We start from the raw sequence: 72,089 nt of genomic DNA, 5'->3' as shown, positions 1-72,089 counted from the left end.
GTAGCAGATGAAGCCGTCATTCTGGATGACCCAGAACTGGGTATCTTACTACATTTACTAAGTAAGGTAACAAGGCACATACGTTTCTGACACTTCTAAATGGACACCAAAACTGACTACAGCATAAGCACAAGGAATAGATTCATTGATAATAGAGAAGGAAATTAAGATTTTACTATAAAGCAAGTACAAAATGGACAATCCCAGCCAGACCTAGATGTCAATGTATATCTATCTAGCTAGCTCACAGGTGGTGTTGAAATAGAGAAATGGGTAGATTCAAATGTGCTTGGGTGGAAGATTATCTGAAAATGTAAGTGGTCAGACTGGTACTGGCCTGGTGTAATAGAGAGGCATAAATGATATTCACAAAAATGTTTTGTTGAATAGACTCATCACTGTTTTGAGATATATCCCAAAAATCTCAATTAAGTTAACATTGTCTTAGGCTGAGCGCTCAACAATGCTGCTCAAAATCATTAGCTGTGTTTGGAAATCTTGATATGTATGTAGAGAGCCATTTTATAGGTGAGTGGTTTTTTTTATAAAACAAATACATTGATATGTAGGTATGTAAGTAGATGCATAAATAAATGAATTTATTCCATTCAAGAGAGGGATGTCAGCATGTTATATTTGTCTCCAGTGAGCACAGAATAGAAGAGCTATAGAGCCTGTGGGAAGAAGTAAGGCGTGAGTACCCCTGAAAGAGGGAGGCAGCATGAACTGGATTCTTGTGCTATTGCCTGACCTGTGTATTTCTTACTGCACTTTCCCTGCTCAGTTCTGGTTTCACAGGACTTAACCCCAGGCAGAGATTAAATGGGAACTTTTTAAGAGTTTAGACAAACTTACTGAGCCAGTGCATGCAACAGGCCATTTTCTTTCAAAGGTGATTTATCTCCTTTATGTGGCTGGAGCAATAAATACCCTGCAAATGAACTCCACGCTTGCTCATAAAATAAAATCCACATTAATCTCAACTATCAGAGACAACTATAAATTGAATGAAAGTGAAACAGGGTAAAGAGGGTTTGGAAACAACAGCTCCATCACTGGCAACTCAGCACCAGGCAGACACTGTAGCAGTCCTTGCCGAGTTCAGCCATCAAGAGGCCCCGCAGAACTGACTCTTGGGTCACCTTCAACAAGGTTAAACATGAAACTTCAAGTCTCCATGAGCCACACGCAGGTCTTGGAGATGACTGCAGGGAATAAATATCTCTGCTCCAGGAATGAGATCAGTAGGAAACCTGAATTCTTTGTCAACAGGAGGGCGCAGGAGCAAGCCATCGGAAAGAGGGACACGGAGAACGTAGCAGAGGCTTTAAATTTTAACACAAGACACTATTGGTCCTCACAGGTCAACAGAAACGAGCAAGTTCACCTTGTCCAGTTGATGGGTATGAGTCACGGGTGTGTATACGCTGTGCATGAGTTATCGTAGCTCTGTCTTTCTTCAGCCAGACTTCTGGCAGAATCACATTATTTAAGTCTTCTATAAAAAACTCATTCTAAATGTCTTTCCTTGGGTTAAAGGTCAATACTGTTCATTTCAAGCTAGCTCTGAGGAACCTCCCACATAACTAAACCTACAGGATTCCCTACAAGCATTGCTTCCAGCTGATGCCAATGGGGTAGTGTAGAGGGAGAAGGGGCCATTCCAGATTTGAGAGCTAAAGGTAAGGAAGAGAAGAAAAGCAGAATACATTGCTATTTCAGCATCTTAGGGTGGCTATTTTTAATGGATTATGCAATGTGGTGACATTCCTATAGTTCTCTTAGCCTGAATAAAGGTATTAATCAGAGCCCCTTTTCATCAAAGAATACTGTATGCAAGTATCTGTAGGTGCATGGGCCCCTACATCCTAGAGGCAATACACAGATTCAGTGTTTGATATACATTTATAAAGTCTCCTGAACTGCCATCTAAACAAGCATCATTTGCTATCAGATTTGCAGCACTCTGACATTCTGTGCTCCAAATCAGTCCTGGGTGAATTCCATCCCCACAGCTCACTCATTTTTCTATTACAGATAATCCAATTACCTCAGACTCTTATCTCCCTACCAGTGAGCACATATGTCATCTTCCTCATGCAAGTCATCCTGTGGAACAGTTAACGAGCATATTTATGTGAGAGAAGTTATGGACCAAAGCGTTTATGGGCGCAGGAGTTTACTACCTTTGTGGTAAGCAAGGCAAACATATTGATGGACAAGATACATTAGTGTAATTTAAACAAATGAAAAGGAAGCATGAATGAGTATCTGAAAAAGGCTAAACCTCACCCTCAGTTCAGGCTGGAAATAGCACAAAGAGAAAGGTCCTTGAAAGGAGCTGGTTGACACTGGAGAAAGTTTTTGGACACAAATTTTTTCCCCTTTCCAAACAGAAACTATGCAGAATGCCCAGTGTTGATGGGGTTTCACACCCTGTAGGTGCCAGCACGCTCTGACAGTGCTCACCAGAACTCTCTGCTTGATTCAAGCCAAAGGTAAAACTTGCCTAAAGCCTGGTTCTAGCTAAAACTGGTTGTGAAGAGAGGATAATCCGTCTTTTCTTGCCCTTGAGCTAGTTTCAGAAATGAATTTCAGCTGTGAGAAACAGAGGATGTTAGCAGAGCTGAAGGTGCCTGAAAGCCTCCGCATGCAGGTGGCTCGCTGCGGGCAGGTTACACCACTGAAGCTAGTACGTCAAAATACACCAAGTTTGTCACCTTACCCCAAGTAATTCCAATCAAAACAATTCTGGTGCAATTATTCTTTTTCTGCAGCTGTGTGGTGGCTCATTTTCCAATCTGGCAATGGTGAGTTCAGCTTCTAGATTCAAACAGCAAAGTAGGATCCAGTAACTGCTCATACAAGATGCTTCAGAAGGAGCTTGATGGCTGGGTTACATTTGAAAACATGAGGAGGGTGAGACCTGTAGCTAAGCATGCTCCAGCACCATAAAATTGGAGAGGAGAGGACTAATGCATGCTCTGAACAGTGATGCCAAAGCCCACCACAAACAGCGCAGGGTGCAGGGATGAGTGCTGTGGGACTCTGGAGTTGCACCCCAGCCTCTGCACCACCAGCAGGGCTGGGAAGAGGGGGATGTCAGCGGTGGGTTAACTTGTAGGAGGAAGGAAGAAGGAAAAAGAGGGAAGAGAACCAGCCTGTTTGCTCTGGGACCCAAAACAGCTCTTAGCTGCTCTGAATAGCTCTGTGTGGGATTGACAGTGTAGCTGATGCTGGATTATTCCAGCAAAAATGAGTATTATGAGTATATATTCAAGTGCGGGAGAGGGATGGGGCAAACCAGTATCTGGTAAAACAGCTTTGTTGTGAGGCAATTCCTTTACTCAAAAGTAAACATTTGTTCCCCCAGGCAAGAAGTCATCCTAGCTAAAAAAAACCATAATGAAAGGAGCCACAGCATATACAATCTCCAGGAGCCTATTTCCTCGCCCACTGGGAGGACACATTGTAAAGACCTTCAAAAGGACAGTGGGAGTTCGTTATGGAAAGCATCACAGCAAGCCCAGGGCTCCTCCTGGCCAGGAAGGTCCTAACTCTGGTCATGTACCTTTCTGAAGACAACAAAGAAAATGGGCTTCTGCCTGCAATATCCAGTACACAGTGGCAGAATTACACCCCTGTACATCTCGGGCAAGTGTGTGGAGCTGGACTCTGGATTTCCAGTTCACTGGCCAGCACTCTACAGGCGTGGGCACGCAGGGGCTGCTGCAGGCATTTCAGCTCCTCTCCTACATCTTGGACTCCAGAGGATTGCCGCTGTTGCCTGGCCGATTTATTTAGGGGAAACCAGAAAATGGCAGCTAAGGAGCTGATTAGATAAATAGTATAGTGTTTCCAAGAAAAATTAAGCTGTCTGTTGCAAACAAAGAGACTTTAAAGACAGAGAATTGCTTATCATGTTCCATCAATGTTTGCATTTTATACCTTCTCGCTGGGTGCCTGTTCTGCTCTTTAAGCCCATAAGTGCACTGGGGCATTACTGCCTATTTCTCAGCATTTGACCAGGGCCTTATTAAATTACACCCCAATATTAGCTCATCCCTTGGTACTACAGTAATAAGCACAAGGAAATAATATTAATATTAGCCACTATAGCTTTGGACACAAAGAAAGCAAAATGGATGCACTTGTTCATAAACAGACAAAGGTTTCCTCTGATTATGGGTTTCCTCCCTGCTCATTACAAACGATTGTCAACTATTCCTGCCTATAGGTATATCAAGGTAACTAGTTGCCAGGTTAACATGGAGGTGATCCACAGTTGCTTCTGTAATTCAGGTTTAGAGTTATTACAGCAGCATGAGACAGAAGGATTAAATGAGGACAGTAAGCTGAATACAAGAAAATATTATATGCAAATTGTGATTATTCATGACTGAGTCACAAAAAATACGTATTCAAAATCTGTAATGATTTAAAGTTTTAACAATACAATGCTTTGCATTTATGTAATGACTTTCATTGGAGGATCTCAAAATGCTTCAGAGGTACCGAGATGAATGCAAAATAATGTCAGACTCACAGGGCAGCTTTGGGTGTATTTCTTCTCAAACATCAGCTAGTGGGGGGTGATGCACTTGGGTTTTGAAGTGAGGGAGAAGCTAAAGGACATAGGAAGTAACAGCAGAGGCATAACAGTCAGTTAAACAAGATTGGACCTTCAAACTCAGGGAGGGATGAAACAGTGCAAGGGGCAATCAGCAAAGTAAGAAGTACCACACGTTAGAGTGTTACCTCCCAGGGAGCAAGCATCCCCAGCCAACACTTCTGAGACTGTGCCTGTCTGTGTGCTTAGGAGGACGCTGTGCCTGGGTAAGCTGAAATGTGTCATCGTTAGCAAAGATTGGCTACTATTGCCTCAATTATCTCTTCACAACACCTTGCACACCAGTTTTTTTCTCCCACCACTGCATCAGAGAAATGGATGGGAAGGTTCTCAAAACAGTGGCTCCCAGGGGTTTACAAGATATCAGCATGAGAAAAAACAAATTGCAAGTGGAAAAAAAAAGCACACAGACTCTTTCCTCACCTCCTGCACAGACAAGTGGGACTAACAAGTAAAAAAAAATGGAAAAAGTGAAAACATCAATATTCTAGCCCATTTTGAAATGAAAACCATTGTGAAAATATGGCACAGGGTGATACTTGGTGGTCTGGGGAATAAAAAGGGCTAACAAAGATGGATCTGATCCATCTTCTAGTCCCCAAACAGGTTCAGCCTCTGTTGATCCTTACAGATACATTTCTAATACCCTTTAAATTATCCAGTGATAGAATACTTAAAATTAAAGCCAACCTCTTTCTTCTCTCTGATTATATAACAGTGTCTACACTTAAGCAGCAAACAAATATGTTGCAAACACAATAATACTCCAAAAATATACTCATTAACCAAATATTATTAGTGCCAGCAAAAACATGATGTGGCCATCACTCATCACAGGAAGAAATCCCTTCCCCAAAAAGCACATGGGAATTTTGCAGCACATTCCTTCATCCACTCTCACACAGGCTGAGCAGGGATGGTGGAAATATAAAGCAAGAGAGACCACACCTCAGTCTGTGTGGAACAGAGCGTGGGCACCGACATTAGGAGACATGGCAACGGAAATGTTCACCACCATCTTTCTGGGACCTCCTGAGAGCTCTCTCACTGTTCGGTGAGACTAAGCAGACTGCAAGATAAGGAGTACTCCAAGCTGCAAGTTCTTCAACTGGAGGAACTATGAACTTCCAGGCCCTTCTTCTACTTAGTGCACATATTTGTTAAGATGAAGAAAGAAAAAGAACAGATCAAGGGTTTGAATGATTCCAATAATAATGAAAAATAGAACAGTATAATCATAGAAAGCTGAAGATGGGAACTGAGATTTTATTGATAGGAGATAGTTTTTTTAGAATGCAATAAAATATAACTCCACTGGCTGATCCAGAGCAAAACCAATGGTGTATTGAAACTGTAGACTGAGAAATGCCTGCTTATATTGCTGGCCTTAGTAGGAGGACATCCTAGAATCCACACATTCTGCATACGATTCTGCCAGGGAAGCAATTCTGAGTTACAGTGACAAACTGTGATATAAAAGAAGTTACAGGCAGTGTAATTTGTGTTTGGTTTCATGAAAACATCCATAGCAGAGGCTCAAGGTAAAGTATTTCAGAACTTTTTTTTTTTTCTCGTAGAATTGTAATTTTCTAAACATATTTTTGTCTTTTCTTTATGTCCAGCTGCGAAAATTCTTTGCAATGTGTATGTCACCAGGCCTACTCCTGTGGAGAGCCTTGCTCCTGGAAAAATGCCTTCTGACCCTGGAAAATACTCAGAAGGGGCAACAGAAACCCACAGGACACTGCCTGGTAGGACTGCTTTAGAAACACAAACATGGTGGTTGGTGAGAGAAGTAAAATGCTTCGCAGTACCTCAATGTCTAAAATACTTTATAATGTAGATTTTTGAACTTCCATAACAGCTTCCATCTATATTCTTCAAAGGCCAAGCAAGGATTAATGCAGTAGCCAGTCCTGCAAGACCCGTATGTTTGGCTGTTTTCTATACAAGGAAGGTGACAAGGTCGGTCATGGAGCCTGTGTGTGTGGCTTTTTGGTAGTCAGTCTAAACCACGAGGAACCATGCTCCCAGCTACTGGCCTAACCTAACAGCTACTCAGGTGTTGGATTAGGCTGGCCTAACAGCCTAACAGTTGAGTCTGTTAGATTAGGGCAGCCTAATCTGACAAGTTTCTAGCAATATCGTACCAGACATGAAGATAACCTACCACCTATGGTCAGCAGGCACATCCCAGTATATCTTCTGCATACCAGAAAGCATAGGCACCAGTTTAGGTGTGTGTCTTCTCTTTCTTCAGATAGATACAGACCACACAGGATCTAAGAAATGACAGCAGTGGGCAACTGGATTGGTGTGTGCGCATCATGGTGTCTTCAGGCATAGATGATGCAGAAGACTTACAGAGATTTAACACCCTGTAAATGCCTAGAAATCACTGACAAACTGATGGATCTTCCTTCCCAGCTGCAGACAGAACCACAGTATATTTTCAGTAGAGTACAGATGTACTGGACAGTTTTGAATTCATATACAAAACAAAGGCCTGTATTACACACCAAACAGACACTTCTGGTTGGGAGAACTGGAAGCTGTTACCAGTAACGCCACTGGGAGCTGCCAATGTTTATCCCAGCGCAGTGTTTCATTCTCAGCATCCAGACGTTGGAGAGAGACTCTCCCCATTAACCCCAGTGCTATCTGACTGCAGCGGATCTCAATGGCAAGCTCTGCTGCCAGTGTCTCTTTGTGATAGTCCCCTCTAGCTATGACTAATAACCGATCAATAGCTCTTGTTATGAGACAGATGGGCCCATTACAACCTGACCTGCTTGGCATCTGGCTCTTAATTCTTAACCTCAGCTGATATAAAATATTCACCAAAATTCTGTGTTAGACATTGGCACAACCTCGTATCTCTTTCTCTGCCTTTAACAAGTGTCACGCATTTGTCAGTGGCACAAGTTATCACACCTACCTCACCACAACGGATGCCAAATTAGTTGAATGGGGCTTGCAGAGTAGGTGGGATGGGAATAGTGAATGAAAACATGGCATGCACATCTCAGAAAAACTAATTTTAAGTTATTTTATTTTCTCCTTTCAGTGACCATCCATATGTACACATACACATGGGTAACTCGTTTCTCTGTGCACATGGATATTCCTCTCAGACACAAGTGAGGGAAAGGTCCAGTGTGATTTGCACAGGATTTTCTCAACCAACACCCTCTCTGACAAGATGCACGTCAGGTGTGCACTAGCAGTAGAAGAACTGAGGGAGGCAGACCACCAAGAACAACTTTCCATGCTTTCCTTCCGAAGTTTGTGCTCACGCAGAGGTGGATGTAGTGGCACTGGGTTCCTCAGTGAATACAGTCACTCCCTCCTTCTGTCACCCTGTTATTAACGGCTTGCTTGCCAAGTCATCTGCTTGGCTTCCTGTGGCAAATTTCAGTTTTTACAGCTCACCTGTAACAGAAACGGCTATTGCCTGGCAATAAGTGAAGCCCTCATATCTATTCCCCCATAGACAAATATAGGCAGAAAAGTGCTAAATCGAAATGGAGGGAATGCTCCCATCATGTTTCAAATGTATCCCACTGACCAAATTAATGAGGAAATAGAATGAGAAACTATTTACAAAGCTAGCTTTCAGTGGAGTGTTTCTGATGACTTTTATTAATTATTGAAAAATTTCATACATTATTCAAGCTTTTCCTGCAGCTTATACTATCATCAAACACCCTTATGGACTGGAATTGATCGACCAGCACCTTGTGCTCCTGCCTCCTGTGTAAATGGTGTGCTTGCACGCAGGTGTAGGGCGAACCTCTCTGTGCCAGGGCTTTCCTCTGTCGGCTGCTGCTTCTCCTGCTATCTTATGTCTGAGAAGTTCTTCTTGGATTATTTCTAGTCACTCTCCTGACCCCACAGAGCAGCACGATGGTCTGTATTAAAATGCAGGTGTACATACAAATCAGCTCTGCTCTCTTCTATTGCACCTCCTCTGAGGATTTTGCACGGTGTTCCTCCTCCTCTCACCTGAGTGCTTAGGTCAAAGCGTCTCCACAGCTTGGAACCCAGATATGAATCCAGACGGTCTGTGCACTCGCAGCCACAAGGACAGGCCGGACAAGCCACCCCTGAGATCTGCAGACTGCCAGATTTCTAAAATCTGGTTCCTAATTTTTCAGACTGAGAGTCATGTCAATTAGAAATAGAGGTAAGAAGTGAGAGAGGGAGGACAGAAAGAGAGAGCAATGTTCTGTGAAATGGACCATCTTTCAAGCATTTTTTAATGAAACATTGTCAAATATACAGACCTACAGACAATGGTTTTAGTCACCAAGTCAATCAGATTTTTGCTGGGCATAGAAACTCTTGGACTTGTAGTTTTGAGGAAGATTCTGATGCTTGGGGTTCACTAAAGAGACAATCAAAATTAGATTTCAGCTTTCTTTTCATTAGATCAGACCAAACAATTAGATCAAAATATATACAGGTTCCTATTTGCAGGGGCAGTTAAAAAAAGAAGCTATGCTGACAGTTTTTTTCTTAGAAACAGTGATTCTTTGCCCTTGCCTTTCAGCTGGAACTTCTTACACTCTTGTAGGTTTGCTCACCTTCATCCTTGTCATCTATCCATTCCCTTAATGGCCTGGGCAATCATGGTTCTGGTCTTATTTCATCCTTCGTCTATAACAACATCAAGGACAGTAGAGAAGCACATCCTTAATAGTAGTATGGAATAAACAGTGAGGTATCTTTTAAGGCCTTATTAAGGTTTGATGAACTTTTATCACCTGAGCAGCCATTTTCCAGTGGAGCAGCTACAGACCACAACATACTGGGCAATTGTACCGGATTTCCGTGATAAAGTAGATGAGGAATTCCTCCTGGAAATGTGTAACCAGCCCTGCCTTTTACATCAGATCTGCAAGGGAGCCAAACAGAGTCCAAGAGTAAATGTGAAGGCAATGTTTTCATATTATCTTTTATACATTCCAATAATAAGTATTTAATCTTCGTAAAGACAGATGAAACCTAAGCAGCAATGAATGTATGAGTGTAAAAGTGATATAGCACTTAGGTGATTCCTGCAACCTGCAGTTCACTCAGGATGTAAGGCCTTCATTATAATAACCACAAGAGACTAACAATGTAATATCTGTAAGAAGCAATGTGTTGCGTGACCAATTGATAAAGCTGAAAAGAACCAGACATACTTGTGGGCATACAAGCCCCTCCTCACATCCAGGACTTTTCTGGCCACTTTCAATAACTAATCCCACACATTTTACCTTTACATTTATAAACAAAGAAGAGTGATGGTGTTGAGCAAATCCATTTGCTGAAGAGAACGTATTGTGAGAAACTACCGAAAGTGAGTAAGCAGGAGGCCTGTTTATCGCTGAATGCAGTATTTCAGAGCTAGAAAACTTAATAGGCAAGAACAGGCTTACATGATGTATAGCCGCAGCTGTTCTGGCCATGAATACAATCCTGCGCTGTGCTCTAACTTCAGGTGCTGGAGCACAAGCTAAAGGTTACATGATGCAGCCTTCCACGTTGGTCCTATTCACCCCTCACCTAAACTGATGTGTATCCATTAATTTTGGTGAACCTATTCCTGATTTATACCAGTGGAAGGAGATACCCTGCCTTTGTTTTCCAGATGCAGTGCAATAGCCCACATTTTCTGGGAGAAAACTTGAAAAGCACTTCCTGAAATTCTGACACTTCTAAAACTTAAAACCCACTTCCAATATTCGATAACTATTAATTTAATATAATGAAAATTAAAGAATCAGTTGTCTTGACAATTTATTCTAGATGTGCTCAAAGTTGGGAATCTTTTCCCACAAGCTGGAATTATCAAACAATTGAAAAATCAAGTCTTCTGAAAATCAAATCTGTTGTTTGTATGTGTAAATACTATTAAGGGTCCTAGTATTTTTCTGTATTCTTTAAAATAATTGGGATAATCAAGACGAACCCCCTCCCCTCCCTGAGAATTAACAGTGGTGTTTGGAGAACTGCAAATTCCTCCACTGTTTCTGCTGCTGTTATCTTTATTACTTGTGATCTCCTAAAAACTTCCCAGTAAGGTGTGGATTTCTGGGTAGAGGCTTTAAATCCAAAACCCAATATATTTGCTTTCCACATGTTGAAAGCACTGCCTTAGATACATGGAGCAATAAAAATATCTTTGAAAGAATAGAAAACAAAATACTTTCAGCGCAAGCCCACATTCAAAGTTAAGAGGTGCTGTACATTTACAAGCCTGTTGATGGTGTTTTAGACTCAAACCCTAAAATTAGCCTTACAGAGATGGTGCTTTCAGGCTGGAGGAGGCTTTGAAATCTCTGTGCTGAAATGTTTTCCGTTTATGTTTTGGCTAGTGTTTCACCAGGTTGGGCACTCTTCTTCAGTTCATTTATTCACAACCGGAAATGTCATTAGCAAAAAAAAGCTTAAGTGGATTCTTCCTAGGCCTGACTGACCACAAAGCTTGAGAAGTGGTCACCTTTGCCACCTCTGCTGCGGGTTCCAGCTAAAAGCCCATTCCCATGTACCAGAAGACATAGGGACAAAATCTTCCTAAAGTCAGATTGATGAATAAGTATTGATTTTAATGAAGCCTTGACAAGTCAGCTTGGAGGAGAACCTTCTCCCATGTCCTCTGAATTCTTGAATACATGTTGTAAACTCAATCTATACTGACAAAATAAATAGCCTCTTAGAGTCCATTATAACTATTATGGTTACTTAGATTAAAGGAGTACGATAATATTTGTTTCTACAGCTAATCAGTGTTGCAGTCCTTACTAATGTTTCCTGAGTAGTTGCTCCATTGGAGTGTTAATCATGGTTGTTCTGATTATCAGCAATTGTTTAAAAAAAGAAACACAAAGCAAACAAGATAAATACTCTCAAACCAAAGATGAAAGGGAAGACGACTAATGGTCATCAGTCTATTGAGTGTTAATATTAATCTTAAATTTTTGAGAGACTGCTTGGATGATACTGGTTGTGTGGGTTTTGTTTCTGAAAATGACCAAAAAAAAAATTCTTTTCAAATAGCTTACGTTTTTATTTGGAGCTGTGACACTTACTTAAAAGGCACTTTTCATGTCCGGAGCACCAAGCCAGAGCACGGACCTGGGCTGTTCACACCAGCAAACGATCTGGCATTGCTCCGGATTTCTGTGATGTGCTAAATACATCTTGGAGGACAGGGCCACGTTACTGCCTCCACCACCAAACACACAGGTGCCTTCAGGTTTGGCCATGCCATTTTGACAGGTGGGGAACCTGGTGCAAGTGATTTTAAAAAGTCCCCAAGGTAGCAGAGGAAGTCATGGCTGGTAGTAGGAGTACAACCCAGGAAATCCTGGTTCTGGTTCAGGGATCGTAGCCTTAGCCAATATCCATCTCAACATTTCAGTAGTGTGACTGCTGCAGACAAATCATCACGCCCTTCCTCACACCAGTCCTGGTGTTACAAAACACTTAATGTGTTGTTAAGTAAATATATTTCAACCCTGTCATTGATTCAGGGCCTGCAGTCTTACAAGCACCATATCATTTTTCTTCCTTATAAGCGGGAAAAATTCCTGGACTCTATTTTCTCTCCATAGAAACTACAGAATAGAAGCCAATGCAATTAATGAAAAGTGCTGGTATCATGTGGACAAGAATAGGGCACATATTCAGCCCTTTCTTCAGCCATTCAGTCTAATGGGAAATATGCCTCTGTCTGGACCACGTGACTGGGGCCAAAGTCTGGATTTAATATACCCGCAGCCCAATCATTTCCCCAAGGAAACTGTCAATTACCAGTGTGAAATGGAAATGATGTTGATTACCTGGACCAAACTCTGCTCTTGTTTGTGTCAGAACAATATCCCTGATTGCACTTTCTTCCATGTGACTGCGGGTCGAATTTGGCCCTGTGTCCTCAGTTCCCTGGGTTGCCTTTCAACCACAGGAACAACGCTTCGAGATGGCTGCTTGGGCAATTGCTAATGGCAGGAAAATCCACAGTTCTTCTGACATCAAGGCATTGTAAATACTGAAAGAAAAGAAATCTGTGTTGTATTTTTTTGGTGTATAATGCCTAAAGCCTTATCTCTCATTCTGTCAGGAACCAAGAACTGTGTATACAGATGGTGCAATTTATTATGTTCTGTACTGTGACCAAGTGCTGAAATACCTTCAGGAAATCACCAGAAAGCCTGAAAAGCTTTGCTGTCTCTTGTGACTCCAGCTCACTAAAACTATAATTGAATGAGCACAATATATTAAGCACTGCATGTTGCACAGTAGACTTACAGAAAATGATGCCATCTTTTTCAGCATCGCTACAGAAAAAATATTTGCTGTACAGTTACTGCCTGTACCCAAGGTTGTAACATCTCTGTCTCCTTGAATTCTCTTACAAACCCACAAGACAGGGATTTACACAGACTCAATGGTTTTACCTCAACTCGGGTGTAACTCCATTGGTGTAAATTCCACTCTGCAGTTCTCATTTCGAAGGTGTTGCTAGGCCTGATAGGCCTGACATTTAAGCCAGTGTCTGTTGGGGCTGAAATGAATGGAGGTTGGTGTAACAGTGGTATGAAAAGAGGATTTTAGCCGTGTATCAGCCAAGAAGTTCATGTATTTCCATTCCTGCTTCACTGAGCAGATTTTTTGTGGAACTGTTTATTAAGCTTGGCTCAGTGGGTGCCAAAAATACAAAGAAAAACTAAAATCAGCGTCCTCAAACTCATCCGTCTCTGGGTATGAAACATAAACCCTAGGCCCAATATTTTGTTCAAACCCATTCGCTTACTTCATCCAAAGCACTGAAAACAGGACCGCTGTGCTATTGACCCAACAGCGGACGCTTACAGGCATCCTGATACACACCAAGCCCAACTCGCAGCAACAACCACCATTCGCAGAGCAGCTGCTTTGCTCATTAACTGCTTCACTGGAGGTGAAACCATCTTCATCTTTGATTTTCTACTCCACATCTTTGATCGTCTCCTGTTCCATCTTTGCAGGGAGGCTTGGTATTAGGGGATTCTTTATCCACTTGCCCTCAAGCGGTGTTAAACATTTCCATGCACTTTGTTGTTACAAAGAAACACGAATGCCACGAAGCGTCTTCCTTATTGCATCCCAAAGACACAGGGCTGCTGGGGTCACAGACCCAACTCCCGCCTGTCACAGGACAAGCCCTCGCATCACTCAGGGGTTAGGGGGTGGGGAGGGAACCCAAAAACACCAGCCCGAGAGCCACCTGGCTGCAGTTTTGGACGAGGCTCCTCCAGGACACGGGGGTGCCGGCTGATTCCTCGCCCCCCTCCCCCGGCTTGGTCCCGCTCCCGGCTGCGGAGGGGGGGGCGCGGGGGGGGCGCGGGGGCGGCGCCTCGGGGCCCGCCGGGGCTCCCCGGGGCCGCCCCCGCCCTGCGCCGGGCCGGCCGGGGCCGAGCGAAGGGAAGCCGCCGCCGGGAGGAGCCCGGGCGGGGAGGGAGAGCCGGGGGGAGCCGAGAGCGCAGGGGACTGCCTCGATGGGCTTGAAAAATCACTGCAGCAGCAGCGGCGGGCAGGGGGGAGATGCAATCCCCGGGCTGCGCTGCCTCGCCGCTCTCCCCGCCGGCTCCGGCTCCGGCTCCGGCTCCGGCTCCGGCTCCGGCGGCGCTCGGCCCCTCTACCCCCGCGCCCAGCTCCAAACTTTTCTCGCCGCCCGCTCCCCCCGGGGCGTGAGGGAGCCCCGGGCGCGGCGGTGAGCCCCGGGCGCGAGCAGGCTGCCGGCGGCGGCCGCCGGAGCATCCCGGGGAGGGGGAGCCGGCGGGGAGGGGGAGCCGGCGGGGCGGGCGGGGCGGGAGGCGGGCGGGGCGGGGGTGGAGGCATGACTCCCCGCTGAGGGAGCCGGGACTTGCAGGGCGCTGGGTTTTCCCGACCACCCTTTCCCCTCCCCACCCGCCCATCTCCCTGCCTCCCTCCCCCCCAGAATTAAAGTTGGGACAGTCGCGCTCCGGGGATGGGTGCGAGCCAACGCCTCTGCTGCCGGCTCGCTCTGCTCCCTCCCCAGGCCGCCCGGAGCCCGCGCCCCCGCCCGCCCGCCCAGGAGGGATGCTGCTCCGGGAGCTGCTGGGGCTGCTCCGCTGCTGCTGGCCCTCCCTGCTGCTGCACTGTGCCCTGCACCCGCTCTGGGGCTCCGTCCAGGTAGGGCCGCCCGAGCCTGCCCGGAGCGGAGCCGCGGGGGCGGCGGGGCCGGAGTGGGGGGCGGCAGGCGGAGACCCCCGGCAGCGCGGGGGGGCGGCTGGTGCGGGCGGCGGCGGGGCGGTGGTCGCGCAGGCGGCCCCGGAGCGGGGAGAGCTGTTGCTTTGCTCGGCGCCGGCCGTCCCCGCTCCGCCGCTCCTTGTGGGCTGCTGCGGGACGGAGCATGTAGGGGTGGGCGGCCGGCTCCGAGCCCCCGGGAAGGCTGAACTCGGGGGGGGTGTCTCTCCAAGCAAGATGTAGTTGACTTTCTTCGGCGCGCCGGCAGCCAGAGGGTTTGTAAGCGCATTTTGCTCTCGGTGGCAAGATGCGCGGAAAGAAGCAATGCACGGAGCGAAGCTCCGGCAGTCTGATTTCGGCCGCGTTTTGCCCTGGGTGTTCTGTGTTGATTGAGAATTGAGGTTTCTGTGGGCAAACGGCTGATTCAGCTTTTGCCAACTCCGACACTGTGATGCTGTGTGACCTTGATTGTAATGTGGGGTGACCGGCAAGATGGACTGGGAGAAATTAGTACACGGTGAGGGAGAGTGCCCATCCAGTTTGGAAAATCAGAACGGCAGCAAAGCTCAATTCAAATGCGTCACTTTGATATTTTAAAGTTTATTTATAATATATGTCTTCGGAGGAGTGATTGATGAGCCAAGTGCTGTTCAAGAACAGAACAATTAGAGTTTCCTTCTTGGAGAACACACAGCGGACACTCCACGTCTTTTACTCCCTGTTCTAAACTTAGTGACTCCCAAGAGATTAAAGAGAGATGTTGTTTGGTTTAGCATCTGGTCTCTTGCCGTCAATGACAAAGAGGATTTGTGCTCCTTATAGATTAAAATGAACAGAAATACAATAAAAACAACCTCCTTTAAACCAATGCCCCTGTCATAAAAATCTCTGCCAGTGCTACCTTCCTGCTGTCCTGCTCAAGTGTTTAGGTAGCTAGGCTTAAGTCAAAAATTGTAACCGCATTTTTAAGGGAAGTGCAGTTGTTTAAGAAGAGATGCCTTCTGCAACCTCTCTCCTGTAATCAGTCAGTCAATCAAGCATACAAAAAAAAAACTTGCATAAACATCTTTCTGGCAAACTAATCAGATGATCTAAGCCCATCTTTCAAAAATAATTATGTTTATAAGAATTGAAACAGGCTCCGAGGTATGCAAAAGCCAAGGGCCCTGGCCTTTCCTTTCAATAATTTGGAAGTTTTTGTTGTCCCATTCATCAACTGTGCTTGTACTATTGCCTGCCCTTCTGGGGAAGGGCAACCAATAAATCTGTTCATGCTCAAGCTTTTTTCCAGCTCTCCCAAAACTACGACGTATCTAAGGTTCCCATCAGCAGGTACCAATGGGAAGGCCGGTGTGGAGCATGTCAGCCTTCCTGTGACCAAAACTCCCTCATCTTTGAATCCCTCCCATGACCCCCTTCCCCTTGTTGAGCAATAATCCTTGTTCTTATCTTAAAGTCTCTCAAGCCATACTCCCCTCGACTAATTCAGTAATGTCCCATCATGTTGGTCCCCTGCTCCATCTATAGCAGCCATCATGTTTTCTCATGTCTCTTCTCCCAGCCTCTCTTCACCCATTTGTTGTTGTGGTGACTTATGTGTGGCATGGCCTTCCCTCCCACATCTTTGCGTTCCTTCCTTAGGCCCTGCCTTGAGGCACTTAAGAGACTCAGTCAGATCCCAATCAGAGGAGAAGCATTTATCTTATTAAGTGGGGGAAAAAAACCAAAACAAAAAAACCCAAACCACCCCACAATCTTTTCTTATTAGTGTCGTAGCCAGCACTGTGACAAGAAGGAAGGGATGATTCTGTCTGAGGCTCTTGACATAATTAAAAAAAAGAGCAGTAAGTGTCATGATAAATAGCAGGCTCACATTTTTTCTGGTTTCATAAACATGGATCTGGATTAACTCTGATGGGAATTATGCAGAGCTGTCCTGGGATTTATGCAGCGGTGTTGAGATCTCATCTCTGTAGACTGCTTCCAAGAGACAAAGCTCTTGCAATATCAGCAGGCTTTTAGAGGTCTCTGTGCCTTTTCGGTCAACTGCACTTTTCTCTACAAGCTTTCCTCCTTTTACCTGATTCAAAAAGTCACAAGAAAGCCACCCTCCGGGAAGTGTATTAATCCTCTTTTCCCATCCCAGTCTGTAGAGCATGCTTGTGGACTGCTGCAACCCCATGGGACTCTACTGGAATACTAAAAAGCTCTGACCACATGCAGTTTTATTCTTCCACTCTATGCAAAGCAGGACTAGGACCACTGTATCTGAAGGAAATCTTGTTTTAAAAAGAAATACATCACAGGCATGAACTTCAACAGAGAGACTGCAAAAGGAAACCACCAGTTACCACCTTACGTTTGTTTTTTCCTGGACAGTGGTGGATCCTATTTTCATTCCTTGACTGTTTAGAAACATTTGTCCTTTCTGCAAAGCACATTCATATCAAATGCACAAATCCATAAAGTCAACTCTATGTGTTTTCAGAGCAGGGCAAAAAATGCATAATCTTGAAGTCCAGGCAATATATATATATCCAAACTGGCCAATGCCTGAGTGTGTTAAGAAAGCCTCATGCCAAAAAAGTCACCAAGTTTTAGACAGGCCAAGGAGATGTGTTTGTGGCACCTCCAGCACCTGAAGAAATGGCTGGAAGGTGCAGAAGTAACAACTAGGGAGCAAGCCCTGTGTAGTCTGTCTTCAGAGATGACCCCTCACCAAGGCAACCTCTGTGCTACAAACTGCCTAGCAGCCTGGTGGGTGTCTGGTTAGTCACGATCTGCAAAGTGCTTCCAAAGCCATTCTGGGGCCATGGTAGTGTCCGGCAGAACAAACAAGCAGCAAAGTTTGAGGCCAGACTCAAATTAGCAGGCCTTGCTAGGGAAAGAACATGCCTTTTTCCTGCCATCTCCTGTAAAGGCAGCTTACCTTGAATTGCAAACAGTAAGAAAGAAACATGGAGTAATCTATTTCATCATCCTCTGCCAGAGCAAGATTGTTCCCTAAAGCATATTTTCTAGTGATTTGTTCTGCTTACCTTTAGAAGACTCAAGTAATAGCCTTCATTCGTTTCATAAGACGACTAATAGACATCAACAGTGGGATTTTTTTCCTTGAAAAGGAGGCAAATGTATTTTCTTTTTTTCTTAATTCTGTTTTGCTACTGTTAATCTTCTTGAAGCAGTCCTTGAATATTTCTCTCCTCGAGGCCCTCAGCCTTGATTCAGGTCTTTCCTTCCCCTGCCAGATTTCAGCCAATTTACATATCTTCATTATTTTAAACTAATTGTCTAAGACAAACCCCTGGTGAGGTAATATCTGTGTTCCTACAGGTATCTTCTAACAACCAGACATTTTACTGAGTGACAAGAGAAGGGAAACAAATAGGTGATAAAGCCCATGCTTTTAAATGGCAGTTCTTGGCTGACCACTTGAAAATTATCATGGGGAATTTTGATAAAGTTTCAGACTAAGGTATCGAGAGACAAAAAGATATCCCCCCCCCCCCCCCCCCCCGTTATGTTTTAAAAGTTCACAGGAGCAGGGGCTGGCTGGGCATGTATAGGGTTAATCTTGTCTGCAAAGTAATTGAGAAAAATATCCACTGGTTTCTCAGGACACTCTATTAACAGCCTAAGGTAGGAGAGCCTCCAGGGATTTAAAAGCAGTCAATAGTTCTAAATAAAGACGGAGCAAGTCTTTGGTTCTGGTTGATATTAAGTTAGAGCAATAAGTCAATGTAGCTTTTCCATACCAGCACTGTCTTCAGACTTAGCTACATAAAGCTGCTTCTGGTCTGCAAATGAAGCTGGCTCCAAGCCCACACAATGTTATTCTTCCCTGTCTCTATCCTCTCCCATTGCACTGGCTCCTGCCAGACTATAGCGAGCATAGGATTCAGCAGCTGGGGAGCTAGGTAGGGGACGGTAGCTGTAGCTAAGAGTTAACAGTTGCTTCCTAATCAGCTGCCGGGGCTAGTGGAGAGATGTTGCTCTACCTCCTCTGTCAGCCCAGTAAATGTCACACCAGTACAACTAGGAGGTACCCCAGGTGTGCTCTTCCTTTGGGGCTTGGGAGAGTCCCTAACACCCCAACCCAGCATGTGAAGAGCATTGGAAGAGATGAAATGGCATAGAGGATATTCTGCTGCCTGTGACCGCTTACTTGAAAAACAAATAATCCTGCTTAGTAGACAGATTTATTACCAGCCATGAGGGATTACGACGCCAAGTCACTTTGATTCATTAGAGCATTCAGAGACTTTGTGTAAGTTCCCGGAAACTGTCTGGGATGGACTTTAACCATCCTCTTACTGTTACCTGATGGTGAAGGGGAAAATTGGAAAGCACTTGTGCTGAATTTGTTTTTCCCTGTGTTTGGTAATAGATTTTGACAAGCTGTTTGAAGAACTGAGCCTTCTGACTTGTGCTGCGTTGAGCCGTCCTTCCAGCTCAGCTACACGTAGCCTCTTCTATTCTTTCCTCCCTCTCTATAATATTTAATAAACAAAGCCCTACCTCCATTTCCCTGAGGCCAGAGTAATGCACCTTTCTGCATTTAGAAACCTCCTACGCTTGTGAACAGGTCTTATGTGCAGTGATGTTGTTTTAATTAGCCATTTCTCTCTTTTTTGCCGGAAATACATGAAATGACTGTGTACAGCTTTCCTACAGCACAGCATCCTTGGTGCCCAGCTGTGGGTGGTGGGAGAAGCTCACTGGCAGTGCTGTGGGCTGGGAGCTAGGGTTGAAAGGGGAGAGGAGACAGATTGTGTGCCCAGAGCTGGCAGGGAAAGGGAAGAAAAGCTTGGGCAGGAGAGAGGAGGAGGGGAGAAGGCAACCTTGGGTGACCCTGGGGTTAGGCAGGGAGGCAGAAGAGGCCTACCTAAAACAGGTCAGAAGGCAAGGCATGAGATGTCCTCTTTGTAATGACCAACGTGTTGTGGAAAAGAACTAATTTAAAAAGACGCTGTTAGCTCAAAACTTTAAGGACAGTAACCAGTCCAAGACCAAACTGTACAAGGCAACAGTTGAATGCTAGCTTAATTATCTTTAGCTTCAGCAAGACCCAAGTCTGTCCCAGGTGATCTCCTAATCCAACATTTGAAGTGCTTGTTAGATAACATGCTTATTCACCTTTCAGCCTTTGACCCCTTAAAATTGTGTCCAATATTTTTCCATCTGAGTACCAGTCCATTCAAAAAGAGCTGGCTTAGAGACCTCTGAAGTTAACACCTCTCAGGCTCCTATAATGTTCAGCAAATTTCCTTTTTGTTAGGGACTTACTCCTCTTCATTTTGTAGCTTTAGATTAGGAATTTTACTGAATATTCCTTGAATCCCTAGTCAAGTAAATATTACTGATTGTAAGAAAAATATGTTATTGATACATGGTCCTTGTCATGACTAGATCAAGCTATTGAATGTATTGTATACCAGTACTGGCTAAATCATTGTCTGTGGCCAAGCAATGCCTACAGTTGGGTTCTGCAATGCCTTATCTTCAGCTTTATTCCTAGCCAGCACTGCATGTTATGGAGGCCATAAGTCACAGTCTGTGGCATTTCCATTTTGACCACGTCATTGCTGTGGTCCGTAGATGAGTAAAATGTGGGCTCCCTCTCCTCTTGGTGGGAAATTAAACACTCCATGAAATGCTCTCTGAACATCAAAGCAAGGCTGGCAAAGCAGAAGAGAGATCTCCTCTGGATTTCAGTTCTGCCATAAGGAAAATGAACATAATCCTGACCCTAACTGTCTTGTAATTTTTATTAGCTCTCTTTGGCTTGCAGCAATGACCCTGTGAATAATGCGTGCTGTTGGATGGCTTTCCTAAGGAAAGAAGGCTTACGCAATCATATTGCCTGGCACTACCTGCCTTCTCCTTGCCCCATAATAACTCAGAAACCAGCTGGCCAATTTCAACCAAATCTGACAGAGGGAAAGAGGTCTTGAAGCTATTGTGTTAAGTAAAAAAATAAAACATGAGGACCATGTAGGGAAGAGACGACCTTGCAGGGGCCTTAGTGAGGAACATGAGCTCAGTTCTCCCTGTAAGTCTGAGGTACACATTCGTGGAAAATCAGTTTTCACTGTTTCTGCTCTCATGTAATGACTTGTTTCTTCACAGATCACTCAGGGTGAGCCCCAGAAGTCATGCTCCAAGCCTGTAGCAGAGAAAGTCACAGAGAGCTGCCAGCAAATTTGCCAGTGCAGGCCACCTCCACCATTACCACCACCTCCCCCACCTCCACCACCCCCAAGGTTGCTAGTGGTGCCAAGTAAGTAGCCGCTGGTATGATTGTGGTGTGCTGAGGGAGGGTGAAGCGATGGGGATTCTTGGACAGATGGAAGGAGAAGGGATGTGGGAGAGGGCACAGCTAGCTCGTTTGTCATTTTCCACTTACCAAATGGAAGAAAAAGTGTTCTCAGTAGAGATGGAGATCTGTTTTCTGATCAATTAATAATGCTTGGCTTTTGGAGGAAAGCCAGAGAAATTCCCTCCTTTCATTGTATGATATATGATTCCCTAGCTTTAAATGGTTCCCTAATGCCCTAGCCCTGGGAAATGCTTTCCTACGGAGACATAGCACTGTGCTTCCCCTTGAGTTACATCACCTCCTGTTTCGCCAGGTGTGCAGCTTGGCGGTCTGGGTACTCCAAGGCAAATTAGTTTATAAGCAGGCAAAAATTCGAACACTCTGCCTTGACCATGCTGCAGGTTTTGTTGTTTTCAAGATGCCGGAACTCTACTGCTCTACTGGTTTGCCATAGCAGTGAGACAGGCTCACTGGTTTTAAATTGGTTACAACTGTAACAAAAGTCAGGGGCATGTCAGGAGTCAATGGCTAGTGAGCAGGTTTCCCACTAATGCACATAAAAACTAGGACTCATCTATTTCTCTTCATCCAAATCAGTGCTCCCAAGCCTTATCCTGCACATCTGAGCTCCTCCTAATTTCCAGTTGTGCATTCCTATGCCCAGAACATATTGTGTCTGTAGTTCCTGCTGGCTAACTCTGCCAGATTCCTGCCTCATCAGTATACCTGTGATCCCAGATGCACAGATCCTTCCTGGAGAGCGATAGCTGTGCCAGTGGTCCCTGGAGATGCAGTGCCTCTGCAGTGGGACAGAGCTTGCTGGCGCTACCTGTGCTGGCTGGGTGCATGGACATGGGCTGGACCCTGTGCAGACGCTTTTAGGTCCCAGGTGTTTGGTGTTCCAGCAAATCTCCTTAACACTTCTATATTTTTGCAAACTTATCTCTCCCTAAAAGGCTGCCTATTAATTCTTCTCCCTGCTTAGATGAACTCTGGGAACAGTGTTGCAAAGTATATCTAGTCTCCTTTTCAGTGCTTCCCCCAAGCGAAAAGAAATCATTAGGTAGCATCATCTGGCTGTTTGTCTTTATCAGCGCCATCCCCAGATGTGCAGAAGACATGAAGAAGGCTTCTACACAGCTTTTAGCCAGGCAGAGGACAGGCAGAATTTTGCAGTGTGTTTTCTGCCAGGAGTGTGCTTCATAATCGTGCCACACTGCAGAAATTTTAGGCAAAGGAAGGAAAAAACAAAGAGTGAAATACTTGGGAAAGAAGGTGCAAAGAGATTTGAAAGCAGAGATAGCAGGAAAAATCTCTTTAATGTTCAGGAAAATGTCATGGACAGTAATATTGAAAATTCCCTTGATCTTTGTCTCACAGTCAGAAAATAAAATACTTTGCCACTCTGTTTTCTTGTACCTGGGGCATGCTGTTGCCCTGAGGGAGCTGCTCTTATCCACATGAGATGTGGTAGAGGAGTGTCAGCACAGGGACCAGCCCTGCTGCTCAGCTGCACCAGGAGGAGGGTACCAGTGCCAGGCTGCCTCCCCTCCCCAGGCTACTCTCAGACAGCTGGTCTGAGTGTGTGCCTTTGTCTCCTGTGAAGTGGGAAATAAATCATACCAGAAAAAAAAAAAAAAAAGTCTGTCACACATTGCAAAAAAAGGAAAGAGAAATCAAATGGGCCTGTGACTGGGATAGCCTGATGCTTACTCAGGCTGGATTGCCAGGTGCTAACCCAGTTCTAAAAATGAGCTATATAAATCCAGATGACTAATATTTAAACAAATTATTCCATTTCAAATGCAATAAAAAAATAGATTATACATTCCTTTCACCAGTAAGCTTTAGAGTAGCAATCAAGTGCCTCATCTTGAAAGATGCTTTCATTATTATCAGCTGTCTAGGCACTGTGATTGAGCCCACGCGTACAGCAATCCCCATCCTTGTGAGAATGAGCAAGCCTCATGGTTAAATATTGATGTTATAGACACCGCTTTTAAACAGCATTCAGAGGAGAGGGCAGTAAAGGGACAAGACAAGCCTTTATTAAGTGGCTGATGCTAGTCTCGCACTTTGCACTTTTTAAGTGATTAAAGTTAAGTACTGGAAAGCCCTATGCAAAAAAGCAGCAGCCCAGGAGCTGCACGTTTTTTACCTTTACAAGGTACAGCATCTGTGCCATGAGGCACTTCATAAAGATGCTGACATTGCTCTCAGAGCTTTGTGAGCCATAAAAGGCTGCAGGCTGCTAGGCACTGTCCTTAAAAGCTCTTTCTGCAATCAAACTGAATGTCGTTGGAGGTTTAGATCATCTCTACATCCTTCTAAAACAGCTACTGTGGTTTGGACCTGATAATTAAATCCAATAGATATAAAATTCCTGTCCATCCACTTACTACAGACACTGACACCTCAGTTATCTGCTAAATGAAGCCATCTAGTGCTCTTTGACATGTTCTGTCTGGTCTCCAGCTGCTGCTATGGAAAAGCAGGGGATCCTCTTTGTGTCCTCTCTACCGCTTCCACCTGAATGTTTTGCAGTCCCTACTTGGATGTATGGGATGGCACTGGGTAACTGTGAGCACTCCCTGAAAGGTTTTTGCTGTGCTTGAGGGCAACTGAGGACTTTCAGGAACAATTTAGGTGCACTTAGAATCTCTTTAGATGTTCCAATATCAACAGGTTGATCCAGCAACAAAACTTTAGCTCTGCCTTCTGCAGATAGATTTATACAAAATCTGTTAAATGTTGTGAATTCCAGAATTCACGTGTAATAACTAGTAAATGTCATGTTTACTCTGAGGGACAATAAGCTAATTCCCTCCACAGAAAATAAGGAGAATCGCACACAACTTAGCAGCCAATCATGAGTGATGCCAGAAGCACCAACTTTCCAGGCTTTAGAAGACACCTCACTGTTATAGTCATGTATTTACAACAGGAATGTGTGGGGTGTGTTTTAGTGCACCCTGAGGAGATATATCATTCGTTCAACAATATGAATATGGGAAATGAAATAGGATCATGTGGCCCATATATTTCCAAATATGGACAACAAAATTATGGGCTGGTGAATTCAGAGAATGCCTCTGCCACCAGAACTCCAGGCCACAGGGAAGAAAATGTAGACTGCTTTTGTCCTCCTTCAGCTGTGACCCCAGGCCTCCTTCCCCCACTTTTCTAACACCACTAGCATTTTTGATGTCCCTTCCAACCCCTATTCTTGTCTTCACTGCATCCATTCTGAAGCTGTCATGGGACATTCCTTCATGGCAGCATATCCGTGTGCCTCCTCCTCACTAAGCAGAGGACTCCTGATCTGCCCCAGTTAGTTGGTCTGCTTTATGAAGGTCTGCTAAATGAAGGCTAGGATCAGCCATGCTGGTCACTATTCTCCCTGGCTCTCTCAGTATTGCTAGTTCAGCCTTGTCTCTTTCTGTAAAGTGGGACACATAGAGCATTTCAGTTTTGAGTTTCCTAAGCTTCATTCCAGATGCAGTCTGTTGGCATCCCACTGAGATACTGCTGTCTTGTTCAGTATAGATGTGTACCTTACTGAGGATCTTCAAGAAGAGGGGCTCCAGCCCATGTTAGAAGTAACTAGGATGGTGGGGACTGTCAGGAGACGTGGTCACTGAGCAACTGTGGCTCTTTCAGATGGTTTGGTGTATTGATGTTTCCACAGTAACTCTCCTTATGTAAGCAACAACCTGCTCTTTAACCTGTGCCTAGAAAACTGCTTGTTGATGAAGTGAAGGGAAAGCTCACAAGGCTCTGAGGGATCTAAGGTGAACTAAGCTTATATGCTGACAGCAAAGAAAGGAGGGACTTTCAAGGATATTGAGTGTGTTCTCTAGATGTAGCTGTAATGACCTGAAGGAGATAGAGATGCTCAGAATCTGGCCTTTAATTAACTGTCTTTTTTTCCTCCCATCTGCTTTCTCCTTGTCTCTGGATTTCAGCCAGGACTAAGGCAAAGTGGTTGGAGTACTTTTTTAGGCAACATTTCTAACTCAGCTTCACAGACCCATGAGATTAAGCTAGTTCAAATGATGTTGACCATTCAAAATCTAAAATACTGCTGTTGCCAACCCTTAAATACTTTGTGAGCATGCAAGTGTCTTCAGGGGCATTGCAAAGAAGAAATTACTTGTTTGGAAGTAGAAGATAGGCTTTCAAAACAGGAAAGGGTTCGAGCTAGACATACACTGCAGTCAGTATCAATTTTAACCTGTGTAAGGTTTGAGGAAAAAGTATTTCAGGATTGACTTCTCTAAAATAGTACAAGGAAGAGAAAGGATGTTCAGCACGAACTCCTCCCTTGCTGGTCAGCTGTCTTTGCTCTACCCATCTCCCACATTAGGTGAGGAGTCCATGGTACGTCATCCCCTCTCTGGATGATGGAATTGTCCAGTAAGACATTGCTTCAGTGAAAATTTAGAGGAAGAAACTTAAATAAAAGTTTTAATCTGAGATCATTACAAGCTGTACTAGTACAGCTAAGTCTGGATATGTGAACCAACCTCTGGCTTGTTGGGCACTTGCATGTAGGTACACGGTGAGGTCTTTCCAGTTCCTGAACTCAGTGAAAGTTTGCCCTGAGCTATCAGTTGAGATAAAGCACAATCAAGTCAGTGCAAAGCCAAAGTGAATGACACCACTGCAGGGGACTCTAATCTCCAAGCTGTAATTGTATGATTTTGTTTTTCAAGGTGAAGTCTTTCCCATTATCTTTGGACATAGTGCATCTAATTAACTATTTGGGCTGGTGAAAATGCCAAAATAAAAGTGACCAACTGAAGGAAGGGTGCAACTTTTTAGCAACTACGTGAGCACAGATGTATAACTTAATTTCAGAAAGTGTGAAGGGTCCCTTCAGTGCAAGTAGGAAATCTAAGGGTAGTTGGATCTTTCTGGACAAATGGTTACAATGTGTGTAGATAGGCAGGAATCTGAAGTACAGGAGCAGTCTGGAACTTCTTAAACTTTGAGTAGGTTTTAAAGCAGCTAAAATTTGCAAATTTGGTTTGCTGACTGTTAACAACATCAACTTTCACAGCAGGAGCTTGTAGAAATAAAAACTGTACAGCTCTGGGACATAAAAGAATAAAATGTTTTTTCCTTAGGCTTTTCTACGACCTAAATGCTGGTGGTAGAAGGGACACAGTGATTCAGTGTGGATCCAGAGAATGAGTTTGAGCCTCATGCACTGTCTCTACATGGCCATTTGAGCAGGAGAGCTGAGCATGGTCTTGATGCACACCATACATGGGCACAGATGTTGATGTGCTTGCCTACACAATGCCAAAAGGACTTTTGTCCTTGGCATAGGTCTATGATTGTTGCCCAGGGGTTGAGAGGAGGTTGTGATTGCAAACTGTATTGAAATCCTCCTGGAAGCCACCACACATTTTAAAACACAAAGTGCCAAAGAATTCACTATGGGCAATCTAGTGTAGCTGCTGCAATATGGACTGAACATCTCAGAGGGTTTCCCTTTGGGTAGGCTTTTTGTCTTATGAGTGCTTTACACCTTTCCAAACAGCCACCACAAATGCAGTTCTGACCATAAGGGCTCAGCTCTCAGGATGAGCCTTTACCTACCGCCCTTCTGCCAGAAGGACTGGTTCTGAATAGTTTTGAGATATTTGGGCACTCTTGTGGAGTCTTGGATTAACTTCTCCCAAGTTGCAATGTCCAAAGGAATTGTTTGCAAACAGATGGGGGTGTTTTTGTTTTATAATACGGGGAAGATGTTTTCCTCCATACTTCATATGACATAGCAACTATCAGAACTGAACAGTAATGGAAAAGAACTACAATAACATCAAAATGGCAGAGGCCACATCATCTCCTACACCAAGACATTTATGGTAATGACAGCTACTGTGAGAGAATATTGTTTTACCACAAGTCTGGTCTAGACAGTCATTCTTTAAAATACAAGCAGAATGCTGAAACAGGGAAGCCCTTTCAGTTTTGGTAACACAGTTGTCATACCGTGAATTAGTCTTGTGTGAGAGCATTGTTTATAATTTACAAAGCAAAACCAAAATTCAGTTCTCGTCTTCTCTTACATACACTTTCATTTTACAGGAGGATTGTGTCTCTAAGAACTGGCAGTAGGATTCTGGAGCTTTAAAATCTAAATTGAAATCCAGCCCTGCAGCCTGGAGTCATCGATGATGGCACATGCAAAGCCTAGTCCAGGTTGCCATCATGTTGTTTTCACACCACAGACACTACCTTCTCTGTTAGCACAGTGAACCAAATCATTAAGTATCTAGGATGGTATTGAGGCAGAATTCACCCACCTAAATCAGAAATGCAATGATTAGATTTCCTGCCTCAAACTGCAGGCACCTCTGATTTTAGCACTAAAGACATAAAGACTTAAAATCCTGATATTTTTTGCATTTAGCACAGTTATTTCTGGCACAGGAATAAAAGTTACAAGTCCTCACCTCCCAGTCAAAATGAGAAAATAATGTGGGGCGAGGAGATTTCTTAAGCAGCAACCAAATATGAATTTTGAAATAGTTTGGACATCTGGGCTGTTATATTAAGTCTGAAGAGCTGGATTAATGACTAGAAAGCAGGTAAGACTGGAAAGGTTCATGCTAATGCTTTCATGATACGATTCTGTTATCGTTCATGCACCTAACGTCTCATCATATTGGTCTGTTGTAAAATCTGCGTCTACTTTTGTAAAACACTGGTTAGATCAGACTTTCAGTCACAGCTTCCATTGCTTTCCTGATTCAGAGTTTTTCACCACAAGAAATTCTGAAATGTTTTGTCAAGTCTAATTTTTATTTAGGCAAGTGATGAATCTTCCCCCTGCTCTGGGACCTTGCAGATTTGTTTTGAATTTTTCATGCAGTAATAAATCCATATTATGGAAAAATCCACTCTCTTGAAAATGCACTCGTTCATACATTTTGAAGTATTTAAAAGTAAGAGCCTCAGGCCAGATTTTGCAGTGCAGGAATCAGGGGGAGTTCTGTTATCTATAGTTTAAAAGCATTGTCTAATTTTGAAAAAAGAAGCATCAGATATTAAACTGATTCTGCAGTAGAACAGTCCTTTCTACTCTAAGGTGCATACTCCAACAGTGATTTTTTTTTTTTTTTTTTAAAGCCAAAGGAGTTGGCTAAGCTAAAGACATTTATTCCCTGTGTGGATGGCAGCCCATTTGTACATGCCTACCATTTCACTGAGTAAGAAGATAAATCTTCAGTGAAGTTACTGATGAGTCAGAGGCTGCTGATTTATAAGTAATAGTAGGTTCCCCTGCCCATGGCAGAGAGTTGTGCCTCATCCCGACAAGTCAGAAGTAAACTCTTACTTGGCACAAGGTGTTCTAGCTGGGAGGGCTAAGCAGCTGACCTTGGTAAAGTAGACCCACAGAAACATATGTTCTTGTAATGGTTTTGTGCATTGTCTTTGTTGTAAACATGATATAAAGGTGTTGCTCTGCCTGTGTAATTGCAACTTACGGTAATTTTTAAGTCAATGTAGCAGATCAAGGAAGCAGCAGTCTGGAAGTTTGGGATGCTATCCCAAAGTGAGTACATAGTGTCCATTAATATAGTACAAACATAGCTTAATAACTGATGCCACTGCCAAAAAGTGTCATTAATAATTATGCAAGTTAATTTAACACTTCCACTAGTAAATCATACCACATTATATCCACATCTATATAAAAGCAAATAGTGAATTCCTAACTGTTATTAAAATTACTTGTTTTATAATTTTGAAATGTCTTTTAATTGGAGCTGATATTTCATCAGTTCACTGGTTAGAAATATTTTACAGAAAAATCTGTTCCTTGACAAATGCTGCTATTAAACTGGACTTTTACTAATGGAGCAGATTCTATTGAATCATCCCTGGACATTTTCCTTTTAGAAGCAGTGCATAATCTTATTTCATAGCCACTATCAAAGGACTTGACTATCAGTGGAGCAAAGGGAGGGTTTGGTTTAACCCATGGCTTGATTTGGCAAGCTGCAGGTGTTCTACCTCAGCATTACAGGGTATCATTCTGCAGCACTGGCTGCCTACTGCTGTAGGCTTCAGTAGGGAATGATGGTGAGCAGCATCTCTACAAAAGCTCCCCTACCTGTGCAGGTCCAGACTTCTGTGTAAAGCCTGAGAAAAGTGCAGATAGCTACCGGTAACTAATTTGCTTTAGTGGCTGTAAGGTAGTCTGTGCCTTGTCTTTTAGCTTTCAGAGAGTTACAAGTGTACTCTGAGTAGTGATTGAGGACTTCGTGTTGGGCATTTGGCACAGTGAAACAGCTTCAACTGTTAATGTGATGTAATTGCCATTTTAAGTATTCTATATTTTGTGGACACTGCTTCAAAATTTATCAGTTGATAAATGTAATTTTATTTTTATTAGGATTAAATTTACTCCTGGTTTGGAAGGCATTTCAAATTTCAGTTCCATTTTACTCTGGGTGGGTCATCAATTTTATTCCGTTAAGTTGAACCCAAATACAATTTGGAAAAGGAACTTGAGGGCACTAGGGTGGGAATTATTAATTGGGATGTTTTTAAGTGATAGCTCTAGCCCTTACCCCCAGCAGTAACTGAGCCATTGAAGTGATACAAGCAATAAACTATGTAACATCAAACAGGAGGATTATGTTTATATAGATGCCATACACTAACAGAAGTATCAGCTACGTAGTCAGCAGGCTGTTCCCTAAAACTCAGACACACAGCTTGCAATATGGCTTTCTTTGTACAGTGAACTCTTTAAAGCCATCTGTACTTACCAAGCTAAAGTATATGTCTATTATAGTCACTCCTCCATAAAGTATCTGAATGCCCACCAGGCAAACGGTTAATTTTTCAGAGACGGACACAAACCGGTGCCTTAGGAACTGGTGCTACTACCACAGTAGAAAAATATTCCAAGTATTTCCAAGTCTTCCACAACCTGTGTTAGGAAATTCAGTCTGCAGTTGGCTGAAGCTGGTTTTGTATCTGCCATCCCTGAAGGGGAACTAATTTTGAGAATGTTTCAGCTCTAAGCTGTGAGGCTTGTCCCATCTTTACTTTTATCTGGAAGTTTCTGAGCTCTTTAAAAAGCCACTAAAGGATCTAACAGATAATATCTTAATCATACCAGTAGCACTGAATTTTACTTACATTTCATAGCCTGTGACTTTGATGGGACCACTCATGTGAATACTGTGCAGCCCAAAAAAGTTGTGCGGACCTGGACTTTAATTTGATCTATATAAAGAACATTATACCAAGAAAATCTGTCATCTTTCTGTGGAATTAAATCTGCCAACCCTGAGGTATCTTATTAATCATCTCTGGCAAAAGACTGGTCATCAATGCAGAGCTTAGACTTCTGAAATAATATTTTAGCTGTTTGAATTTCAGCCTACATTATCCCTCCTTTGAAGGCCTGTTCACTGCACGAGCTGAAAGATGGATAAGCTTTCAGAAGACTTCATGGTGACGTATTGTGACTCCCGCAAAAGAGGCGGCTTGTCCACCCTGTGGGGAACAGCAAAAAGAGAGTCTGGGGTGCTGCTTCTCCCTCTGCCACCAACCTACTGGGAGATCCCAAGAGAGTCAACTACCCCATCAGCCACTCAGAGTTTTCATATCTGAAACAGAGGTATTTTTTCACCTCTGTGAACTTTGGATTTGAGACTAGTAGATGTCAAGCACTGAAGATTATTATTATTTTTAGGATCAAAAGTGAACAGTAATTGCTACAGAACTGATCAGTTATGTCCTGTCCTACCACTCATCAGGAGGCCGCACCACCACACAGCAAGGACGATAAGTCATTCACCACGCCGAGAGCAAGAGGCAGAGCCTATGGCCATGTCATCACCACATGGTAATGAAAGAAAGAAGGCAGCCTGAGGGGCTGGACAAGAATCCACAGTGCAAAACATCACTACATCATGTCTCATTTCTCCTCTGTCGATGATATAGCTTCAACAAAGCCATGGCAAAGGAACATGTATCAGCAGATATGGGAATTAATAGCCTGAAAGAGATATCACTATATGTAGTTAAAGTGTCCATATGGGTGGCACTACCATCATACCTCAACAGACTCAGCTGTACCTGCCTTCACAGTGCCTCTTGGGGCATGGATTTCATCCAAGGGTGCCTGAGGCTCAGTAAAATCAAGGGCTAGATTTTTAAGGGCTTTTATCACCTAAAAATGCAGATGGTTGCTGAATGAGCTCTCCAAACCACTTAACTCACAGCAAGCGTCCTAAGTCATGGCCCACTCCAGCTTATTTTGGAGAGGACAGATGCTTTTTATGTGCTGTTTACTAAGTACTTCCTTGCTGCTGACCTGATGCAGGTGGTGGCCAGCAGGTCATGAAGGAAGATGACACCAATTTTCTAGACATCTTTCTCCTTGGAAGTCAGTTCTTCATAAGATGCCTTCTGCAGCTGCACCGCCCCATGCAGGAGCCTGTCTCCCTGAAAGAGCTGGTAGCTGGTGACGAGCCCATCTTCTGCCCCAAAACAGCCTCTGAAGCAGCCTAAGCCAGCTTGACTTGGGGAGGCAACTGTCCAGAAAACTAATTTCTCTTCATGCCTCTCTTACTGTGGTGGATCAGGGAGGTGATGTTGGTTATGTGATGAAGGAGGAAAGCTCTGTGGGAAAATGCATCTCCTGTCCCCTGTGACCCTTTACTTCTTCCACTGGTCCTTACCACTGTAAAATACCCCAGGGCCCAGTGCCATAAGACTGCAAAGAAACGTAGCCTTTTTCCCAAGAAGCTTGAAAAAGTCTCCACATTTGATTCATAGCAGCAAACCTCCTCTTGCCCATGTTGAAGTTGCGCATGCATGTACTGAGCTCTGTGGGTCTCATCTCAGTGGGCAGGGGGCCCGCCACAGCAAACATCAAAACAGAAGCTTCCAATTTTTTTTCAACCTTGTTAAAAGGCACAGCAAGGAAGCCAGAGGCTCACATGGCAGGGCAGCTGACCAGTTCCTTGCAAATAGCTGCAGGGCAGGTGTGCCTGGGGCACGCTAGCAGGGGACTTGGTCTGCAAGGCTGATGGTTTGACACCTGTTACAGGTCTTAAGTTCATTCTTAAAAAGTGTTGGGAGTTCACTCATCCCTGTGTATCATAGATCATTTTTAGATTCTCTCTAGGAAATCTGTGTCAGCCAAAGCAGAATGGGGGAGGGCATGTATAGATATCTGTATGTACGTACTTGCGCATATGTGTGTGCTTGTTGAATATTGATGGAAATATGCTCTTAAGTGTTCAGGTATCAGAGCACCAAAATGGCAAAGGCAGGCTTAGCATGAATGTTCCATGTTTGCAGGCCTCTTCTCCAGGATGCTCTTTTTACTGCCATAACATGGTGGGGTCCCACAATTTGCTGGGGCAAGCAGATGATTCTCAGCACTGATTTTCCCTGCTGAAGAATAGCCCGTGCTTTCTGTGCATGTTGCTCGCCGCTGGAGAGCCAGACTGTGTATTTGTGCAATGAAGTGGATGGTACTGTGCTGGCGCATCTCTGTGTCTCTCAGTGGTGCCTCTGTTCAAAAGAACTGAGAATTACTGTCCCCAGGTCAGTGCCGTGCTGCTGTTGTTCTGCTGTAGACCATGGCCTTGCTGCTGTGTTTGCTTGAATAGGTAGTTGCCAGGAAGGTCAGGGAAATACAGCTAGTTCTTGTAGAAATATAGATAATGTACTTATAACTTTACCTATTTATGCTATTAGAGAATTGGGAAAGGGATAACAACAGTGTCTTATGTTGCGCATTTTATCCCTACACCTTGAACAGTTTGGAAAGCTGGGACTACTGTCCCCATCTTGGAGAAGCAGAATCAGAGGCTGGGGGTGAAGATCTTCCCATAAATTGTCCAACAAGCAAGGGGGAAAGCTGAGGTGGGAACCCACATCCTGAGAGAAATTTCTGTCCTCTACCCACCGTGGCACTCTCCCTAAAGAGAGGTTAAAGCCTATATCATAAGACTCTGAAGATTAAACTTAAGCTTGTATATCTACATTCAGGCATCTAAGTTAAAGCATCCTGGCTCTTTGAGTTCTTAGAACCTCTGGAAATCAGGCCACCTTCTAAAATAAATTCAAGGATACTAATTTAACAGCAAATTTTCAGGCAGTTGTCACCTTTTTCTTAGAGGCACCAGATACCCACTGATCTGACTGATGACCCCTGTGTTTCAGAAGGCAGGGGAGCAAGTACAGCAGGGTTCACCTGAGCGACAGCTCTCACAGGGAGGTAGCACTTAGGACTATCTGGGGGTGTCACTTGGACTGGCTCGGTGCTGCACAGCCTGGTACTGATCCAGGTTCTGGAGAGCAGGGAAATGTGACGGTGCCCACGAGGGTCTCCAGAATGACTCTGATGCTGCAAGGAGAAGGCTGTCTTGCAAGGCACAGGCTTCAATTCTCATGTGCTTGGGACAGAAACTGGTAGCGTGTGATTTAATCAGGGTAACAACAATTCTGTCCTTTTTGCTAAGGGAGAGTCAGATGGCGAGGGAGAAACGGCGGCATCTCATCGGGATACGGCTGGATAGAAAAACATGTGACAAAGTAAGATCGGAGGGCAGTGGCTGACGTGACTTGAGCATCCATTGTAAAGATAAATGCCAGAGCTGAGTGTTAACGCAGAAGCTAGCTATGACGTAATCTCCTTAAAAGCCTTTTTCCCACAAGGTCTTTAAATGCTACTGCTTCTCCAGATCATGCTTTAGAGAACAGACTCTCCCTCTGTGCTCGCTAACCCTGCTCTCCTCCCAAAGACCTTGGCAGCTGAAACCATGTTTTTCTCCTATTTGCAGGGCCATACCTCAGTTCTGGTGGGTCCCATCAGCTTCACCGACAATGTAATAGGATTAAGACTGGCAGATCTGGCCCTCAGCCTGCTGGTTGTTTGGAGCACACACTTTCCCTCCCTACTTTTTTTGCTAGTCCTTTGACTGCTCTGCTGTCTGCTTCACCACCACCATCCTTCCATAACCATGTAGGACTGATCTGAAATACCAGTCTTCCTCTGCAGCCGTGCCAAAACCGATACAAGTTATCCTAGAACCTCAGCATCAGCCCTTCCTGGGCACCCTATGGGATCCTACCTTGTTTCTGTCCATAGGTCTTGGCTGCACAATGCTCTTGGGCACGGTGTCAGCATGCTGGCTTGGGGCAGAGATCTGGCGCCTGCCCGGGAAGTCAACAAGGCAGTTTGCTGCTGCTGCCACCCGTGTCAGGTAGTTACGGCCAAATCCAGTGTTTGCATCTGACTCCCAGGAAGGAGGCAACACGATCCAAAGGGTAGGACTGGCCAGGAGTCAAAAGACATTTTGTTTCCTGGCTTTTTCACTGAGCTGCGGTGACTTTGCACAAGCCTGTTCTTCACAATGTGCTTCACTTATGCCTGGGCGGCCAATACTTTCACCTGGTATTATTTTTATTTTGGTTCTAATGATATGTTCATTTTCTAAAGGACTCTCAAATCTGCCAGGGAAAAGCAGCTGCATGAGATCTACCAAGACAACACAGCAACGTGGGACTTTAGTGAAATCCACTGCAAAACCCAAACCTAAATATGTGCAGATTCAATAACCTCTAAAGCTTAGATCTTAAGCACCACGCTTAAAAACTCTCCCACCCGGATCCTCTTTTTTCCTCTGGCTGTATCCACACTCAGGTTTTTTCATCAGCAGTTCCAGTCCTATATTTTGCAATGAGCTGTGAACTCCTGTATGCCCTGTGACCTTCAGAAAACTCCTGCAGAACTGCCTGTCTCCTCTACCTCCTGCAAACTCCAGTCTCCAAAACTAAGCATGAAACTGAGCATGTTTCTTGTTTCAGAGGGAAGTATTTTTAGAAAGGGGGAGAAAACTAAGGAGATGGGGAAACCAAGAGTGTAGAATAACAGCGTCTACAGTGTAAAAGCTGCAGGGGAGGGAATTTCTCCAGCATCATCCCACACATGTTTTTATTATAGCAGAAGTTCCCACTGCGTAGTGATTGCAGTATCCCCCTTAAAAGTGTAGTAGGAACATATGCACGGAGCAGCTGCGTGATATAAACTTGTCTGCAACACAATGTGATAAGCAGAAGTATCATCTGCTACAGGAATAGCTAATTTCCACCAGTATTATTTAACCCAGCTACTCTGGGGAGGCAGTAAATCAGGACAGGCTTTCTGCTGAGCTACTATTGCCTGGTAGTAGTTGTTTACCCGACTAGCTAACTGCGCTCTGGAAATGGCCCTGAGTTTACAAGGAACAGGAAAGGCACAGATCTATAAGGAAGTAAAAAAAGCAAAGCCAAGATAGCTTCTTCTTCTGGATCAAGATTTGCTCCAAAATGTGGTGATTCTTATTTTCTTTAAACCAGTCTGTTGCACATCCTGTACAGTTACAGCCATGCTCCAGAGGGGAGGGTAGTGGGATAGGATATTGCTGGTCTAAAACAGTTCTTTGGTCTTTCCTCTCTGTGTATCGTCTTCCTCCTGTGCCTCTTCTCTGCGGCAGGATCTCAGGAAACAGGTCCAGCAGAGCAGCTTTCTGGGTCACTGTTCTTTGAGGACTGTGATAATCCAAATCCTTTCCACCGTGTTCGGATTTACTGGAGATGAATTTGCCCCAAGTGGACTTCATCTGTTATTGAAGCTGTTATTCACTCCTGCTTTATACCTTCCTGCTGCATTGGCCCAGTCCCTCGTGTTAATGATGGCTGTTAATAGACCTGGCTTTCTGTGCTGCTCATCCTGCACCCTTTTCCACCCCCCAACTCTCTAAACAGGTAACAGTGTGTCGACCACTTTGAGCAGAACAGCCTTGGGAAGCCATGGTGCTGTGGGAACCTCATAACTTATAGTACTTGCTGGATTTAACCCACTTGACACTGCTTTAGTATTTGGAGCTCTCCTTTGGAGCTTGCTTTGTTTCTGCTTCTTAGTGGGACACAAGGGCAAAGCAGCAGTAGGGCTGGAGCCACATACCAACCCTCGTGCCCAGCAGCTGCAATGCCAAAGCACCCCCATGCCAGACATTTAAACATCATAGACTCACAGAATGGTTTGGGTCAGAAGGGACATTTAAAGCTCACCTAGTCCAACCCCTGCCATGGGCAGGGACATCTGTCACTAAATGAGGTTGCTCAAAGCCCCTTCCAACCTACCCTTGAATGCTTCCAAGGATGAGGCATCCACAACTTCTCTGAGAAAATATGTGCAAGCATATGGCAGTGTATGTGACACTGTCTTGCTCCTCTAAGGTGGTCTTCTCCCAGTATCTCCTCTATGTCATTTCATATATCCCAGGGGGCCAAGACTGTAGCTGCCATTGGGATGCCAGGAGGATGGCACTCTCTGCCCAAAGCCCTCCAGCCAGCAGCTAGATGGGTTTGGTTATGACTATGGCTTACCATGGGGCAAAGAAGTTGCTCTATTGCAGTTGTAGCCAAATCCAGTTTATCTTCCTTCATGGTTCAATTGTGTGTATGTGCCACTGGCAATGGTGCCTGATGCTGCCACCAGCTCATGTGGTTGAGGCTGGACCTGCTCGGACTCCTCATGTCTTGGATCCGCCACAGCTGAAATCTGGGAATGCCTCTACCTTCCCCTCCCTGAGTCTGCTCACAGTCTTTGCTCTGCATGTGCTGTGCAGTCTGGAGGCACCACAGAGGATGATTATGGCCTCTTGCATGCTGCCTCTGAGGCCATGTCTGGCCAGTCAGGGACCTGTGCTGACCCAGCCCCTGGGGCTCCTGTTGGTACCAGCATTGCCTTTGGCATTTGATATGATGTGCTCCTGCATTTCCCCTCCAGCAGATGAAGCGTGGCTGGGTGTGTTGTCTGCAGGCAACAACTGTGAAGGGAGGTTGATGAGGTGATTTTTGGTCCTGCCAGGGAGACAGCGAAGTGCATCCATTCATATCTTAGAGCTCCTATATCTTCAAAATTAATATTTTCAGACACAATCAGAGGTGCCCCAGATGGGAATGTTTGCCTTTACGTGTTCAGCCAATATAAGAAATCTCAAGTGCAGAGAAGAGGGAGAAGAAAAAAAAGGAGTTGGTAGAGTTTCTCACATACTTCACCAACACTTATTAATTAATCCTGATGAGCCACTCAGCATGCAAACACATTTAACAAAACTACTAGCAGCAGTTTCATGTATATGGATGCATATGTATACCTCTTTATAAGCGTGCATTAAATATACATATATATATCTCCTTTCTACTTACATATGTGTGTTCCTACACATACATGTATGTGTATGCATGTATGTATATACATAATAATGCATATACATAATACATATGCATTTATATTGTGTGTGTATGTGTATATATATACAAACACCAGGGAATTCCTTTCACAGCATGCAGAAACCTGACACAGTCAGACAAGCCTCTTCATCTGTCAGTGGCAATCATTCCTCTGTGAGCCCGTCTTTGTACATGATCACCAGCCTGAGCGCTGCCTTCTGCGTGCAGCTGTGGTTGCAATGTGAACATGAGCTCAGGTTTCCCCCTGGCCACGCACAAGCCCCAGGGCCTGTGCATTGGGGCAGGGGTGAGGCTAGGGCGAGCAGAGGAGCCACTGCATGGCATGCATGCATGGCTTCTGCCTCAGGATGAGGCACTAAGGCCCACCATCTCCGCTTCAGCTTCTTCTTCCCCAGCCTCCCAGGAAGTTTCCCCCTCAAATCCAGGAGTGTCAATGCGTATGGTTCGAAGGGGACACATACCTTGCCTATTCCTGAAATGCCTTTTAGAATAACAGCTGAAGATCTATATATGTGTCAAAGTCTAGCAGTACCACAAACTTCATTAGAAGGCCCTTTTGAAGGATTGTTTTTCCCATGCTGGCTGCCTCTCTACTGTTACCAGCCCTGGGTACACACAGCGTTTTCCTATCACCTGGATTATTTAAACATATCTGTAGCAGTTCCTGCATGATGAAATAGAGCAAATGAAGAGGGGACACTTGAGCTGACACTGACTCACAGATCTTTCCACATCGCCCCGGGTTAGGTAAGAAAACCTGTGCCCAGAGAGCCCACAGCCTCCAGGGCTCTGGGGACTCATGACCTTCAGCAAAATTCAGAGCAGCGCTTATGAGCATCATCATGCAGGTGCTGGGACAAGGTCCTCAGCTGGCACCAGTCTCTCAGCTGGGTGGACTTCTGCCAGGTTCAGAGAATCATAGAGTAACTGGAGTTGGAAGGGATCTTTAAAGGTCATCTAGTCTAACCCCCCAGCAATGAATAGGGACATCTTCTAGTTTACATCACTTAAGCTCTTGGCCGTTTTTATTAGCTGCCGAAGGCTTCATTCTGATGTACAGTTAAGTTAATCAGCGCTCACTTTGGGGTCGATTTACACTGCTATGTGGATTGAAGGGCCTTATGTGAAGGTAGACAAGAGACCTTAGGCTCAGCACTGAAATCAGCTTTCTCAGAAAAGATGTGGTTTTGTGATGGAGACTCTCCTCACATTTCATCTTTTACACAACACAATGCTTATAGAGCAGGTGTCTGAGCCTTGGTGTCTGTGTGTATGTAACCAAAGTTCTTTCTCATTAATCAGGGGACTCACTGAACTTCTCTATTCCACAGGGGTTTGGATGAGACACCTTGATGTGAAAAGACCCAAGCTGCAACAGATTCAAAACCCCTGTCTGTGTTTAAATGGGCATGGAGGGTCCTAGGAGTCTTTTCACACACCTTGACATCTGAAATCACATCTAAACCTCTCCACGTGTTCTGGGATTGTTCCTGCATCCCAGTGTGATAATGGCTGTAGGAACCAATGGCTTCTCTCTGTCTTACAAATGGAGATGCCAATGTGCAAATTACATTAATATATCAAAATAATAAGGCAAATAAGAGTGAAGATGAGACTAGAACCCCAAACCCTGCCTTAGCCAGCAGATCAGCAGGTCTCTAAAATATGTGACATACATAGTGGCTGCTAGAAACACACTGCCTGCATCTCCAATTCCTTTTAAGTTCCAACCAAGACTGATAAAACACTTGAGGCCCTTAGAATATGAGCCTGCCTTCAAAATAAAATCCAATCTCGCTTCCTTGCATGCTAATTAAAAGTGCAGGGCTGATTCAGGCAGCCCTACAATAGCAGGAAGAATGCTGCAGGCACAGAGATGGCAGGGTTTAGCCTGTTGTGAGTATACAATATTAAAAATGGGCAGATGTCTCATAAAGATGATTATACCAGCACTCTTGACCTTTCTGCAAGAACAGGAATAAAAGCAGGAGGAAAAAAATAATCACTTTTGATTTATCTTGAAAGTGCTCTTCCTTTTTTAGGCATGAACTTACTGTTGTTGTAGAGAAGTGAGGGGGGATCACTGTCACCCTTCCACATCACATCAGCGCGCACATCTCATCAGCACACACTCAGCAGCTTCTTGGGACTGAGCCTATGGGCAGATTGACACGCTCAGACCTTGGCCAGAGACATCTCCCCTGGGACTGCACATGGGAGCACGGGTCACTGCCTCCCTTAGCTATTTTCTGGCTCAGCCCTGTGTTGTGTTTTATTTTGTTTTGTTTTGCTTTGCTTCACTTTGTTTGGATGACTGATGGGTGAGAGCCAGTGGAAAGAGATGCCCTGATGCAGGCTCCCTACCTCAGCATCACTGCTGAGGGCTACGCAGAGGCACCAACTCAGCGTAAGCCCCATGATGGAGCACTTACCCTCTCCTGACAGACTTGGTGGTGTTACTTTCCAATGTCCCAGCATGCCCATGTGAAGAGGAATCAGCCTACAACCCATACTGCAATGGAGTGGTAACCCTACTCAAAATAAATAACAGGAGTACTAGATTTCCAAAATCTTATCTTTGTAAAGTACAGCCATGACCACTAAAGATAACCTGCGGGCATATCCAATCATTCCAAGTCCTGTTTCTATATTCTGTAACAGGCAGTACAAGTATGTGTCACTTTTATAGCATACACAGAACCATTTAATGCTTCATCCAGAAGATTAAAACAGCTTTATCACTGTTTTTTCTTTTTAGTAGCTCAGGGCAATTTTGAGAGTGACCCGCTCTGAGATTTGCTAAAAAGAAATCAGAGACTTCTTTGTGATTTTAAGGAAACTTCCTTTCCAGTGACACAACCTCTATTTTTGTCCCTGGACATTGAGGGAAACCCTCGGTAGCTGAGCTAATCTTTCCTGGTATGCACATTTCTGACAAGACCCATGTGTGTACAGATACCTACTAACATTAGAACTGGAGCTGTGCCTTTATGCTGAGCCTTCAAAACAAATTTAGTCAAAGAAAGCAACTGTGAGACATTTTTGTGGTGCTTAAATAGTTTGCAGGACGCCTTTGCTCTAAAAGTACTTTTTCATGAATTTGTTTTCAGTAAATTGGATCCAGCCACCCACTGTGTGTCTGGAGTTGGTCTGTTTATTCATTGTATTTTGGGGGGAAGGGAGGAGTCACTGTTAAAAAACACATTCTCTCAGCAGTGACTTTCCATTTATACTTAGATTTTGAGACATACTGGTTCTCTGGCTTTTAACTCAACTTATGTGTGCCACACTTACTCTGTAGCTTTATAGTTTCATAACCCCAACATCATGTGGGATTGAGTGTCATATCAAAGTCTAAAGTTATCACACCAACACTAATACATCTATTTACCAAACCAGTAATCTCCTCAGAAAATATCTAGTTAGTTTGACAAGATGTGTTTTCCTAAACCTATGCTGTTTAGCATCAATTATTTATTTTAATGTTTTATTAATTGAATGAGATTTTCATTATTTTGGCAGGATTTCTGTCAAGACGGCAGGCTGTGATTGCTTAGCTTACTTTGCTTATCTTCTTTAAAATGTCATCACTTCCCTACCACTTCCCACCCAACGGTATATTCAATGTGCAGAACAACACTTCAGGGCTTAGGAGAAAAAGCACATTTTCATGGCGTTGTGTTACACTCTGAAAATCACCTTCTCCATTCAGCTGATTTTGAGACCAGTGAAGAGCAGCCAGGAATGAGTCAAACAGGAGGCAATGATGCTCTGAGCAGCTGAAGCTGCTCACCTGAGACCGGTGATGGGTGCTGAGGGAGCAAACACCATGGCCCGGCTAGCCAGCCCTCAGTAGTACCGTGGTAATGACAAAGGGACTCCCTGTGCTGAGACATCCTCCACTCCCCAAACGGACTGCTGTGAATGAGAGCAGTATGTGGCTTGTTTCTTTATGCAACAAGGGAAGGGATTCTGAAAAAAAGGATTTGGATTCAGTTGTGAAAGCATATGCCTTTTGGGGGTTTATAATGGATTTGAAAGAGGTGGTACAAAAAAGGAGGCAACCATGAGAATTGAAGTGTTTTCATGCGTTTCATCAAAGCTTTTGCAAGACAGTGAAACAACTGGACGCTGCCGTTGTTATAGGTAGTGTGGGACATCTTCTGCTCAGTGTTTACTATAATAATTTCGATATCAGAGCAGGGTTTGAGGCCCATGTCTTCCCTCTTCCACAGAGTGCCAAAGAAATCCAGTGCTACTCCATGCAAAGTGGCACAGTTGCAAGCAAGGGCTATGGGTGTCCTTACCCCAGGATAATTTCTGATCATGAAAGGCATGTCATATGTGGGCTTAGCCCCTCTCTTGTGTAACCTGTTTTTTCTACACTGTGGGTGATGAACTGGTGGCTGGGACCCAGGCACAGGAGGATGGAGAGCGTCCCCAGCCCTGGGCTGCCCCAGGGAGCAGAGCCATGGGACCCATCCTAGGGGGACGGAGACATCAGTTCCTCCCTAGCATCAAGAGCTCGGTGCAAGACTCTCTGAGAGGCACCCCTCTGAGGACATGGCACTTCCCATGCACCTCGCTGGCTCTTCAGGAAGTTCCCCTCTTGGCTGACTTTCCCAGCTGCTGTTCATAGGCACACAGCGTGGCAGGCACTTGGAGACATCCATGTGGGCCAGGCTTGGGCTTTCCATCAGCACAAAGGGATGAAAAGCAGTTCTGCTTTTCCTCAGAGGATAATTGTGAGGAGAAATGCATTAAGGTCATAGAAATGCCATGGTAATGAAGGCTATGTGAATGCATACTTGGAAAGCAGAAAATAGCATGCAACCAGGAGCTTCTTGGAAAAAAAGAGGACATTTCTAAGGAAAACAAGATTACCTAGCACTGCAATAATAAAGTGTAGAAATAGAAAATAGTTTTTAAAGCAGTATTTTAAAGCGGCTTCTTTCTGAGTGCCTGGTCTGGACCAGTGGGGAAGGGAACTGAGCCAGGTAGATTAGGGGTCACCTCCACATCAGCAATTCTTATTTTCCTGTCATTAATAACTACATATAGGTTGTCAGGAATCATATTAACTATTCAGTCCTACATGTATCTGTTTATTCTCCATGTAAAAATACTGTGATAAACCATCAAGGAGTATGTGGTGCACAGGCATGTGACAAGCCTTTTTTTCTACCTGTCTCTGCCATTTGTCAGTCATCTCATGTGTTGTGCCAAGGAGCAACCCTGTCTCACCATCTTGGTTTGCTTTACGAATAGTTTGATTGAACCCATCTTGGAGGAAGAACAAGGACAAGATAAGGATGGCCAGACTTGCACTATTTTTTATGATCTTGTCTAATTTTAAATGGCATCTTCTGATACATATGTTTCTCCTAATTTCACTGCAACCTTTTGTGTCTGTCAGGGCAACCCCAGGAGGGTGAGGTTGGCCCTGAGACTGCCTGCTCCTTCATGCAAACATTTTGTCATCTTTGAAATGCCCTCTGTTCCGGAATCTTAGAAAATAACAATATTGAAAACTTTCAGAGAATATTAAAAATATTTTTAAAATTAGCTTTACCACAACACAAGAAATAGTTCCATCACCTATTGAAAACTGACCTCTGCAGCTGACATAATAAAGTAGACATTCAGTTGCTGAGATAGTCTGTGAGTAGATACATTGCCAAAAGAGGAGTCAGGAGCTATTAGTTTTTCAAATCACTTAAGTTTTCAGCTTTATTTTTCTCTCCCATAGGAAAAAAAAAAACCACCAAATCAAAACCAAAAAAAACCAAACAAACAAAGAAAAAAACAAACCAACACAAAACCCACCATCCTCGCAGTCAATATATGTACAAGAAATTGAAGGCAATATTTGCTAGATAAGTATGATCCGAGTGATAGCATATGTTGAATGCTGATGGATGTGAGAAAGATATGGCCTCTTACACGGCACCGAATGCTGAACTGCCTATAAATTATCAAGCTGTTGGCTTTGTTATTTTGATTGCTTCTTATAGTTCTTCATCTAGTCTTTTTCTAAGGTGCTACTGTGTATTTCTCTGGTTGAATGTTGCCAATTCTTCTATAGATCATGCAGTTGGGACAAAAATATCTCAGTAATTGCGTACTTCAGGATTTTACCTAAGGAGTGTTAAACCTAAGAGTATGTTTACATCTTTTCCTAATCAAACGCAGGAGGCACAGGAGATGTCAGCTCACAATAAATGATGCAGGTGTGATGACGTATTTTAATTTCTGCACCTATTTGTGACCTTTATAACAGGAAGTTCAGAATTTAGGATATATCAGATTAAATAATTAGACTCAAAACAAAACAAATAAAAAAAACCAACCTTCTGCTATATTTAATTCTCTCCCCTACTTAACTGAAAATATAGATTTAGACAGTCCCACTGACTAATTCATTATCAAACTTCATTTAGGGTGACCCAAATTCTCATGGAGTTTATGTGGTTGCGTACACTAAGTTAAGGGTCTCTTCTCCCTCTGTAATACACTGGTAGTGCTCATGCCATTGTCTGTTGCTCACCATCCTTCAGGAAATGTGTCCCCTCAAAGCATGGGAAAAGGAATATGTCCCTGAAGGAAAAGATTTGAACTACATGCCACCAGTATTACTTTTGATGCACAATATTGCTTGTTTTGAGTAGTACTTAATAGACAATTCTAGCCCTAAACTGAATAAGAAAAATGTAATTGCTTGTATTTTCACAGGTTAACATTTCTTAATGCTGACATTTCTTAACTGTTGGACCTACAATGCAAAGACAATGTAACGGGAAGGAATCTTGTCAACTACAGTCCTCTAAAAGCAGTTAATAAATGTAATAAAATTCCTGTTCTTTTAAAACAAATCCCTCTTCCTTGCACCAAGTTTGCAATGCTGGCAGCTGCAGTACTGATTGGTAGGAACTGCTGCAGCTCCCCAGTAAACCTCACCTAATGGGGTTTGAAAGCCTTCTCTTATCAGCCAAACATCTCTCTCTAAAACTAAATCTGATGCAGCAGGAGATGGCAAATGCAGAGGGAGGAGAGGTTTCCCACAGGTAGCAGAGTTGAACCTTTCTCCTTCATGCTGAGCATGTGAACAGCACTGACACAAAGAACTTGGTCATCTGGGGACCATGATAAGAAATATCTAGTACTGAACTAGTTGATTGCTTGGGAAAAAATGGGTCCTAAATGTGAAATATCCTCTTTGTATGTATCTGCGGCCCTGGCATCATGCTATTGCATGGGTGACTGAAGCATATCTGATTATACACCGCTTATTTGGGAGTACTCATGTATTTTTCCACACTCTTTTTACAGCTCCCAAGTCTACCTTTTGCCCCACTGAAGAGACTTGGTGGCCAGGCCTGGTTATTATCATTGCAGTATGCTGCGCCACACTAGTGTTCCTCTTCGTAGTTGTCATCATTTGCTACAAAGCCATAAAAAGGTAAGACTCCAGATGCTTTTACTGTGCTTAGGGCAATGCAAGCCCACAAAGGCTGACCCAAGACTTGGCTGACACCTTGTTTTGTTTAAAGGCATTCTAAAGGCTAAATGCATCCTGTAGTAACCATGTGTTTTCATTGGAAAGTCACTGTATGTACCATATCCTGCCTGTGTAAAGGATGAGGTTTAATGCACAGTCATTCGCATGAGGAGGAGAAAAACTAGGAATGGGAAAGGGCCACAATGTTCAGATTAATATGAACTCCCCAAAGTCAAATTGCTGCAAGTTGCTGGAGAATGTCGATAGCTTTGGCTTGGCCAAGTGTGGAGGCAGGAAACACTGTCCTGTCCAGTTCTGGTAGTATTCAAAATTTACACATGGTATTTGAGATTTTTGGCCCAGGCCCATTACTAATTGTAGCATTTCATGTTGATGCAAGCTCTTGTAAACCAAACTTAGGGGTAATTTGTGTAGTTTTTCATTTGGATACTCTACTTTTAATTTATTCTTGCTTCAGATTATCATCTACAGAATCCATTTCAAAACCTGTCTCTTTTAAGTTAAAAGCCTATGTGCAGCCTATGTATAACACAGCATATAGTAACCATTTCAGCTCCCCTACCACTGTCTTTGCAATAGACGTGCTTGCATAGCCCTCCGGTAGTTAGAAATTATTGACTTCAGTTACACAGAAAAATGGGAGTGGGAGTAATTTCTTCACCTAAATAATATTTCATATTTTGAGTGGAAGAAGTCAAAACCCATAACTCTTGTGAGATACTGCAGTGAAACTGAATCACAGATTGGATTAAATGATGTTTATTCAGCTTTGGGATTGTTTTTTGGGGGGAGAGGAAATAAGTACCTTTCATGAAAAATGTGATTGGCATGCAAAGCAACTGCAGGATTTTTGATGAGCCTCAGCAGGATTATCACAATAGCGGAGCACTGCACGTGCTTCGTGGTTGTCTGAAAATTTATGCAGGATTTGAAGGATAGTATATCCAAGACCATCAAAAAGGGTTAATTCGAACAAAAGACAAGAAGACAAAAGCCTGTATCTAATTTCTTATTAAATTTACATAAGTATCTTTGCTATTCTAGTTTTGCTAAAATTAATGCTTATTAGTTTTGAGGAGTTGGAAGGTTTTCACTCTGTCTACTGAACTTCTTAACAATTGTCTATGGAGTACTGAAAATAGAGTCAAACTGGATTGGTAATGGAGTGCAAAATTTCTTACTTGTAGGTCCTAATCTACCACTGGCTGTTCATAGGGGATTGATCCAATTCCACATGGAAAGTTGTATTTGTTTCAAAAACAGCTATTGTATTTGCCTGCCTAGTGCCAAATTGTGAACGATTTCTGCCAAGGCTGAAAAATATACCCATGGGAGCAGTAACTCTCCCGGGCAACTTGTGCCTAGCAAGGAATTGCTCTTCAGATCTGCTCTGATGCTGGTAGATGGGAGGTACGGAAAAGAAATTTAAACAGACAAATTTAGAGATGCCTTGAAAAGGCTGTGGGAATTCACATAACAAAGTCCTATGCTTCATGTCTGTGAAGAATAATACAGATACTTGATAAAACACCCATTATTTGTCAACAGTGTGAATAGCAACGTATAAGTCAGCTGCTCAAACAGGCATTAGGCTCAGAGAAAAGTGAAAATTCTTCTTAGATCTTATTGTTGACAATCATACTGCTGACAAATGCTTAGCTGAAAACTGCTCAGATGTGGGATGGACAGCTATAAAAGAAAATCTTATTAATTATATTTTTACGGAGTAATTAGAGCATTTCTTTTCATCAATGAGTCCTTCCTAAAACAGCTCCATTAAAAGAACGTCCTAAATTGCCTGGCAGATTTCCTCAGTAGTTCAGGTTCCTTGATCCACTGTAAAAGATACCTATTGATAAACACTGGGAAATAAGATAAGACGCTTCACAAGAGAAGCATCTCTGCCTTCAACACAGAGTATTATCCCATATTGTTTAGCTGAATTGGCTTCAGCCAGTGTGAGAAATCCGTTGCTATTTTTTGCTGGGAGGTAGAGGTGGCTAGAGTGAGGGGATTAATCTGGGTGATGCTGAAGCCGAGAGTCCCTCCAGTGTGTTCCCAGCCTCTAGCACCATAACCATGCTCTGCCGCATCCTTTCTCACACCTCCATCCCACCAGCTTTCCTCTGCAGTCCTCCTCCTGGGCCTTCATTCCTGCACATCTCCTGGAATTGGGATCTCTGTCATTGCGTCTCCAACAAATCTGTCTCCCACCTCCAAGGCAGTGCATTGTTTGCTTACTTATAACATACCCATCCCCTTTAGATGTGAATGTCACCCACTCATCCTCCAGCTGCATCTAGGTTGGGCTGTAACCTTGATATGGCACAACCCTCTTCATCCAAGGAAAGGCACACGCTGATTACCTTGATATAGAAATCAGAACCCAGCCTGAAGACCCCACCTTTGCCTGACCCAGCTCTTTCTTAGCTCTGGGTGAGGATAGCCTTGTGTCTCACCACTGAACAGCATCCTTTCCTTCTTGCATCATGTCAGGCATGGCTGCAGGTGTCAGAGGTGTCCCAGACCCAGTTCCCTGATGTCATGTGGCTGATGACTGGGCAGGGCAACCAGGAGCGTGGCAAAGTGTGCTGAGGATGGCACTATTTACAGTGCCCATCACAAACTGACCCTCAAAGCCCTCTCCTGCTCAGTTTCCTCTCTCTGAAATGGATATCAAAGCATTTGCCAATATCTCAGGGATGTCACTGAGATTCATCACCTACTTTCTGATGAGCAGTGTAAATGTGAAAGTGGAAAGAATTATTATCCAAACATACACTCTCTAAAACCTTGCATGAGACTGTCACCCTCCAGCATTTTCCGACAGGAGTTTTTTTTACCACTTCCTGGGGGAGCAGGGGAATGAGATCCATGTCTTCACATTTGGAAACCCTCATTCTGATGAGAGCCTGGGGTGCGACAAAACCTGAAAGTGCCAGTAAGCATGAAAACTGGCTTGGCAGCAGCAGATGGCTTATATCTTTTTTTGGTGCAAGAGGAAAAACATTTTAAAATTCTCACCAGCTCATCAGCTGAAAAAGAGGTAAACCAAAATAAAAATACCAAGTACATACTGACTATGAGTTCAGAACGGACGATAGTACCAGTTTTACCCATGGACAGGTGTATCCTATGTATGTATCTCTCTATATCCTATGTATACTGTCTATAGTAGATCCTATGTATCTACTACAGCAGACATATATGGTATATATGGTATATATCTCCCAGTGACAAAATCCGTAAGTGTTACAGAAGAGTGTTGCAAAAGCCTAACTGGAATAACTCGATTTCTCTGCTTGTTAGTCTTCCAAATGAAGTGATGTTTATAGCCTGACCTGATGCTATCTATACCCTATTTAGCCTAAAGCATACAGCTCAGCTTAATTAGCAGTGTAAGCATTGAAGGGATGCTGAAGAGTGAAATCACAGCAATCATCTAGTTGTAGGGTGTAGCAAGAGTTAAATGTTTTAGTAGGAAAGTGCAGGCATAGATTTATTTGCACAGAGCTTGGCTGTGTTGTATTAATCCCTCACTTTCATAAGAATCAGATTTGCAGTAGAAAGAAAAAGAAAAATCCTATTGTGCTTAAGTTAAAATCTCATTTACTGGTTTCAAAGGGCCAGACCCAATCAAACTCTCTCATGTCTGCTTTTCTGTAGCAGGAAGAGAGGGAGTGACTGTCCTCGAAGTATCATAACTAAACTGTATTTTTTTTCAATCTGTATAAAAACTGTTTCTCCTTGGATGGTTTGTTTTCCCTCATAAAAGCTAAAACTTTAGAGTATCATCCATTTTAGGCACTAAGGCTTTTTTGTGATAAAATACAAACTAGTGAATTGATGCTTCTTTGTATAAAATAACTACCAGAACCAAGCCAGCATGCTGCTACCTCCATCCCTGTATCTCCCCTGGAAATATTCAGGTTCTCCCAGTATGAAATGGTCATAAGAAATGCTGAAATCCATTCCAGTGGGTGGATTTGATGTCTCAGGCCCAGGATGGAACTAATAGTGAAATGTGTCAATCAGCTTTAATACTCAGAGCACTGCTAGGCAGGTTAAACTCTTGGAAAGATACAAATGGGGTGGTTCTTTGAAGGCTCTTAAAGCAGCCTCTAAATTTCCTATATGTGCTGCTGATGTCTGCAGTGTTGGGCACTGCATGACCACCACGCCAGGTACAGATGTGTGCTACTGCATAGATCAAGCTCCAGAGGAGATGGCATGTGATATCGTGTTGTGCTGCAGCATGGTGATAGCACCCTCAGTTTGGCAGTAGGAGAACAGCTATTTTCTCTGGTCTTGATGACAGAGGGATATTTCCTCTTTTAAAAAAATGTGGATTTTCTCTTAAGAAACTTTTCCATGGCACATCAGAAAAAATTTAGCGTTTGGCACTTAGTGCCAGCAGTAATCAGTCTGTAGCATTTGTACATTTATAGGACGGGCTTAATCACTCATTGGCCAGGGCTCAGGCCCACTGTAAGAAGTGGGACTTTGCTGCTCATTTCATGGATAAGGGAAGTGTTCTGACAACAGCAATTTCTGTAACACATAGCAAGAGCAGATGAATACCTGGTTCAAAATCTGGAATACCTCCAAGTATTTCTCTACTATGTCTCTGTCTGTGAAAACATGCCTTTCTTTCTCTTTCCCTGGAAGACTCTCACCAAGAAGTAAAAGCAAGAGGTCCAAGGACAATTCATAAACTAGCACAGGCTGGAGGAAGCTGGATCATTTCAGTATTGCATGGTTTATGGACTGGACTTGGGCAAGTGCACCATGAATGCCAGCAGCCCTAACAAATCCTCATCTGGTGTAAATCAGTGTGGATTCAATCAGCAGAGCTTGATTCAGTTTAATCAGCTCTGGAAGTGGCTGTCTCTTAAGCTTTTTTTTAACATCTCCAAGCACCTGAAAAATAGCAAGACGGTAAGACTGGAGGGAAGTGGGAAGTAAACACAGTAAAGAGGATTAATGAGAGTTGTTTGGTAAGTAAGCAACTGAGATGGGGGAATGAGGGACCTGCAGTATGTAATCCTGTTTCTGCAGCACTGACTGGTGTGTCAGTGTCTGTGAGGGGAGTAAGATATTTACATAAAAGGGAAAAATAAATCCCTGGCTCTCTGTGTAACATTAAGATACTGGAGCCGTCTCTCAAACCTCAAAGGGGAAAGCAAAGCTGAGCATCCATGTCTCCGTGCCAGCTATGCCACCTGGCAGGAGGTGTTTTGAATGGTGTGCCAACATGTAAAAAAAAACCAAAATCAGTACTTAGTATCTCCAGAACATCCATAAGGTCTGAGATGACCCATGAGCACCCCATTTTGCCTAGGGATGTGACTCCTTGGCTTTGCTGGATTTTAGGTAGAATGGATACCCCTGCTCTCAGATGTACCCCAGGGTTTGCTGCCAAAGAGCCCTCTTGCTAAGTCAGCAGAGAAAGCAGGCTGATGACAGCAAAGTTTTACACAATATACCTTTTACTCACTATTCTAACTTTGTCAAACCATTGTTTTGTATGTGTCCCATACCCTGAGAGAAAGGTGCCATAAATGCCTAGGTATGCACTTCCTTAAATAAGTGCTGAGTTCACCTTCAAATAATAATTAAATGGAAGAAAATATTGTACTGAAATAAAATGACAGGTCATATTTAAACTGTCTTAAAATTCATTGCTCAGGTATTTTCTAGGGTATTCAGCATTAGCGTATGATTTATGGACCCTGTATACTGCAGGGTCTAATTTTAGTAGCGGGAGCAAGGTTCAGACAGTTTTGTTTGACAAAGTGAGGCAGGTGCTTGCAAGGGAAGAACACAGAAGCTTATTTAACAAGGCTAGAAAATGGGATTTGGGGCTGTGGTGAGCTGCTATGTGTGGAACAGTGTGTCCCATGGTGCAGGGGTGTATCTCCTGTTCAGCAGGACATGGCATCCTCTTTGAAGTGGATATTCATGGCATGGCCAATGGCAGACATTTTGCACCACTCAGTCCCGCAAAGAGCAAGGACTGTGTAGTCCGCCACGTGGCCATCTCCTATGAGAAGTGCTGAGGCTGAGTACAATCTAGTCCAAAATCATTCCTAACTGCAAGGAAATAATGCTTTTCCATGTGGGGAGAGAAGACAGAACAGTATCCCAGACTTACTTAATCTCTTTGAAGTGGATATTCATGGCATGGCCAATGGGAGACAGGTCAAAGTGCATTGAGATTGTTAATCTCTTCTGTTCTCCCTGGCATTTTAGAATGGTTTGTACTGAAATGGTGCCTTAATTCTCAGCAGATGGCTGGAAAGATGGTAATTACTCATTACTCAGAAGATAAAATGAGATATTTGGTGGAGAACCTCGGTTAAAAAGTACTGTTTGAGTGGGGGACATTCAAAGGGAAGAAGGTCTATGGGGCAGATCTGTGTGTCTTTGGTGCAATTCCCTGACGTCAAACCAGTTCAGCTCTGCAAAAGGGGTCAACCCCTAAGAAATGCCATTCAAAAAGGAATATGGTCTTCATCAGGGAAACCTGAGAATGTCACTGAGGGCAATTGAAAGAAAGACAAACTTAAAAATTTTGGAAGAGCAAGGAAAAGACAGTCACACTGTAGCCTGATCACCTTTTCCACTGGCTGAATGTTGATGCTTATTAAAAACAGGTTAGGCATCTACTGCTGAGCACCACTGTCCAGGTCTTCTGCCGCCTCTATGTCCCCATGTGTTGCTTAGCCTCTATGCCTAATCATCTCCCAGTGGTGAGTTTACTCCCATCCTTGGAATAAGGTTGTAGATGATCTACTAGTCACAATTTAAATACCCTGAGAAACCACACTTTCTGCAGGAAATCCCATTTTTTAACCATCATAGAATCACAGAACGATTGAGGTTGAAAGGGACAGCTTGAGAACATCTAGTCCAAATTCCTGCTCTAACAGAGTCAGCTAGAGCAGGTTGCCCAGGACTGTGTCCAGCTGGGTTTTGAATATCTCTGCAGATGGAGAGTCCATGACCTCTCTTGAGTTCTTGTTGGTTTTCTTGTGTTCTTTCAAAGGTGCCACTATTTATTAAACTAGATGTAGCTCTGCTTGATGAAAACTGGATGATAGTACAATGAAAATCAGTTGTTCTTCTGAAGAGTATTGATTGTGCAATGATTTCCAAGGTAATATATATAAGACAAGCTGTTGAACAGCTTTACAGCTTGACCCAAGCCCACTGGAGACACCAGAGCTCTGCTCTATTCATTCTGCTGATTCAGTGGCATCAGTGGGGATTTTGGATAGGGGACTAAGAGTTGGCGCTGCTCAAAGTTTTTGAGTGCATCAAGACAGAAAAGGGTTGGCCTCATTTTTAAAGTAGAATAGTGAAAGTATTGCTGCTACCTGTTAACAGGTTCATTTGACAGATCAAGGGCTGATGAGTAAAGTTGATATAATAGACTTTCATTCTGAGATGGCTGAGCCAAGGCTCATGGGCAGTGCTGTGCAGGAAAGTTTGCTTTGCCGTTGCCTGTGTTGGTCAGATAAGCAGGAGGATCTGCTCTTCAGTGCTGTCAGTCTGGGACTTTTATGAGCACTACATGTTTGCATAACTTATTACAGGGAAGGATTTGTCTGTCTCTTAAGTCTCAAGTTATACCAACGTCACATTCTGCTAGGGAGAAATTTTGCTGTCATAAAAGGATAAAATGCACCACTGTTTCTCATAACTGGGAACACTAGAAGCCTTCAGGAGGCTTTAGTTTTTAGCATAAAACAAGTGTTTCAAATGTGGCACAGAATACTCTCCTATGGGTCATTTTCACTTGTTCACTCCTAATTTGTGATGTATTGACAAAGATGCCAACAGAAACCTGTAGAGCATTATCTCTATCCTGTGATCAACTAACTTTTCACTGTGACCAGGAACAAAGTTGCCATTTTACTGTTTTCTACTGCAGATGAGGGTGCCACATCGAATGGGTAAAAGTCTTGCAATAGATTCAAGTACTGTACAGTTACTGCCTCAGTGCAACTCTGTAATAGCCACAGGTGGATTGCACAGGCTCATGCCAGAATCTAATACCCATGCTGGTCTAATTGTATTGGTTGAAATATTCCTGATTTATCCCAGTGCAATTAGAAGATAAAAGTAGATACTAGAGCTCTGAAACATAAAGAGTTGCCAGGCTTACCATGAGGTTTTTGATACATTTTTTCCTGAAGCCATAACTTCTGATGTAATCTGAATAAACATATGATCAGGGTTCTCTTCACCTACTAGTCTAAAAACTGACTTTAAACTCAAGACTCCTACATAAGGCAAAGAAATAACATTTTCTTAGAAATTCATTTCATTTTTAAGGCAATCATAGTTTTTACAAGCTGACACAGGGCACTAGTGGCTGACCCTGCTGGTGAAAACCACAGCTGTGCCTGAGGTGTACCCAGCACAATGTGCACAGACACTTGAAGAAAGTTTTTGGCTTGATTATTTGGGATATCTGAGCTTAGGACTGTGTTTGTTACAGCCTGCAAGAACCCAGCAGCAGCACTCTGGGGTGCCTGGGACAATCTTTTTTATGGCTCGGCGGAAATTGTACCCATGGTAGTGGCGTGGGGGATGTAGATCTATTACTCCAGCTCTGTATCAGCCAGAAACTTCCTCTAGACAATGAGAATCCCATAGGAACCTGCTGGGTGCCTTTATTGCCCACTTTTCCTTTCCATGCAGGACTTGCAGTGCATCTGGAGTAAAAGCAGTAAAGCCTGATTTCTCCAGTGGCTGAACAACTGCAGCTCCTGGTGAATGCAGCAGACACGGTGGATTTGCAGGAGCTCTAAAACTCCCAAAGTTAGAACGAGAAAGCCAGAAAAGTGTGGAAGTGCCCCAACAGCTCCCACACATGCCCTGTGCTGCCCCAAGCAGGCACTGCCCACACTCACTCTGCTCTGTCTGGGGGATGACAAGAAGCCAGACCTGATCATGGAGCAGCTAAACACCAGTCAATCCCCTACCCATCACATGCATGCAACCACTTTCAAGATGCTCAGGACTGTTCAGCACACCTCTCGGTCCTGTGTGCATGCCCCATTACCCCCCAGTCTCTGCCTTTTCTTGTTTTCCTCAGGGACTTGGTTCCTGCATCACCACCATGTTGCCCCAGATTTGACCATGCAGAGGATACCCCCTACCTGCCTGACCTTTTGGCACACCTCTGGCAAGCAACCTTGCCCTCTCTAATTCATGACTTCTGCTGACTTTGATCTTGATGCTTAGCTCTAACCTGCACTTCTGTGTGCAGAGACCCTGGGGAAAGGTAGAGCTTAGGGAACAGCAGGAGCTGCGCTTGGACGTGCTTCCTCCTGTGTAGGGAATCTCAGCCAGAGGTAATGAGGCATCTGACCACAACAGCATTATTTCACACTGTAATTAATGTGCATTATATTCACACCTTTGTCTAACTAGTCACAACTTGGTGTCCAAACAAGATCTCAGCTTTTCCATGACCTAGCTGAGAAAAGGTGTTGATAAAGGAAGGCTCAGGGGTGCTTGTCCCCACCAGCTGGTTTCAGGAGTCCCCACTGCTCTGGCGGGATGTCACATCACACACACTCCTGCCTTGATGTGCTGTTTGCTGCCATGCAGCCACACTGCCCAAGGCACAGAGAGTGCGGACAGGGACCCCTGCACAGAGCTGCAACACTCCTCCTGCACACATCAATCGCTTGCAGCTACCCTCAGGCCCCTTGCAGCTGTGCTGCCACCACTTGTGTGGCTGCACAGACTGATTTCTGCTACCACTGTCCTTCCTTCCCTGCACCCCACCATACTTACTGCTAAATATTTATAATGCTTCTGGGTTGCTAAGCAGCGCACAGCTCCCCGCTCCGGAGAGCCTTGCCGTGAACGCGAGACACACAGTAGGTCAGCGTGGGCAGAGCTGGGTGTGGGAGAAGATGGCATCTGTTGGGGTCGTCCTGCTCTGCCACAGCTTACCTCACTCTGACTCTGGTGTCTCCTCCATTGGCAGGCACGTGGCCACCCTCTCCGGTGTGTCTGAGCTAGAGGACGATGCTCCTGGTTTGCCTGTTTCAGAGAGTTGACTAAATAGCCATGTCAGAGGGCATTTGTGGAGATGAGCATCACAGCATCCATTCTGGCCTTTGAAAAGATGTGCCGGATGGAGAAATGGTGCCCTCTTTGGTGTCTGCCTTTTGAGGCAGTAGCACGAAACCTTATGAAAGATGATAAGACTCCCAAGTGACGGAACTGCAGGCTAACCTGGCTCTTCCTTTCAGTTGCACTGAGCCCTGGGAAGTCAGCAAGGAGACTGGCTGAACTCAAATCCTTCCGCAGAAATTTCCCCCAGTTAAAATTGTCTAAAGCCACTTAGCTCCCAAACTGCACAAAACCAAATCAAGGTGTGTAGGACTTGCTATGGTTACTCTGCCTCTGTATGGACTTGCCCTATTGTACACCTAGAACATGGGAGGGCTGGGACCACCCTGTGCAGCCCACTTACAGTGCGTTTGCATTTATCCTGCAAAGAGCAGGGCCTGGCTCTGCAGGCTCTTCTAAGTGAGTGGAGAAAGTCAGAAACAGCTGCTTGGAAATCAGTGGTCTTACCCTAGTTGGTCGCAGAGACGGATTGCCTCATATGCAAAGTGGTCTAGATACTTACAAATGTTAGTTCATTTTACAAGTTTTAATTTTCTTCTCATCGCCTTGCATTTATTTGTGTTGCAGACACCCTTCTATTAAAGACATTTCTATAATGGAAAATCTGCAGATAACTTTGGTTCATCTGCACAGAAATTAATCATTACTATTTAAATAATTTTGTGGCATTCTATTTAAATCATTCTGTGAAATAGTGGTAGCCTTGTTCTTCTGTATGGATCAAGTCCATCGTTCAAGTTGTCCCCTCTGTTTGCAAGGGATCAAATAGCAAGGTAGTTATCTATATTCAGCAAAAAAATCTGGGTACAAAGTAGCACAGATCATCAACTTTGTTTGAGGGATGGAAAAGTCCAGTGCCTAAAATGGCAATTTCAACAGTCACTAGGTTGGTGAGAGACATACTGTCCTTCAGGTATGGCAATGGGCTAGCAAAGAGCAGCCCTTGCTCATCTCCTCTCTCCGCCACCTTATTATTCCATCCCCATGTTTTTCCAGCACTGATGCCCACCCTGACCTGCAGCACGGGGCACCAACAGCCAGCCAGTTTGCAGACCTGGTAGGGGATTCCTGCACCTTTCCCTCCTTCACTTCCCCTCCAATATAGGCATCTCTTTGTAAGGACAACTTCTAATGGGTGCCTAGCTAAATAATAGTTTATAAATGTCTTTTACTAATCTCACTGTAGCTGAGCAGAAGCAGTATGCTGGTTTTGGCTGGGATAGTGCTGTGTTTTGGATTTAGTATGAGAATAATGTTAATAACACACTGGTGTTTTAGTTGTTGCTAAGTACGCTTACACTAGTCAAGGACTTTTCTAGCCTCCCATGCTCTGCCAGCAAGCTGGGAGGGGACACAGCCAGGACAGCTGACCCAAACTGGCCAAAGAAATGTTCTGGCTGTGTGGTGTTTAGCTGCCTGCCAGGTTAAACCACAACAAGCAGTTCGGTAGTTGTCATGTTCTGTTCAATGTATATGTTTAGATGTGTTGTCTATATTAAAAAAAGCAAGGTATTGATAAGGATTGGTGCAGATGGTCACTTGAAAAGCATGTTTCTCCAGATTGCCTGATTAATGTTTGTTAAGCACTTTAAAGGTAGAAAGTATTGAATCGTGATAGGTGTTGTTCAATCTGTTCCATAAAGACTGGAAATTTTTAAAGGACTTCATGCCAGCACCTGTGAGAATGTTCATGTCTCAGTTTTATGTGGATCACGGAGAACTGTCATAGAGCTGTGCAGAAATGAAGGAGCAAACCTGCAAGTGCATTCAGCTTGTAGGCTTAAAAGCCCAGAGAGTGTGCACAGTCCAGTGTGAGGGCAGCCTTAAATTTTTGTCCATCTTTACACAAGCTCCATGGCTTCGATTTCTTCAATTTAGTGAGACACCAGCATAATGCCACTACTGCAGTAATGCATCCAGTCTGCACTAGTCTGGAGGATATTCACAGGAGGGCTCTGGAAAATGCTACTTTCCTCCCTCTTCCAATCTGCATGAAATGGAAAAAAAATCAAAGTAAGAGAGTATACTGCCTTCATTATCCAGCTGTTACCTATTCCCAACCACCGCCCAGACCTGGGTGCCGTAGTAAAGCAACGCACCTGGTGTCCAGCTCTGACTCCAGGTATTACCTTCATCACTGTGAATCAACCCCAGGGAAACCGAGGCTGCACCTGAAGTTCAGTGAAATGGTTTCTCCTGTTACATTGGTTGTTTCAGTTCCCTGAAGCAGTCAGTATTCCTTCTATGATTCTTCAGGGTGGCAGCCTAGACGTCCTAGTAACATGGGACTGGAACAAGACCCTTGGGTCACCCTGTCTGTCCCCAGTATTATGGGCACTGTGGCATTTGATCTGTTTCATAAACATACCAGTCTCTTCTTGAAGCTGTGTAGTTTTCCCTCTCTCCCTTCTACCTCCTCCAGCAGTCCCAATTCAAACCATTTTTCTTCTGAGAGTAAAAGAACCTTTTTTTGTATCTCCAGCCTAAATTTACCCATGTCTGCTTCCCATTTCTTCCATTCAAATGCCCTTTTCCTCCCCTGGTATTCCCTGAGACCAATCCTATCTCCTCCTTCTTTTCATTAGACTAGGTTGTTCAAGCTTGTTTATTGTCTTCCATAAGAAATTAGGACAGAAATGTGAGCTCACTTCTCTCTTTGATTTATAATCTTGTTAGGGCAGATCCTGTCTAATGCAATGGAGTTACATATAACTCTATATGTTACATATGCATATATTATCTGGGACCTACATATATATTGACAATCCCAGGGTGTTTCTGCATTCCTTGACAGAGCATGGTGCAGCATGAACTAAGTTCCTTAGCTGCCTACACTGCTCTGTGGCAGGACAGGCCTTTGAGGAGCAGGAGCATGCCCAGCTCATCCCCAAAGGGCACTGCCAGTGCGTAGCATACTGCCAGGCATGGCCATGGCTGTGGCCATCCTCCAGACATGTTTTGGCTTTGTTCCAAGCAAGGTGCCTTCATTCAATGCATTTAATATCTTCTCTCTCTTTTCTTTCCCCCCCCAATTTAGTGGCTTTTTGCCAGGATGAAAGGCCAGCAACATGAGCTCATTTTTTTACATTAGTCCCATTCATTTTTTTCCTTTTGTCATCAAAACATGTCAAGGATGTATTCTGCGCTGAGAATACCCAGTGGATAACGTCAGCTGTAATATCCCTCCAGTCAATAAAACCTTTTAAAGATCATTATAGGGAATGCAAAGAATGGATTGTAACGTGAGGGGTCACTGAAAGTACTTTTATCAATTATACCGGTTGATAGTCTAGTATCCTAATAATAAAGCTGCTTCTCTTTCTTAAGATTGGTTTCATGTAGGAGCATAATTCTGAAGTTAGCTTAATTGAAGACCTAGTAGGAAATGTGATTGCATCACCTTAGTCTCCCAGGGACGGATCTTCCTCTGTAACATCAGAACAAATCCTTCTAAAGTCCACCAAAGTCTGTGGAATTACTCTGACTTTGCACTGCTGAAAATAAATGAAGACTAAACTCCACTTCTTAAATTTCACATGTGGCTCAGCAATCTATTGCAATTACTTGCAATCTGAACAGGCCAAATCCTCCCTTCAGATATACCCAGGGCAACTTCAGTAGGCTGGGATTGATGCACTTCTACAGAAAGAGATTTGCCCACCACGTTTTGCAACCCGAGCACACCAGCTCAGGGAACCTCTAAGTGCTGATGAATGGCTGCAGAGCAGCTCCCCACGGATTTATTTTTTTTTCCCCGAGAGAAGCACTCAGCAAAGGCTAGATCTTCAATCCATGCACAGTGAGGGGGATTTGGCTATTACAGAGGAGAGTGAAACTCCCCAAAACAGAAATCGCCCACGTGCCTGCAGGGCTTGCTTAAATATACTCTGGAAACTGGTCAGCTAAAAATGGCTGTGAGGGAGAGCTGAATTAGCCATAAATTGCAGGCTTGAAAATGCTCGTGTGAACAGCCAGAAAAGAAGAAACTCTTCTCTAGGAGATGGTATCTTGGGGCTAGATCAAAGCCTATTGATGCAACATGACTTGCAGTGCTGTGAAAGAGACTTTTACATTTTGCATAATGGTCCTAGTACTGTGCACTTGTACAGGTCTTCTCCCCTTCTCCAAATGTGAGAGAGATGGAAAAGGTCTGAAGATGTTCAAAATTGTATGCTTACTTTCTCTTGTAAATCTTATTTATCAGCTGATCACTAGTTTTGTTTGGCTAAGACTGAAGCACTCAAAGGTCTCTGGGGAAAGAGTGGCCTTTTCTGATTCACAAACCCACTAGACATTGCCTTTCCAAACAGTGCAGGTAATATCATCCAGGTATACCTATAAGACTTCCTACTTTAGAAGAGTAAGTCAAAAACATCACATGTTGGGATAATAAGTAATAAGCACTGGGCAAGACAGTTTTAACTGTCTTTTAGATGCTGGACTACCTAACTTACCAGACCAAAGATGGAAATACAGGGAATACATTGAAAAGCCTTGGGAGACTGAGAGTATTGAATGCTGGTCCTCAACAAACATTGAGCAGTAGTGAGTGCATTGCTGAAAGTTGTCCAGATGGAGCTGCTTTTTATTATAACTGTAAAGCATTTGCTTTGTGTGTGGGAGGTAGTTGAGCCAGTAACCTCTTCCTACGAGGAATGAATAGTATGCTGCTTGTTTTCTGAACAGATAGATGGTCTACATATGGCTGTTAACTAATTTAACAGAGAAAACCTAAGGTGTCAGGGAATTTTCATCATTACAGTTTCTTCTTTGATTTCTATTTTTACATTGTCAAATAAAAATTATCCAGACTGAATTTTTCTAGGCCCCCTGAGACTGTCAAAGTCAGAATGTGACTCTCTTTCCATGACTCTGAAAAATGTCTCCAGAGAAGTGTCCTTCTTTACATGAGCCCCATATGTCTGGGCCGTAGTGCCAGGCTGGCCAACCCAGGTTAGTCAATTAGGCAAGGCTCATGGTGGGCAGCTGCACAAAAATTCGATGGCTATGTCCCAGAAAGCAACCGTTGTCAGTGCACTGAGCCCTTCTAGCAGGGGTTCTGTTCACAAACCAGTCTTAGAAAACAAGTTCACTTCTCCCACCAGTTCCTGTCATGAGAAATGATTCACCTCTGATGGCTGATGGCCAGCATGAATCAAACAGCTGTTAGATGAATGCCCCCAGTACTGAGACGTAAACAGCCTCCATTTAGCTTCTTTATTGTCTTATAAACACTCAGGTTACTGGGAAAGATGGTCCAGGAGTTGAATAACATTACAAAACTTCCATTCCTATCCTGTATCTGCTAAATAAGGATGTTTTTGAACTGTGGCTGTAGCGCACACATCATCTTGTCTGGGATTCCAGCAGTGAAGTCTAGCCAAGAGCTCTAAACATAGCTGCTAGCATCCTAGCCCAAGAGATGAAGCTGAGTGAAAACCTACCTACCAGGTATTTACCCTATTTCTTGGACAGCTTTTGTAATCCAGGAAGATGCTGCTGCTGTTGGACGTCTACTGGTATATATATAGCTTTGATATTTCTGCTGTGCACTGGGGGCACATCAGGATAAACCAATCCTATGAAGCAAATGGGTGCATCGTATAAGACCCAGTTTTATTGAAAATCATTAATTTTTATGTGTTGTTAGCTAATGAAATATTCATCAGTATTGAGAAGAGCTTTGAAGTCATTGCAGGTGTAAGTGTTACATCTTCACCTCTCTGATTTGCCTCTTCCCTTCTGCCGCTTTGCCCCAGGGATCGGCAGGCACATGTGCAACCTGGCGCCTGCTACCACCAATGCAGGAGGAGCGGACGAGCTGCAGTGATGCTCATCAGTAGAGCAGCTCGCCAGCTGCTTATCTTTCTGCATAGCACAACCCTGTGCTGTGACATGCAAAAGTGAGGCTCTCCAGAGAGCTTTGCAGTAGCTTTGTTCATGGTAAGAAGCCACTTCAAGGTGAAACGGCTTTGAGAGGAGACACAATTTAAGATCCCTCCATTTCTCTACTGCCAGCCCAAGGTCACCCCCTCCTAGCTTGGCTGGGTTTCCCTAGGGCCCAGCCTTCCCAGATGCTGGCCCTGGTGCACTGGCACTTATCAGAAACATTGCTTTGGAGGTAGGCAGTAGGAAACAAGTTTGCAACACTCAGGTTTGTCTTATGAAATCAGGTTTTATTCGTAATTCTCATCCCTTCCAGGCACCTTGAAGAGTATGCACACATGGACTGCATTGTGTCTTTTAAACTTTGTTGCGCTTTACTCTTCTGGACAAAAATTCTATTCCCATTTCTAGGTGATCTTATTCTCCTCAAAACTTCAATAAGCCTATAAATAATGAGGCATACTAAAGTCCCAACTAAATGAATAGTCTGCTCAGGTTTTGCTTGATTTTGTCTGAAAAATCATATAGAGAGATTTTCTTAAGTGTGTACAAGTGAGATACGAGGTGAAACCCTCCCCTAGTACTGCACTGCACAACTGTCTTACAGACAGTAGGTCTATACCAAATTTATGCCAGTAGCCAAAACTGGCAGGTTTTGTCAAATATGCCAACTGAGTTTTGTGACTAGACATGATCAAGGGCCAAAAACTCTGTCACCTCTAAGAAATTTTCTAAAGACAGAACATACAAATTATGTTTGACTGTGCATCGTTTCATTGACCTTTACAGAGGACTCTGCAGAGAACTGGTACAAACCAAGATGACAAGCCAATAAGAATTTCTTTGATAAATAAGATTTATAATGTGCTCAGAACATCATCTGAAATTGAAGCTTGCCATGTGTAGTACACTGTTAAATGGCTGTTTGATGCTTTCTTGATTTTAGGACTCATGCAAATTAATGCATGCATGGTGGAGAGGTCATTACAAACCCTGATGCATCATTTCAGGCATGTACTGAGCTGTACAGCGTTGCACGTACCTTTCATTCGCAGATGTATGGCATGAAGAGTGAACCAATTTGTTTGCTAAACATCAAAGCACAATGGGTAGCAAATCAGACTGTAAAGCAATGTAAACCATTCGTTAGCAAACAGCCTGTTTCGCCTGCCACCAAGTGAGTATATCACAGATATTAACAGTTCCCTACTCATTCCCATACTAATCTGAAACATTGCTTTCACCAATGGAGAGCAACCCTGGAGTGGAAATGCATAAATACAGGGACACAGCACTTCAGCTGAAAGGGGGCTTGGAGTATTACATGTAGGAAGATCATGCATAACCTAGTTTATCAGGCAGAAAATAGGATAAAAGGACTCCCCTTGGTGTGTAAGAGGAAAACTTGCATGCTTGGATCTCAACAGTGGATGAAATTCAAAGTGAAAAAGAGCTAGTGACACACAGAGCTAGTGGCACCGAAAAGAACTAGTGCCCTAATACAAAAGGGCAGTTGAAAAATTGCAACAGGCCAAAATGACTTTGCATATCTATATACATAGGTCAATTCTAATCACTGTGACAAGTGCATGCAAGTCTGTCAAGCCAGTCATTTAAATAGCATGACTGAAGCAAGTCTGACCCCAAATCCACACCTGACACACATTTAGAAACAAATCAAGTGAAGGAGTTAAACAGAGCATTGTCCAAGCCTGAAATTCTGTGTCTGCCACAAATAAATAAATAAATAAATAAATAAATAAATAAAGTGCCTCAAATAGCCATTTCATTGAGACGCAAGAAAGTAGTTGCTCTGTTTTGCTAGCGCTAACCCTGAGCAGTTGATAAGGCAGAAGCAGAACCCTGATAAAATCTCCATTCCACTATTTTCAGGCTCTGAAAAAATATACTTGCAATGCATGCTGGTGCCAGTGGTGTGGTATCACTTGCAACCTCTCCAGCAGTGCCTCCAGAGAGCTCTCACCGTCAGGGGAGAGTCTCCAAACCTCCCAGCTCTGTGCTGGGACACCAGCCTGGGGAGGGGAAAGAGCAAATAGCTGCTCTCAAGAAGAGAAATTGAAGCAAAAAAAAGGGGGAGGAAAGGAAAAAGAGATTCAGGAGGACTGAAGAAGTCAGTCTTGAAATCACTTCTACAAAAAAGAAAAATTGTAGATAAAAATGAGAGGAAGACTTTTTTTAACATGAAGAAAAAAGAGGAAGAGTAGACAGGGAAAGAAAATGGAACTGGAGAGGTGCAGAAATGCATAGGAGACCAAAAAAAGAAAGAAGGGCTAAACAGGAGGCAAACAGATAGCATGTAGAAGTGGCAAAAATGTCTTCATTTTTTGACCATTCATAGCACTGACTGTCAGGGTTGGGGGGGGGGGGGGGGGGCGGGGGAAGAAAAAAAAAAAGAAATTTTTGAAAGCAGCAGAGAAGTTTAAAGAAAGCCACACCATTTTTCCTGCCCAGGAAAATGTAAGAGAAGTATTGCCATCAGATTCTCCATTCCTCTTGTCAGGGATGTGGTGGGGTGGATGGATGCTTTACAGTGTCATGAAAGACAGAGCCGCAGAAGCTTGTATCAGATACAGACAGGCACAGCATATTAATGGCTGAAAAAGGGGTTCAACAAAGCTCTTAGTCACCCCTTCCCTTCCATTTCCATTCTCTAATAGCTGGAATTGTGACTAGTATTAACAAGCCTTAACTCTTGCCAGCTAAAGAGCAGCGTAAGACATCACAATCAGAAGTATTTTCTTTGAGATTACAAGCAAAACAAATTTGTCTTCCTGTAATCATTCTCCATAAATCTTTCACTAATACTTCACTGAAATTCAATGTCATTAACTATTTTTTTATTAATTGTTGTTTGTTATGTTAAACAATGTGAAGAACAATAGCACAGACTAACTGTTGTATTACATTTGTTTTTCTGGTACTCTTTTTGCCCTTAGAAGCACCTTAAACTGAAAGCAGTAATGTCTGAAATATCTGTGTGGAAAGCACGAAGCTTTTTCCTCCTACTATGTGTACAGCTTCAGCTTTAAATAAAGGTCACACCACTTTTCAAGGAGAGAATTGTGGGGGAAACACTTACGTGATGTAACATGGTCTATTACGGGACTTAAGCTCAGCTCTGCATTTTCAGAGTCACTTTAAAATCCCAAATAAGATGATGCTGGTCTGTGATGCGCAGATGCTTGTTAGATTTCTACACTTGCTGGCCATTTCCTGAACTCCCTCACAATTAACATTGGTGGCCTTGGCCAGTGTTACCAAATGGTGCCAGTGGCCAGCAAACAAAATAAAAAGGGGATGCTTCAGTGGTTCATGTTGGGGGACTGGTAGATCACAGCAGGTACCATGTTTCAGTCACTAACTCAGACACCTAGAACATGAACATCTGTGTCTGGGCTAGTAAACTAGCCTTCTTTCACAGGCAATGCAGAGGAACACAAAATGCCTTGGGCACAAGGCATCTGACTTATTTTGCATATCCACTTTAAGCTGTTCTGAACTGTGTTTTAAAAGTACCTGTTTCTCTCCATTGACTGTGAAGGTATCTGGGGTGGTGACCACAGATGTACATACCTACACTGCTCAGATGAGTCCTCTCCTAGTGACCAAACATGGTGCTTTTATGATGACTGCTGAGTCAGTTGGGTCCTCAGTGGACATGACTGGTCATCATCCCAGTTCTAATTACGTTGCACTTCAAGGCCCAGGACTGCCCCAATGCAGAGCCTGACTCAGTACCCAAGCCTCCATTCCAGAGATGAAGGTGGTCGTGGAAAGCTGTCCTTCCAGCAGCCTTTGTCTCATGCAGCATACCCACCTAGCTAGCATGGGCTAGCATGGGGAGGCCAACAGCCTGTCAACAGGGCTTAGGACCAGACCCCTCATCTTCCAGGTGGATCATGAGGTTTGACGAAGTTTAACTGCTGTTTTAAAGGGAAAATAGAGAGGAAAAGTTCAGTGTTACGATGCACCTTACATGTCCTTGCTTTCAGTCTGTATTGACAGAGATGATGTTTATTTCTGTCCTTTCTTCTCCCTTGACCCGGCCTATACATCATTGAACCTGGATTCACCTAAGGAAACCAATGAGAAAAGAAGAGAACGGAACCAGTCGGGCTGAATATGCAATGACCTCCTCCCAAAACAACAAAACAGTTGATAACAATGCGGTCGTATAATCCCTGAAATCCCACTGAGGCGCAGGAGGTGGCAAACTTTCAAAGCACACACATGGAGTATGCGAGGTGGGTGAAATAAGGCAACGAAAGGAGCTCGGTGGCCAAGAACTTCATTTGAGAAATAGCACACGCATCAGTGATTCAGAAGAGAAAAGCAGGCTGCTCTTCAGGCTTGCTGCTTCTCCAAAGGAGGATAAACTTGCCCACTCGGGCTGCCCGGAGAAAAGGCCTCACAAAGGCATAAGCATTGCATGCTACATCTCATGAAGGTCATGTCACGATGCCTCCCATTTCTTCTTCCTTGCTTCCCCTCCCCCACTTTTCAGTTTGAATTGAGTGTCCACAAAAGCTGCTGAAATAGGGTCTTTTGAGGAGAAGGTGATCTGCCAGAGTGGCAGCAGCTTATTATAAATAGGTCTGAGGGTTAAGGGTAGGAGGGGTCACCTACGTTCTTCTCCAGCCTGTTCAGTTTTGTACATTTAACTTCATTCTTATCATTCTTATTATTTCATTATTAAAAAAGGAACAAAGTTTTCTGTTAAGCCAGTCAAGCAACCAAAAATTGCATGAACTTGTGACTTATCCCAGGAAATTCATCTGCGGTCTGGTGACTATGCAATTTCCATGGCTGGAGACTTTTCAGGCAAAAGAAATCAAAATGTAAGACTTCAGCAATTAGCATTCCTATTGAAAGAGAGATATTATTAAGAGGTGCTTTGAACATTATTACTTCATAATCAGCCTCCTTTTTTGCATCACACTTTATTTTTTAGCTTTAAAAAAGTTCTTCCTTTGTGAAATGCTACATGTTTCTCTGTGTTTGCATCATGCTGATTCCCCAGGGAAACCCCTACAGGAAAGCTGTTGTTTACATCTTGGGTGAGTATTTGGGTGGGATCGTGTTGAAAGGACTAGCAGCCCTTTGAAGTCCTCTTCATTCACTGATTAGTGTTGTTTCCTGAAAGCATCCAGTATCCTGAACTGAGCCACCAAGGTCACTGTAGGTCTGGCTTGGAGGACCACTTTTGAGGATCTAGGAAGCTGGCTGTGCCCACGTAAACTCAGTCTCTGCCTCTCCTGGGATGAGACTGCCGATCATGCCAAATTCAGCATAATAGCTTAGTGTTATACTTTCTGTGACGTGGATTGCAGACTACTTAAAGCAAAGCTGAATCCACCCAAATTCATTTCACATAGGATCTCAGGTTAGACTCAGTAAGTAACCCTCTAGGATAAAGGCGATGAGACTAGCTGAGACGCTGGTCTTTCCCCACCTCCTGAAAACTTTCCTTCATGTCACATGTATGTCTCCATTTACCTCTGTGCTGGAAGTAGTGATGCAGTGAAAGACAAATTTCCACCCTGGCTTCTTGTCTGGACGTCAAGCTTTGATACCACTTGGTCTCCACATCTGTAACTCCCAGGCGCCGACCCAGTCTTGCTCCAGGACGTGGCTGAGCCCCAGTAGTCACATCCCTCGGTACTGCAACACACTGATGCTTTCAGTTTTGTATAAGGATGTGCCTGAACTGCAGAAATCAAACCTTGATTTTGAACGCATTCCTGTCTGCAGTTGGACTGTTGCTGGGATGTAGAGATTGGCTGATGGTAGAGGAAGACGATGTTCTGCAGATCTTCCCTGAAAAAGCTCCGGGATGTTCAAATCAGCAGTTTCAGCTCAGGCCCATCTGTAGTTTTCTATTACCTATTGAACTGTTGAGTGTATGTAAATATAAGTCTCTTTTCAATGATAAAATGAAATGCTGCTATATACTGGTGTTGAGGAATTTATGGAGTTATTAATTTAGCTGTCATCACTATGTAGAAGTTTAGCTATATAAAATTATTTTTTAAAGGCTAGACTTTCTTGAGAAGTGAATGCAATTACAAAAGTGAAAGGGAATAAGTAACCCTTTGCCCAAGAGTACGATCATTACCTGCCATATTCTTGTTGTGTTCTTGCACAAGACACAGTGATATGTTCTTGGATCCAAAGTGGGATTAAAATGACAGAATTTATACTTTGAGTCTAGTATCCCAAATGATGATTGCCTAAAGCACTTAGCCCCTAAATACTATAACACAAATATTGCAAGTATATTTCTAGAATATTTTTTATGCTATAACATTTATTATGGTGTAGTTACCTATGTTTGCCTCCCTTTTTTTACTCCAGCTTTTTCTGCTTAAATGTGGCATAGTTTGAGACTGGTTGCATGTTTAGCTGAGAGTACAAAGTATGAATGCAGAAGAGTTTAGCATGATATGGGCTCAGGATTAGCACTTTCTCCTAAATGGTGTTGATTTTATTTATTTCCTAACACAGCTTTAAAGGCATGTTTTGTAAGGCCAAAATCACAAAAGGGATTTGTAGCTCATTATGCCCACCCAAATGTGTCTGTTTTTGCAAGAAAAAGTCTAAAGAGATGGTCACCGGACGCTGTCTGATTTTCAGTGATGTCAACAGTAAAAGGTCATCACGGAGAGAAGACCCTGGTGCATGACATAACCCACAAGTACCCCCACCCCAGGTCCCCTGAGGTCTCCTCAGTGGAACATCAGCATTAAAAACTTCATGGAGGGTGGGGAGGCAGGACATTTCAAGGAGCAGCATGCAGGGACTGGGATCTACTTTCAACTCTGCCACTGATCTGCTGTTTACTAGCAAGTAATTTTGCGCCTCTGTGCCTCAATTTACCCATCTGTATTATCAAGATAAAAATACTTACCAGGTCTGTGGCAGTATTTTCAGAGATATAGATGTATCCTATTTGTATAGGCAGATTTACACTATCATTATATCCAACATGTTGATATTAAATAAACCTATTTGGGCACACCATCGTCATAATATTTCATAAACAAACATTCCCCAGTGTGCTTTTTTTAATCTGCTGGCCACAGAAGAGCAGCAGCAGGCAGGCTGAGAGCTCCTTCTCTGCCTCTCCAGAGCCTTTGCTCACAGCACTTGCACAGCTCCACGGCAGGGAGAGATGAGAGATCCTGCATGGGGTAGTTTTGCCTTTAGATTCCTGCCTAAGTACAGTTGGCTACATTGAACCAAAATTTAAGGTGATCTTCAGAAAGGTGCTTGGAAAGTGTACTGGAAGCAGGTGAAAGTCTTCAGAAAAGAAAGGCTAGAAAGGCAGTGTCATTGAAGAATGATTTCTGAAGTTTTCTGATATGGTTTAAGGTTGTGTTTAACACTCTACAGACTACTTGCAAAGCTTTTATAAAGGAGGCTTCTGTGCATCCTTATTGTACTATAATTAAATACAAAGGGAAGGGAGTAGGTGTGATAGATAAGGGCTTCACTAAGCAGTGACCCTGGGTCTGGGGAACTGACAATCCAAAATACTGCTTTAAAAGCATTTAGAGTTTATTTTAGCCACCAAAATATCAGGCATAGAAAGGTCCCACATGGCTGCATTCACAAAATAACCAGGTCCCCAGCAGATGAAAAGATGGCCAATTTCTATGCAGAAGTTAACTGCTCTGCTCTGACCCCTCTGACCACCACCAGGCAGACTCAGAAAGCATCAACTCAAAACTTCTCAAGGATCGCCACTGGCAGATGCAAGCAGGGGATGTACTTTAAGGGCCTGAGCTGCAAAGTTTCCTCAGTGCTCAGCAGTGCCAGGAAGGTGGAGCTGAAGCCCCAGCCCTGCAGCCCCTGCTGGCTCAGACCCAACGCAGCAGTGTGACCAGGAAAGCATCTCTACCTTGGCTAGATGCTGCAAAAACAGACATGGGAAGAAAGAGGAGAGTTCTACTACGTATAAGATATAAATATATTGATATATATCTATACAGAGACCTAATTGTCCAGTCTTGCATGCCATATGGTCACAGCATGTGAAGCGAGTGTGGGCCTCTTGCTCCAACCAGGTCACGACCATAGATGCTGCCAAGCAATGGAGAATCAGGCCTATGGTAGATATGTATTCACAATACTCCCTGCACCTGTACAAACAAAAATGTATTATTTTAAACTGCAAAATAGTGTGTTTAAATCAATGCATGAATGTAAATATTCTAAGATCTGCCTTCTTGACTGTGTACCACATGTACAGATGAAAACGAATATTGTTTATAGGAAATCTGTATCAGTGGTTAAATGACTAAAGAGAAAAAAAATATCAGAATTAATGTTGTCATGTTTCTCAAACAAGCCATTAATGTATATTTAGCATTTAAGGACCTTGCTCAATAAATATGTTCTGTACCAAAAACTGTGTTGCATATACAGATTGTGCAGTACCCTATTTTAAAAAGGCACCATAATTAATTTTTATTTTAAATAAAAATGTACTTGTAAAAAGTTTCCTGTGTCCTGTCAGTTATGTAGCTGAGAACAGAGTCTACATGTTGAAGAGAAATCCTGAAGGGAGGAATGGCTGCAGTGACTCTTCCAGCACTTCTCTTACTGCCCAAATTAACCCTGCTTGCTTGAACACTTTCTGTTCTGGTTTTGAAGAAGCTCATAGCTGCTGCTCACACCTGTGTCTGGCTGGGTTCTGGGTCTGTCTCACCTGACCCTGCAGTTTTAGTCCTAGATATGTGCACTGCTGGTGCTTCATAAACAAAGGAATTACACTTGTATATTCCTGCAGCCCCGCAAAGCTCAAGAAGCCCCATCTCTTTATGCCAAAGGTGCTGCAAGTTTCCCTGACAATATACTCTAGTTTGAGAGTGATTTCTTGATCCTTCAACATAGTACTCTGTACCTTTGTTTACTTTGGTGCAAGAGGTAATGTGCACCATTTTATATTCTAACACCCTGTGTGGACCTCACCCTCCCTTTTCCACACAAGAACAAAAGCAAATTATGGACCCGTCTTTCAGCAGATCAACACTGACCTACAGTCCTAACCCATATCCTTTGGCCAGGATTCACCCCTCACAGTTTTATGCCTTTACCAGATGGGGGTGAAGAGTACAGTCTGTGTGAGGTCCTCTGAAGCCAAGGCACCATCACAACCTGAACCCTCCTTCACAGCAGAGGTCTTCCTTCCCCAGCCACAAAAGGAGCCTAAAGTAACTCCCCAGGGACCACCAGGTGCCTAAGTGAGGTCAGCTGAATACCAGCAAGGGGCGTGGGAGGATTTTATTTTAAATGGGGAGACATCTTGGTTGCCTTTAACTCCCAAGACAGTTATTTCCTAACAATTTTCATTGGCTCCTTGGGAATGATTTCATATCCCAGTTTAAAGAAGCCCTTAAATGGGACAGAGCAACACTAATGCAAAGTGAGCAGGTAACAGTTTAATGAATTACAGCAATAACCATTCTGCCATATACTATGTTATCCAGCAGACTTAAATATCAGGCATGTTTTGCAAAAGAAAACTTCTACGTTAAAATCTCCCTGTGACCACTGAGAACGAAACCACCTCTGGAAGGCATTGGCCCCTGCTTCAGGCATCAAAGCTGCCAGGTCAACATCCATACCTCCAGTCTGCAGCAGAGGAAGAAGGACATCACTTTGAAGAGGAGACTGCCATGGCTGGGAGGAGATTGCTGGGAAACCAGTCAGCAAACAAAGGTAGGGCACAGCCCTAGTGAAATTATGATTCAGGTGAGGTCCCTCAAGTCCTACCAGCAGTAAAAATATCAGTCCAGAATTCACTGCCATTTGGCTGAGCTCTTGTCATGCTTTAGTCATGGTGAGATGATCACAGAAACCAATGCATGGGCATGTTAAAAAATGACCCGAGTACCAGTGCTCGTCAGAGAGCAACGGGAATATTGGGTGCAAATCTGATTAGACCAGAGCACAGCAGAAAAGCTCCAAACCTAAAACCAGGGTTATGTCTTGAGTGTAGCTGAAAACTTCGCTAAATATAAGACACAGCAACTTGCCATGGTGAAGAGCCTGGTGTTGCCTGGTGCTTTCTTCCTCCATTGCCCCATCAGTAGGAACCAGCATTACGATACCAAGAGAGAAATTAGATTATTGGGATTTAATATTATTTGGAGAGGGAGCAAGAGATTTGTAATGAGAGAGATGCAGTGTATTATATGATTTTGCAAATACACAATCATTATCAAGTACATTTCACTGGTTTCATCTGGACACATGCATTGCCAAGGTCTACATCATTTTAAGAGATGTCCAATACAATTAGTTTCAGATTACAGCTTTTTCCATTTCTGAAAGATGCACTGATTCAGGCATGCTTGATTCATGCAGGTGTAATCTTTTCCCCCAAAACAATCAGATGTTTAAAAAACCCACAACTGATATTTTAGAATGTGTTAGTCTTCAGTTACTAAAGTGCTAACATTCTTAATATTAATAGCTATTTCTTTTCTATCAAATTATCCCTTCAAGCTGAGCTTTCATTTAATAAAGATTTCTTAAGGTTTTTTCATAACTATTATGTCTTCAACCATTTTTATAGCATAGTAACAATTGTCGAATTGCAAGGTAACAGAGAAGTTGCCCTTGAAAGTGGCCTGAATATAATTAATTATTTTAGTATTCAGGAAAAAAATACTGGGAATATGAATACCAAGTTTCCTGGCATGTTTTAAACTTATTTTATTTTTGGTTTTAGTTAAAACCAAAGCACTCACTGCCACATTTAAACACTTGTCCTGCTGCTCCTGTCTTGCACCGTAGCACAGTTTGGTATATCCATGGGGATTAGGAATTCTACTGGATTAGACTGAGCATCGGAGCAGTGCCTGTGCCATGCCAGTGTCCTCCTGGCCCAGCCCGCCCTGGTGTGAACACCCACGCAATGCTGTGAGCCCTGGCAAAGGCTCCTTACCTGAGCAGCTAACATGTAGCACATGGGATGTTGTGGCAGCCACGGATGGAGGCACTGACGCCTGGATGAA

At 43.6% G+C, this 72,089-nt stretch overlaps 1 protein-coding gene across 2 annotated transcripts; it reads left to right on the top strand.

The window, feature by feature from the left end:
• The first annotated feature begins 14,563 nt into the window (after window positions 1–14,563).
• Window positions 14,564–69,567, top strand: PRIMA1 (proline rich membrane anchor 1). Of its 2 annotated transcripts, none has more exons than XM_075103796.1 (4): window positions 14,564–14,815; window positions 20,999–21,149; window positions 44,811–44,940; window positions 61,991–62,087. In XM_075103796.1, exons 1-4 carry the CDS (start codon window positions 14,723–14,725, stop codon window positions 62,004–62,006), a joined length of 390 nt encoding a protein of 129 aa, XP_074959897.1. In that variant the 5' UTR covers window positions 14,564–14,722; the 3' UTR covers window positions 62,007–62,087. The 2 variants fall into 2 exon arrangements, with proteins under 2 accessions (XP_074959897.1, XP_074959896.1); XM_075103795.1 differs by lacking the exon at window positions 61,991–62,087 and adding an exon at window positions 65,144–69,567 and having other exon boundaries at window positions 14,568–14,815.
• Window positions 69,568–72,089: the final 2,522 nt, after the last annotated feature.

The sequence above is a fragment of the Phalacrocorax aristotelis genome, chromosome 9 (assembly GCF_949628215.1).
Source record: "Phalacrocorax aristotelis chromosome 9, bGulAri2.1, whole genome shotgun sequence".
Classification (NCBI taxonomy): Eukaryota; Metazoa; Chordata; class Aves; order Suliformes; family Phalacrocoracidae; genus Phalacrocorax; species Phalacrocorax aristotelis.
The sequence above is the reverse complement of the archived record's forward strand: the minus strand, read 5'-3'. Positions and strand labels throughout refer to the sequence as shown.

What these genes read in the sequence shown, in the direction of transcription:
- PRIMA1 (XM_075103795.1), top strand. Translation starts at nt 14,723, where the DNA reads ATGCTGCTCCGGGAGCTGCTGGGGCTGCTCCGCTGCTGCTGGCCCTCC. An exon ending in CGCTCTGGGGCTCCGTCCAG is followed by an intron (nt 14,816 to 20,998) that starts GTAGGGCCGCCC and finishes GTTTCTTCACAG; the next exon opens with ATCACTCAGGGTGAGCCCCA. An exon ending in AAGGTTGCTAGTGGTGCCAA is followed by an intron (nt 21,150 to 44,810) that starts GTAAGTAGCCGC and finishes CTCTTTTTACAG; the next exon opens with CTCCCAAGTCTACCTTTTGC.